Raw genomic sequence first — 70,237 nt, forward strand, 5'->3', positions numbered from 1 at the left:
ACACCAACACTGACTGCTCTGTAGCTCTAGCTGGCCGGCAGGGAGATGTGTTAGTAGCTAATTTGCTACATTCAAAAACACTCTCTTAGTTTTTTCAGTCACAAATGTATCTCAGTCCAAAAAGGGCTACTCGGCATGACAACTGGGTTAGCTTGGCACGCGCGCTGTGTGCTTTGTGCTAATGTTAGCTGCTGTAGTGGCTCTTATATTTGGCTGGTTTGCAGCTGATGAACAGTCTGTCACTGCTGCTGCCATTCTCTTGTTCTTTAGGTTAGGGACTGTGTGCTTAAAGTGCTACTGCAGCTGTCGAACAACAGGTTCATGGCTGTGGGCTGTGAGTTCTGCACATCTTTGTAATCCCTAATGGGACAGTGCCTTGCCTTTAAAGGGGGCACCATGTAGATGTTTACCATTTACAACAATAATGAGGTAATAATACAAAGTTAGGAATATTTATTCTGTTCAGTAAGTGAATAAAAAAGCTGTTTAAAAGCTGTTAAATCAGTCACATAAAATCATATACTTTGTTGGAGAATGTTTCTGCAAGCCACAGATATGTTGCAGCTTCACATTCCTTTACATTTTATGTTAAAATCGATATTGTGAAAACCCTTCGCTTATGGTCATCTTAGGTTGAGGCACATATAACAATTTGTAAGGGTTAGGATTGTTGGGTTTAACTGGTTCTGTCGCCACGAACACAACTGTGAAATGTCTTGTTGAAAATATCCAGTGCTTTCAAGCAAAAAACACTGAAACGCTGCCTTGAACAGTCTTGACAGCTGTCAGGACTCCACACTCATTGCAGAAATGTCAAATTGGTATAGTAACATTGCTTTACATATCCATGGTTTGCAGAAACATACAGTCAACATGTTGCTCTGGCGGCTGGGCAGGAAGTTGCAGTAACAACATAAATGTCATTAAGCATCAACATGGACTGATGGAACAACCCTGTCTCTGAGAAAATGATGTTTATGTAGATCTAATGTGGAGCATCTTTCTTGCTTCTGTGGCCACATTTGAAATAAGCATTGAAATATACAATGCTATATTAATAGAGACTTCTTTAGACTGCTGAAGTCAAATTTCTAGTACTGAACTGCCACAGAGAAGCTGAAGTGGAACAAGATGTGACGATGACATCTTGATACTGCGCTGTCTAGCTGAATATAAAGAAAGGAACAACACAGAATCACTCACTTCTCAGCAGTCCTTGGTTAGAAAAACGATGAATGAAAAATAGGCACATTGCACATCAAGTAACTCAGTATGAAGTTTTTAAACTGCAGGCTGGAGCTGAGGACATGCGTCAGAGAAATCATTACAATTGCTTTCGTTGAACTGAAAGGCGGAAAAGAAGGGACCATTGGGGCAATTTCACAAATTTTGGGCTTTAATTTAAGGCACTTAACTGTGGTCCATGAAAGACTCTCATAATGCAGCAAATATTAACTCGCAGCAGACTCGGTTGGCTCCATTGAGGCACAAATGCTCAGTGCAAAGAAAAATCACTGACTCCTGAGTAAAGGCAGTTTTTGTGCCGCAGCTTTTCTGCAGTTGAAGAAAGGGTCGTACTTATTTCAGCTTTTATCACCAATTTATCACCATCTATAAGAGGCATCAAAATGTACTTGTTTGATCCAAAATGTTCAAAATCATCTTGAAAACTGACCTGAAGACTTCTCTAGGAACAGCCACAATGAGAATGCATGAGAGTCTGCTCTTCTAACTCCAAACAGCAACCAATGAAAAACAGGAATATCCTTCATGAAAGGGAAAAGAGGATAATACCTTCTCCAAATGTCAATTTTTCCAAAACTTGAGTGGTTCCATCAGGCAGGGTTATAATTCAGCCCGTGCTATGTGAAAATGAATAATTTGGGTTGATATTAAAACACTTGAAACACTCAATCAGGATTCTCTGAGAGAAAAAAATCTCACTTTAAACACCATCAAGATTTTTAATCAGTCCATCTGTAGAACTTTTGTATTTTCTCTGCATTTTTCTCTTCACTCTCTATTATGTGAGCTTGTGTAAAGCTTCAGTCCTCAAATGGAAACACACAATCTGGTTGAAAAAAAAGGAGAAGATTTAAACTGAACCACTCTGTTCATTAAATCTGCTTTTTGGATGTTTTTCTTTGCCATGCAGCTAAGTGATGTGGTCGATGTCATTCAAAGCATAACTGACCTTTAGAATCGATTCATTCACAGACATGACTACATATTGATGACATGAACCTTTCCATGTCTCTTCTTTAACACTCATTATATTTATCAGAGATGCAACACTTTGAAGTCAGTCGTTGGGCAGAGATTCATGAATAAGATGCATTTCTGATAAACATAATGTTGACAGCATGTGGAAAATGTCTGCTAACTGCACATCAGACAACACCAAGCAGAGGCTGTTCAATTCATACTTTCCAATCGATAATTTCAGATGTATTGCTAGTGTAACATAGAGTCTTAGTCAGTGTAAAGCAAGTCTTTAAGGGATGAAAGTAACAAAGAAAATAATGATAAAATTAAAGAGATGAAAAAGCATCTAAGATTAAAAATGGAGTGATAAATTATGATTAAGATTAAAACACTCATAATATAGAAAACAGAGTCATGTTTAAGCATCCTCCCCATCATTCATCATTCCCAACACAAAAATTGTCATTCACCAATGACACACAATTCAGCAAACGGAGAATAACGTTTTCACCATAAATAAGTACCATCAAAGAAGTTTTAGGAAAATGTCTGACCTCTAAAAGAAAGCATTGCAGATTTCTCCTCCACATCAAGGACAGAAGATGATGAGGGAAAAACAACATTCTTACCCCCAAAAAAACTTCACGGACATACAATCAGCCCTACTGACTTTCTCCTGATCACAACCTTTCCATTCGACCTCATTTGGCCAGCATCATCTCTACTTTCACATCTCGCCTCCAGATGTTGTCTCTCTGCACCATGTGTCTCAAGGAGCCGTCAGAAGATGTGACCCCAATACCTTCGGCCCAGTCCCCAGCGATCCCAGCCCGCCGCTGTGATGCCTCTGCAGCCATTATTTCCCATTAGTGCCTGACAGCGGGGCTGTTTGTAGCAGTGAGACCCTGTGGAGAATCGGGTCATCACAGTGCCCCCGTCCCTTTGTTAGCACACATTCTGGTCGACCTCACCTGAACCGTTCCCGGGCGCTAGTTTTTCTCCAAGGTCGTCTGAAAAAAAGGACACGTAAACCTACATTTGCTGTAAATAGGTTGTTATGACGAAATGCAAATGCTACAGAGTGCAGCTGAAACTATGCCAATGCAAAACCAAATAACAAATAAGTATCTGGCATGTTTATAAACTACATTCCATGTTTTTCCATGAGAGGGAAAGTAGAGGAAAAACATGGGCATAGCCGTGCTTTGAGCTAAATGCTAATGCCAGTTTTCTAACATTCTCTCCATGACAATGCTATCATGTTGGTTTGCTGTCTTTATTTAGCATGTTAGCAATGCCAGTTCTCACCAAGTACAGCTGAGGCTGATCAGGGTGACATTGTTTTGCAGGTATATTTAATCATTATTGAGTTTCACCTGATGATGATGATGATGATGTCACAAGATGAAAGTTATTCATCATCTGGGTACCACAAACTGTTTTTCACTAAATATATATTCACTGGATAACTTGTGACAAGCTGCTGGTGGTAGGTAAAACAAATTACAGAATCACCAAGATCATGAAGTTTAGTCTGTTCTGAACCTCAAATGTATCCAGCCAAATGGATGCTAAGATATTTTTGTGGATCAAAGTGTTCAGTTGTTCTATTCTGTACAGTGACTTTTACCTTGTGAGCATTTTCTGGGACAAAGAAAATGCTTCAAAGCTTGTTCAAAAGTTTTCACCAACTATTTAAAAGAAGTTGATCAAACATTCACATTTAGGTAATATTTCACCAGGGTGGGTAAAAAATGAGGTTAGAAATTCTGATATTTTGGCTCTAAATCAGTCTTGTTGGTGGCTCTCAGCATATATAATCCCATATTAATGACATTTTATGACATGTCAGACATGCTGAAACATTTTTCTGACCAGTGCAAAATGACTTCAGAGAAAAACCTCCACAATAATCAGTAGTTTCTCTGTCAAACTACACCTGAATAAATGATTAAAATGAGTACACAGATTTGTGTTGGGTGAAATCCCACTGGATGCTTACTCAACATTTCCCCATATGTGGGATGATGGGGTTGAAAATCGTACCAGCTCCACCCACCACAGAGTACAAGATACATGGCTAACAACATGTGGACGCTCCTGTCGAAACAGTTTTGTGTACTTTTGGTCCGAGGCTGTGTTTCATAGTTTGGCCTTTATTTTCAGCAAAGCCAAAATCTTAATGCTGTGGAGTACAGTGATGTTAGGTGTTCTTCCAACTTTGTGTCAACAGTTTGTGTTAATGTCCCGATGCTCGTAGACCCGCCCTCGACCCCATTCAAACAACTTTTGTGATGAACTTGAACACCGACCGCCTGCCAGGAAAAATCTCCTCTAACCAGCTGTAAAGAAGTAAAGCAATTACAGTTGTCTTTGCAGAGAGAGAAAACAGTTTGGAGTGTCCTTCAGTGTACAGTTCATCTCAAAGCTAAGAGAACAACATCATGCCAGCGGATCACCAAAATACAACACACACACATACAGTCGGAGCAGCAGAGCTAATCACGGCTGCAGCATCTGCACCGCGTCCTCTCAGCTAACGAACAGATATGACGAGCACTTCACTCGTCTTATCATCTGATTCATCGTCTGCTGTCCTTGGATGTTTTTTTTGTTTTTTTTGTCTTCCCGGTCTTGTTCCTTCAGGCTGATTGGGAATAAAAATGCAATTAGAGACACTTTTCTACTGACCCGATTTTATGAGCGATTTAAATTCAAGAGGCCCAAATTTACTGCACATGGCGGCTTCATTCATTTATGCAACTGTGCATAATCAGGCGGTCTGTGGAATGCCCTGTCTTGCACACACACACACACACACACACACACACACACAAGAGAGAAGTTGGAATAAATTTGTCCTTTAAGCTAATCAATCTCTCATATACTGTATTTCTTTCCCTCACACACACACACACACACACACACACACACACACACACACACACACACACACACACAGAGCTTCTGTCCTTTTTAACCGGATCAATGTGTTTAGTTTACCTCGACACCCAGGGCCTGCTGAAAATATCCTATCTTTAAAATCTTCCTTCCCTCTCTCCTTAAACGTCTGCTTTGGCGCGGCATGATGAATGATCGCTCCAACCAATCAATTCTATTTAGATAAGCTCGCCTCCAGAGAGGACAGGAGAGGGAAGAGGGATGGATTTTTTGAGTTATTCAACTCAGAGGCCCAAGGTTATTGTTATTTGGGCTGCTCTCCAACCTGCTTCTTTCACAGGTAAGGCCCGGCTGGTAGCTGTATTCCAGGAGATTAACCTTTGGGAGAGTACTGTGAGTACAAAGCAGCAGTGTGCAGGATGAGCCTAATGAAGCCTGAGTGCATCATTTGCTCACAGAGGTGGAAAATGTGAGTATGTGTTGGTTGTGTGTTACTGCAGATAAATTGCAGCCAAAGCTTGAAAGTGTTCACTCTCCACCGTAGAGGAGAGTTTAAACTTCATAGTCCAGAGGGGAAATCTGTCTTGAACACAGAACTGCATTCTTTTGTTTCACATGAAAAAATAAACATCAGGAAACATTTGAAGCATTCGACAGGACGCCAGGCAGCCGCCTCGCAGGAGAACATCTTAAACATGACAGAGACATTTGACAATTAGGTGGGGTTGAAAAAACACTACAAATTAAAGTGAAAAATGTGCTGAACAACTGATGTATTGTAAATTGCTCTATTGCACAAATGCAAGTTTTACCATCAGAGGTGGAGGCTGGAACAAACAGCAGCTCTGAGCAGGTTGATTTTCAACTTTGGCGCTTGGAGTCTTCTTGCTGATGCCAGATGTTTGTATTTCAGAGGAGAGGGGCTGTTGAGAAACAGGTGCTGACTAGAAAGTTATTGGTTTTAATGTTTTGGGGTTTTTCCTCTTTTTTTCATGTCGTTTTAATTATCAGCCTTGTCTCTAAGTGTGTACATGCATCTACAGACATCATCCTCTCGACAGATACCTTCTCATATCTGCAAAATATGTGTAATGATTTATTGTGCCTCAGGTCTTCAACTCTGCTTAGTTTCCACACAGAGCCCCCAAATACGTTAAATATATTAACCTGACCCACAATACCAGATATCAGTATTGGAACAAGTAGAGGGTTAATGGAAAGTTCAATTTTCTTTTCTTTAAACATGTACTGTAATTTCATTTTTTTTTTTCAGTCAGGCTGGCCAGTTTGGTTACAGCTGGCACCCTCGTTACCCTTCACTCTGTCCCTCATGTGTATGTAAAGACTACCACGGTGCCCACATGTTGTGAAATTCAACTAAAGTTACTGACAAGTGACACACAGAAGTACAACTTGCAGGTTTTAAAACTGTATTCACTACTTCAACTGTGACAGACAGAAATCTGGGACTTCAAGCAGCACTTCCCCCCTGAGAGGTGCTCATTCATCTCCCTCCATGTTCCTCTAACAATGATATCAAGTGTTCATCGATGGCCGTTACTGTGCAAAATGACCCTTCACCAGTGTTGTATCTGACGCACAGAAGTGATGTTTAACCCAAGAGCTCCACTCAGTGGCTCAACAGCAGTGTTACCCGAGGGAGCAGAAATCACCACCAGACAAACATGCGCAATGTTTTGGTTGTGTTTATTGTCAGTTACAGAAAAATAAAAAGATTTGCCTTCAGTCCCTGAGAACTGTCTCTTTAGGATCACCTGTGCATATTTTAAAGCAAAACCATTTCACGTGGCAACAGCAGTTGTACAACAGAAAGATTCAAGAGCATAATTGCATTACAATTTCTCCCAAAAATCCTTTTTGCTCACCTATAGTTCACAGTTTATACACCTTATATGATACAAATGTCTGTCATAACCCTCTGAGACAAGTGAAGAGGTGGTTTGACAGGGTCTCTCAATATGTTTTGTTTTTTAGGTCATAAGAATTCCTCATAACCGCATGTGGTTTCAACTACTTCAAGAGCTTGACACAAACTTTTCATACTTTATTTTTATTGGAAACAACAAACAAGTCTCTATCTTTAAGGCCTGTTGAGAAACTATTCAACTTCATTTCCAAAATATACAAAGTAGCATCTTTACATTAACACGTACGAAAATCCTCGACACAAAACAGGCAAACTTGCTCCAAACGAGTCAATGTTTATCTTTCACACTTCTTCGATCTAATTATTCATTGTGTCGTTAAGTATAACTCACAAATAAATACAGAGGCAAATGCTGCATCACTTTATAGAATAAAAAAAAAAAACGACAGTCACACTCCACAATGTGATAGATGATATCTGAATATTTATGAGCACAATTTTTACGAGACGTTTTCCTTCCCGGCAGAAATATTTTGGAGGTCTAATACTAAAATAATCACATCCATATTTCAGTTCCTTTGCTGCCGGTAAAAATAGCTGGAAGCTTCGTGTTGACTGTTACGAGAAAATACATGTAATCAACTGTGGTCCTGTCTAACAAACAGATAAAGAGACATGGAGATGGCAATCAAGTCTGTGAAGAGGCTTTTTCAGGTGTCATTTCAGGAGTCTTAGTTGACAGGAAGCAGTGACATGAGAACAATCTACATGAGGCAATAACGATATTTCACTGCAACGTTTTTTGCTCTATAGAAGCTGAAAAAACGAGAAAACGAGCTCTTACACCTGCTGCTGCACCAAACTGTGTGCAGACAAACCCCAAAGAATGAAAACTGAAGGTAAACCACCACACAAACATGAAAAACACCAACAAAACTTAAAATAGTGAAGACAAGATGAAATACAACTCTGAGTTCAGTTGATGCAGTTCGGCTCTGGTCTAACTTACTAGCACCATTAGTTGATCATCATTCGATTGAGTGATTGATCGCAGATAAACGATTGATAAATAAATCAGTAATGTGGTGTCACATCATATACATGTGACCACAGATTAAAATTCAGTTTTGATGAGTCTTCCTCCGTTTGTCCTCCATTACCAGTAGAGCTGCTGTAGAGATTGGCTGTTGAGAATCCAGTTTGATTTAATGCTAGTTTTATAATATCAGTGAGACTTTTGTAACTTTGACAAAAGGCCAGTGTGGATATATTTCTGTGCAGGAAGGAGTAACAACATGACTCAGAACGAAAGCAGTATTTTGATGGCCAAGAATCTAACTCGTTCATGGAAAGACAGAATAACTATAATGTTCTTTGTTTTACCTTTTTAATCAAAAAGAATGACATAGTACTCTGGAAGTTAGGACTCTTTATCACCTGACAATAAAGTTGTTTCATGGTTTCAACGTGTTGACCATGGGTTTGTTTTCCATCTCCAAAATCCAAGATTTGGAGCCAAGATCAATGAACTGATCCAGAATTACCAACATCTAAATGATAATTAACCCACCATTTATTAAAGATTTTTGATCTCTTCCAGTCGTGTGCATCTAGACTCCTCACACTTCAGAAACTGTGTTTCTTCTGATGGGATTCAGACTGAGACAGGTTATATGCTGCTCTCATAGGACACACTTGTTCTTGTGCCTGGTGCCTGATCCTCGAGGGTGACCTTCTCATTAACTGTGTGGACTGAAGCCTTTGTGTTGATGCCACTTCCTTTGTTCCCGTGTCTTTCACTTGACAGCAGTGCCTGACACACCTCTTCCTCCTCCTCCTCTCCATTTCTGTCAGGTGAGGATGGGCCTATAGCTTGTCTGGTACCAGGCAGCAATGTCCTGACGTGCTCCCCCGTTTCCGTCGCCTCCTCTTCGAATGTGCGGCAGTTCAGGATGAGTGGCGGCAGAGGAACGCTCCGTGCCAGATCCTCCATATGACGAGCGAACTCCATCGTCTTGTACTGCGTGACCTTGGCCAACTCCAGCGTCTTGGCAGATGTGATGATGGGAATCTGCTTGGCGACCTCAAACGCCTTCTGCAGTTTCTCTGCACCCTCGGTGCGAAAGAACTCGTTGATGGCTCTCTCTGTCTTCTTGAGGTGGCTGCTGACCATGCACAGCCGCGCCACGTTTAGGATCATGGTGATGGTGAAGGCCACCAGGCAGACAATGACAAAGTACAGGCCGAGGCCGCTGTTGTTGTGGGCTACACGCACGGTGATGGTGTAGTTCTTGCTCCCACCGACAGCACTGGAGGCGACACAGGTGTAGCGTCCACGGTCCTCAAAGGAGACAACAGTGATGTTAAGGACCCCGTTCTCCTCAATCCGCCACTTCCCGCCTAGTGTCAAGAAACACGATGCAACAAGACAAAGACAGGTTTCATTTTAGGAATGTGAGTTGAGAATTTGGAACACTTATCAGCTCCTTCATCAAGCAGTTTGGAATGCAGCATGAAAAAAACACTTACACCAGCCAAAAAACAGACAACATTTAGCTCTCATTTCACTTCAGTTTCACTTGAAGGTGCAACATGTAGAATAACCACTAACTGCTGCCTACTGAAGCTACCTTTAGCTAGTTAGCTCGGTTAGCAGTGCAGCTAGAAGTACAGGCTGAGAGCTTGGAGTGTCGAGGGAGTGTCAGTGTTACTATGGTGGCATATGGCTTGAACAGGAACTTTCAGACCGAGACGGGCCAGGGCTAGCTGGTTAGCATTCTAATCTTAAATAAACATCATTACGTAAAAAGTATTGTTAAAGTATACTTCTAGGTATTTTTTAATGGTTTCAACTAAAATTCTTACATATTGCACCTTTAATGTCACACAAAACAGTACCTGGCGAGATGAAAGCAGCATTATGACTGAGATTTGATTCAATAAACAGTATTGTAATGAGTTTCCGTGTTGACGCTGCGTCGCCGTGTGTCAAGAGTTTACTGAAAGACACAACTTAGACTGACACAGCATTCAACTGATGAAGGTACATGGCGACGCAACAGCAGGTGGAATGAAAGCATGATATTATAAAGAAGTAGAATTATTTGTGCCATACCAGCATTTTTATTACCTTAAAAACTGGGCTGAATGTGAACATTTGCTTACATTTGCCTACCTGCCTACCTCATTTTCATGTCAGAGCGTGAGGGTTAGGGTTATTATTCATGTTACCATCATTTTACTTTTGTTTCTCTGGATGGCAACGTATACACATTTTTGGTCAGAAGAACATCTTGTCATCTGTCCAAAATGTTCTGTTATTTTGTTGTATTGTTTGGCACCATATGATTGTTTATTTTATTGTGAAATTATTTAGTTTTTCACAAGTTAGTTTTAGGCTATTTTTTATTGTAAAATCAGCCAGTATGCACAGTTTCCAGGCTACATTAGTTTATTTGACATAATGAGAAAGGTTCTGATAAATTATACACATCTACAAAAGTCTTACTGCCATTGTGGATCCAAAGTTAATAAAGCTGTCGGACAGAATGAGTATCAAATGTATTATTCATCTAGATTAATACTGTGTTTAATTATATGTAACCTTTCGTTGACTGCCGTGGTGCCATGTGTTTGTTCTGCTCCTCTCTCCTGTGTGTCTCTCACCAGGTGACGTCCTCACCCAGGTGCCTGGAAGATGAAGCCATGGGGAGCTGCAGCCGAGGCATCAGGCACATTTGGGAGCTTGTGTGCTGGATGTGTGTTTCTGTGTGCTGAAGGAGGTGTGTTTTTTCATCACCTAGGTGGACAGTACCTATGAGTGAGTATAAAAGGGGGGCTGTTCACCTCTCATCCAAGAGGCTTGTTCAGTTCTAACTAACTGGAGGGGAGTTCCAGGCTTTTAAACTCTGTGTGGGAGTGTCTTTACAGGGTTGTTATGGCCACTTGTGTGTTGCTGAGGCTTGGTGAGCCCAGGTGTGAATGGCTGTTAAGCTGCCTGGGGAGGGAACTCAGTACTGCACTGTAGGTGGGTCGTGGGCCACCTCCTCTATTCAAAGACGGTTGTTCCGCTCAGTGCCATAGCTTGATTATTATTTTGCTCAAGTTGAAACCACACATTGTTGTCAAAATATTTAACCTTGCTTTAAATGTGGTAATATATTCTTAATTTAAGATCATACCACAGTTTCCTTGCTTTCTTTTCCCCTAATCCCCTCAAACTCATGATGATCTCCACATTTACAGCATTTGTTTTAATCTGGATTTTTAGACTACATTTTACTGGGTGTTTAGTGAGGTGTGGAAGAACAGTTTTTTTTCCATTCAAAAAGATTACATAGTGCTAAAAGAAGTCAAGTTGCTCTGAGCACTGCGTGTTCTCCTCACCGAGCAGAGGCCCTTTCGAGTTGTACCACTTGATGTCATTGTGGCCTCCGGTCACGTTACACTCGATCAGAGCACTGGATCCCTCCTTGACCACAATGTGCCTCCTGGAGGAGACGTTGAAGGACGCCGCCTCCACCTCTGATCTGTTCTGAGCTCCGTCTGCCGTCCAACTACCAACCAGAAGGACAGTGAGAAGCAGGTGTGACAGGTGGTGTCTCTGAGCTGAAGACATTGCGAAAAGGAGTTCCAGCACCAGCTCACGTTCAGACGAGACAAACCTGCAGAACAGGAACAGTCAACGGTTATGGCTCCCACAGCAGCACAGGACTGTTAAAACCTCACCTCATTTAATGGTCCTGCCTATATATGATAAATTACAACAGTCTTCAGTATTTTGACATACACACACAAATCCTCAGGACCTACCACTCACATCAATTACTTTTTACAGTAATTAAATGTAGAAATGAGTTGTAGCTGTGAAATTTAACCACATTTTCTTCACACTTTTTCGTTTTTCTTTTCATGCATCACATTTTGAATTACAATAATATATATCTTATTTGTTACATGGACTTCTCTTAAATTGTTTTTTATGTGAAATAGTCACTTTGACTCTTTTGGACTTGTCAGCATTTCATAAAAACAGAGGTCAGTGCCTTAGAGCATTAAAATAAACAGTGAAGTAATGAAGGGAATTGTTAATGAGTTATGACGCAATATCCAAAGAGCACAGTTGGAGAGGAAGCCGGCAGACACATTTAAAAAACTCTAATTCCAGTGCACTAAATCTGTAGAAGAATAAAGTAAAATTATGTGTTCCTTACATTTATTCACAGACTGTAAATCTCTGGCAATATAAGGCTGCTATAGGAGAGAAAATACCTTATAAGTAAGGAAAACATGGAAGACAGTCTTGTAGGATAGTATTTCTTTTTATCTATGGCAAGCAACTTATTATCTTGTATCAGTGAACTTTGCCTCACCTCTGCCCCGTTTTAAGTCTTATCTTTAGTGTGCATCAAATATTTATAATTACTTTTAAATATCAGTCAGTATTATTACCTGTAATTTATGTTCACACTAATGTGCCTGTGATGCTCCTATTGGAAAATCTGCTATAAAAATCACCTTATTCAAATATTATTACTACAACCATCCCATAATATATGACTATGAATTAATTATTTGGATATTAGATTATAGGCGGATTGTAGCCGGCCACCAGAGGAGGAAAGGAGCACACTCATGAAACTCCTGGGCCAAAACCTCAAACAAACTGTGAGTCACATGAGATGAGAGCTTCTCACCTGCTGCTCTGACAGCGACCAGAACATCAGATCCACGACCGGCATAAGCGTCGGTTAAGTTCAGTAACTTGCTGTATGTTAAATATATATTCCTTTTACCTATTTTAGTCTGCTGCTCAGCTTTAATCCTCAAGCGTTAAGCGAAGCACACACGATCCGTCCAGTCCGGTCACTTCCTGCTTCAGGTAGGTGAGTGGGCGTGGCTTGTTTTCAACTCTGTCATCCAGGTAGGTAGGTGCCTTCTGAGCATGGCCTGAAGGGAAACAAATAACGGTGAGTTTTAACAAAACTTCTGTTTTTACTTAATTACGTTGATAACAATCATCAATCGTTCAGCATCTTCATTTCTTAATCTGAAGCCAGTTAAACATGTTGGGGATGTTACATATTCCAACAGATTTTCTGACTATTTGTTTCTTTCATTTCATTGCTTTTGCACAAAACATTTTGGATTGATTAAGGCAGAAGAAACACTATAAACCACAAGATAGAGTATCGTTATTTTACAAACTGTGCGATCAAAATGTAATTTTGGCTGTGCAAATAGCTATTTTTTTTCTACAATGTTGACTTTAATTGTGTTTATTCGTTGATAATTGTAAGTGTCCTGTTTTTTAACAAATACATGAAAAAAACATGACTTTTTTTTTTTAGCTGACATGGAAGACAAATTACAAATTCATTTCCGTATTTCAAACAGTTTTATTCTTGGCAATCACAGTTATTAACAGGTGTTTTTGTTGTTGCCGGAAGTCCAAAATATTTTATTTTGACGGTTTCGGAAGTCATGCTTTTATTTTATCAGCGTACTTTGACACGTTTAAGATTTACGTCAAGCTGCCAAACGAGCGATAAGAAAAGACCGGTAATATGAAAGAAATCACTTCAAAGTAAAATCAAACATCGTCACATAAGGGAGAAAACAATATATATATATCGTATAATACATCGACAAATCTGTTTTGGAAGTGTCTGTTTGAAAACAAATCTAAGTAAGAGCTCTAATATTTGGGGCAATATAGATTCCCACTTCGACACATCCTTTAATTTCACAGTTAAAACGCCAACGTTCTTGGCATACTTTTATTTTGAAGGTTCCAAGCGGAACTTAAATTCCTCTGTGTTGTTAACTATTGGAGCAGCTCAGTGAAAACAAACTGTGACGTGGCTAATCCATGGTGGACAAAAAGAGCGAGAAAACCTCTGTCAATAAACTGTCTAGTGGAAAACTGGGAGGTGTTTAACGTGTAAAAATACGAGTGCAAACCGAAATAAAGAAGATAAAGTTTCCTGCTGTCGATTTTGTGAAAGGAAACCGGTGGAGTCTCTGGTTACGTTGACTGCTAGTTAGCATCCAGACTTTGACAGGAGAGAAGGTAAGTTTGTAGCTCCATGATTACAGTGTGTCTTGTTTATTTACGTCAATTAATGTATCGACAATCATTAAAACAGATAACATTCATAACAGAAGCAATGAATAGAAAGCTAACGTTCCTCCTAGCTATAATGTCAGCTATGTGAACGAGTCATTAGCTTAGCAAAAGTACTAACGTTAGCATAAGTAAAGCATGAATACCAATGCTAGTTATGCTTTTACTAAGTTACAGTAACACAAATTGCTAATGATTTATATGATTTACAGCTCTGAAGATAAGGTTTATGTATATTTATGTTTACGTTATATATTTATGTGATACATTTTATAAATACATATTCTTGATGTGTAGTTAGGTGTTTGCTTTAAGGAAAGTGTACGTTACTTAAATGTTCAGAGATTTAGTCTGTGGATACTGTTGACAATGTACAATGCAGTGCACAATATACTCTGTTGTTTGAGTAAATTGGAGCCCTTTCCTTGAAGTTCGGGTTTCAGACTACTAAGGCTGGACTTTAAACTACGATTATCTCCAGCTGTTCAGAAAACCAGCAGCTTAATAGTTGACTGCTGTTCCCTGGGTGTTGGTAAAATGCATTCTGGGTAAGGTGGTTGGATACAGCTGGCTGAAGGAAGACTGGTCTCACTGAAACAATGTGTTACAGGATTTTGTTAAAAGGCCACGTCTGTAATGAATGCATCACATATTATAATAACATGTGATTCTAACAGTGGAAAGTTGGTTCGATTTTCTCATAAACATCCCAACTGGACACTTTAACATTGTCTCCGTGTTCACTCAAAGTCTTCAGTCCTGTCAGTTTGACTGAATACTTGTTTGTCTGATAGTTATATCCTGTGTTGTATTTTCACTTTGAAGGTATGTGCTAAGACATTAAGATGTCAGACAGTGAAGCTACAGCAGCGGAGGCTCCAGAGGTGTCAACACCAGAGAGTCAGGATGCCTCTCCTGCCGGAACACCCGACAGCTCCTCGCAGATCACGCCTGACACCTCGACGGACGTGGCTCCGACGAGGAAAGCCCGGAGGAGACCAGAACCCAAACCTGCAGCCGAAGTCGAGGAGAAGCCGAAAGTAGAGGAGCAGCCAACCAAGGCACTGATGAGATAATTATCTTCATGCTGAATAAACGTATAAATATCGATAAAAAGAGAACTTGACTTGTGGGAATGCCTTGCCAATTATATGACTACATGAACTCACTAAACGATAGCTGACAAATGTTAATTTCACACAAGCTGCAGTAGTTTTTTGTAAGTTTTTTAACACTGGTGAAAAGGCTCGTCTTGGATCAAATGCATTCTCCCAGTCTCACACCAAAGGTCACTTCTTTTTATTTACATGAGTTATTTATCTTGGCTTCATCATTCACAACCTCTGTTCCTTGCACTCTTTTCTTTTCTTTCCCTCACGTCCTCTCTCTTAGACACCCAGTGAGTCCACTGTGTCACAGGGTGGTTGGGGATACTGGGGCAGCTGGGGAAAATCCATCTTATCTACAGCAACAGCTACTGTGGCCACTGTGGGTGAGTATTGAGGGAGCTGAAACTAAAAATAATTTTCTTTTTATTAAAAAAAAAAATTGTGAGAAATGCTCTTCATAATTTCCTTGAGCCCAAACTGACTTCTTTATTTGCTTCTTTTGTCCAGAACTCAAAGACTTTTTATTTGCTGCTGTAAATGAAAAATAAAAGCAGCAAATCCTCACATTTAAGAGGCTGGACCCAGAATATGTTTGACATTTTGTTCAAAAATTGCTAAAACAAGTAACAAATTATTAAACTAGATGACAATTCATTTTCTTTAAGTCACCACCTAATCATTCTGTATTATACTTAGTATTTATGGTGGTTAGCTTTTTAAACAGTTGTCATCTTAACACTGCTTGTCTTTCCTGTCCACCCAGGCCAGGGTCTCACAAATGTGATAGAGAAGGCAGAGACGACACTGGGAATCCCCAGTCCCACTGAACTCTCTGCACAAGTTGAGGAAGAGGAGAAAGAGCTGGGTAAGGTGTTACTGTATGTTGTGTGTTGAATAATTAAAGTACCACACTGAGTTAACTTGGACAAATATGAAAATGAGTCTGTTCATCACACAGGACTTATTTTTTTCATATGGTATCAACCATGTATTATAATATTCATTGTCTGTGTTTCTCCTGCAGGTGAAGGCAACAGTGAGGCAGACAAAGTGGCAGCAGACGGGTCGGCAGCAGTGGGCAGTGCAATGGGAATGCTGACGTCGCTCACCAACGTTGTACAGAGTACTGTAAGCAGATATATTCTCTATTTTTATTGGAGGAGAGAGAAGTTCACGTTTTAAAATTTCAGTTTATCTTAAACAGTTTGTCATGATTGAGTAGAAGACATTCTTTTGAGGAGCACTGATATTGAAAACATGCAGCTCTTGAGTAATGTTAACATTGCGATATTGTTGTTTTTTTTTCATTTACGCTCTACTATTTTTCATTATGTCAATCCAATTTATCTGGATTCAACTTGTTCCAAAATGTTCCAAGAACACAAATATGACTCCTGTAAGTTCAGAGCTTTTTTCTTTCCTGTTCAGTCTGTAAAACACTTTCCAAACCTTTGTAATGCCAATAATGTTGTTGACATTTCAGTGACAAAGTAAGTCCTGATTTGAGGTTGTTTTAAAACATGTCTTTATTTCATCAGGTGCAGCCAATTTGTATCACCCAGGTTCCACTTCTACCTCACCAGAGAACAACAGTTTTTTCAGTCCTTTAAATATATTATAACACAAGGTCTTAAGCTCCTTAATAACTCATTAATTCACTCAGGTATTGTCTATTTCTGGTAGGCCATTTGCTAAGAGCCGGTGTTGTTAATGTGGATATTACACCGACAATAAGCTCTTCATATTTTCTCCTCCTCACAGGGGAAAACAGTGATAACAGGCGGACTGGACGCTCTGGAGTTCATCGGGAAGAAGACAATGGATGTGATAGCAGAGGGCGATCCCGGCTTTAAGAAGACCAAAGGACTGATGATCAGGAACGCCACTCTGTCTCAGGTAGTTCAACCAGGGTCAGATATGTAAGCGAGGAGCTCAAAGAAAAGATGAAAGCATGTCAGATGAGACTACAGGCTGTTCTGCTGATAATACTGCTGATATACTGTACATTTTTGCTACAATCTCTATTCCCTGATGTCACCTGTATATATTTTAAAATCTTTATTTTATTTATTTTTCATTTTTACTTCTACTTTTTTTTCTTTTTTTACACTCATTGTATGGATAGAGAGAAACAGAATTTCAATTCTCTGTATGTCTTGCACATACGGCAGCATTGACAATAAAGCCAACTTTGAACTTTGAACTTTGAACTTAATAAGATATCCAAATATTTAACTTGCCAGAACAAGTTTGATTGAAACTGATCTAAATTTGGTCAGAAAAACTTGGGAGGGAGTTCCTGCTTTATTTCCATCTCATGTGTTGAATCATTATGCAAATAGCATTTTCATCAGCAAAACCAAGACAAAACAAGACATAACAGGATGAAAATAGAGTGTTGTCTTCAGTGACTCCTTATCAGTGTACAAGTACACCAAACAGAAACAAGCTTCAGCTGACCTGAACCATTTTTATTCTTTATTTTCTGACAGGTGACTGATGTTTTTGCCCTCCCTTCCTTTTTTAACTTTTCACCTCTCTCCGTCCCTCAGGTGTTGAGGGAGGCGAAGGAGCGCGAGGAGCTGCAGACAGCAGAGACAGCAGAGTCTGATTCAGAGAAGAAGGTGGTCGCTCACTATGGGATGCTGTTTGATGAGTTTCAGGGTCTCTCGCACCTCGAGGCGCTGGAGATTCTTTCCCGAGACAGCGAGTCGAAGGTGCGATCGGAGTTTCATTCCAAAACATGACAGCTGCTGTGGATATATAGATGTACTGGCACATTTTTTTTTTACGTATCATGATTCAGTGGAATCTGGTGAAATCTATTTTTTGCTGCAGGTGAAGTCAGTGCTGACCACTCTATCAGGAGAGGAGCTGGTTCAGCTCAGAGAAGAGCTGGAACTCATCAAGGACGCTTTCTCCCTGGTGGAGTTTGATGATGAGGAGGTCGACGAGAACAAAGGTATCTGCACTGCACTGAAAGAGGAATACAGCACAAACTGACGTAACACCTGAAAATGATTGATTAGAAGTTTGTAATTCCAGATGAAGACGGCTCGGAGTTTGAGAGAGAGTTAACAGAGGCCCTGGAGGGTCTGAGTGTCACTGCTACAGCTGAAAAACTCAGCAAGGTATTAACTCCACATTTCTGTCTTTTGGATTCCTGTTCTGTTTCAGTCGACAAAGTTATGTTTGAGATTGCAGTTTTCACGTATCAACCTCAAAATTTACTGCAGAGTTGACTGGAAACCTGTCTGACAGTGTAAGCATCAAAGAGGTGGTATTTATTGCATGGCTGTGGCTTTGGATTCTGTTAGATTGTGACAGTGGTTTACAAATCTCACTAATGTAACAGCATGTTTTCTGACCCCCAACAGGCCTGTAAGAGCACCTGCAGCCAGATCACTGATATAACCAAGCCAGAGGAGGAAGGTGGTGAGGAGGATGCAAAGAAAACACTCTCTGTAGAGGTACGCTCATATTAACAATGATCTATGATGTATATTACAAAGGAGGGATCATTTGAGGCTGCATCAAATGTACTTGCTTACTTAAAAACAGGTTAGACTCGTAGCATCATTACGAGGCTTGGGTGTGTTTTAATGCAGTGTGGAAGAATGGCAGCTCAGGGTATCGAGGTATAAAGTTTTTAGATTAGCTTTAATTTACTGAGAGATCAAGCTCAAATTTACTGATTATTCTGTATATCAGTTAATTGTTTAACTTGTTTTACTGTGCGTGTGTGTGTTGAATTTTGTAGGAGGTTCATGCTGCAGCCATCAGGAGTCTGGCAGAGCTGACAGCTCGATCCATCGAGCTTTTCCACAAGCTGGCTGAGATGATCCTCTTCTCCAACGGCAGCACAGAGGCCAGCGTTCTGTCACAGTAAGACTCCATCTGTTCCCTGTTTGAATGTGTGTGGAGGCGCTGCAGCAGCTGTTTTATCTGTCGTTTAACTTATCTTCTGTATTTTCCCCAGGTTAACTGTTGTCCTGTGTAAAGAAATCTCACTGCTATCCAAGAAGTTCACATCCTGTTTAACAACAGCAGGGGTAAGTGCTCTGTGTTTATTCACAGATGTGAATATGGGAAATACGTTCATCATTACAGACAGATGCTCACCAAATAACTGAATGTGTTTAGAGATCATGACGAGACCAGAGTTTTCATCACCATTCAAGTGTTTTTTTAATGGCTCCAGCTGCATATGAGAAGTGTAGATATTGTTTTTAGAGCTTATCCCACCCGAGGGACAAACAGTGACTACATCTGCAACTTTTTCAATTATCTGTGATCATCCTCTAAGGACACACACCTGAAGTCACAACATTTTTGTGTCACTAAATGGCTTTTTCCTGTTAATCAGTTTTTCCATTTGCTTTGCTGAACATTCTTGTTTGTACCTAAACAGATGGCGGTGTCTTTCATATCAGTGGCAGCTCTTCTGTTTATGTTGATCTAAATGTTCTTCTTTACAGTCAAACGAGAAGGGAGACGTCCTCAACCCACTGATAACAGGGGTCTTTTTAGAGGTTTGTATCATGCTACTACAGCACTCATCATATACACACTTAAACAGTGTAATTAGACACTATTGCAGTTTCATCTTTATCCATTTTATTGCTTGTATAATGGTCAGTTTCTCCTTAAAGTGTGTTAAGATGTCTCAAAAATGACCTCTGATGTGACTTTCCGTTGCAAATGTACACCATCATTTTACAATTAAATATTTTTATGTGCAGATAATTCTCAGCGCTATTTCATTGTCGTCATCTGCTGATTGCATAAGATGGAGGGTCCCAGAACCTCCTGTAGCTGAACAGTAAACAGTAAACTTGTAGCCTGGAGTGCAGCAGTTCAGAGGAGGCAAACCTGAGCATTTTGGAATCCAAGTCATTTCAATCACTTCATGCTGAATCTAATTCTTACTATACATGATCAGTGTCAACAAAGGAGTGCTTCAGCATTTTCGCAATATTTTTAAAAATGTGGTGCTTGTGTGTGCACATGGTGTGACTTCAGAGGCATAAATACGGTCATTTCAGAGATTAAAATATTGCGTGCCTCAAGCTGACATGTGGTAAATCCTCCTTCCTCACAGGCATCCAACAGTGCATCTTACATCCAGGATGCTTTCCAGCTGCTGATGCCCATCCTGGAGATCTCCCACATCCAGAGGAGATCTGAGTCCACAGCGCAGTAAACCAGCTGATGTCACCTCCGCCCTCCATCGCTGCCATGACGCTGGGACGCTGTCACCGTGGAGAACTGACACATCTTTGAAACTTTTTTTTTTTTTTTAAATGGGTTGCGTCAGCTCTTCTGTCTGGTTTTCGGCTCAGGAGTAAATCAATTTCACACCTGGGAGAAGTGTGTTTTTTTGTCAAACAGTGTTAACTTTTTCAGGATATGCTAGTTTGATTGTGAAGCCCAGTAGATGGACTCATCGAAGTACAGTGTTAAGAGGGTTTGGATCAACCAGGTGTGAGGGGAACAAATGCATCTCTGTAAAACATGGAGCGACTTGTTCTTCTTCCTTTTATTCCATCACATACTTGTTTTCTGACAGCAGCACTTGTGCTTTTAACCCAAAAATTCTCAATTCTGCCTCGAAGAACACTGACAGAAAACACATATAAGATGGTACACCGGTGGTAATTTGTTATAAATAAAAATGTGTATCTCTTGATAAATATCACAATGTATTGATAATATATTTTTTCTCTTTCTCTGCAATTACAGAGAATATTTGGGAATGAGTTTTCTATGCACATCTCTCTAAAACACTGCCGTGCAACATGTTGCAGGAGCAGTTAGAGGCTCAGTGTCTTTGCTCAAGGGCAACGTGTCGCCAGGCCAGCAACTTTTTGTCTGACAAACAGGGTCAAGCCTTGAATCACATTTTCAAATCTCTAAACGCACAGATGTTCTTTCAGTTTTTGCCAACCATGGTATCATCCTCAAATCATGTGCAGACTGGCTGTAATTAGTCTACATGATTGTAGATCTAATGACAGCTGTTTGTAGACGGAAAGAGTTAATTACCATACATGCAGTTCAACTTAGGTGCTTTCTTGCTTTTAGCTCTCTGCATTGAGAGGCTCAGCTCAGCTTTTTCAGAAAAACACTATTACAGCTATGAATGTTACCTGAATGCTCAGACATTTTCCTTTTGGAGTCTTGAAAGACTTAGAACACACACACACACAGTTTGTTCTTGAAGACTTGCAACTGCACTTCACCTCTTGAGACAACATTGTTCATAATTTGGATTACCTCCAAAAAAAAAAAAACAGCTCTTGTGTTCTGTTAAAGACAGACCAACCCAAACAGATCTGTACTCAGACATCTTTAACTTTCAGATGAGTGAAGTAATCGTCAAAGTACTTTTTTGTAAAAGCTCTTAACACCACATTCTTAGTCTGGAAACTTACTCTTCCATTTCTCGCTGCTCCTTCATTGACCTCTATCCTGAAAAGTGTTGGTCCCTCAAGAGAAATCTTCTGTTTCATCCTCAGCTCTCTTTTGCCTTCATTCCCCTCTCTTGTAAATTCTGTTTGGAGAAACATGTCATAAATTGTACATTTTTTTGTCATTTTGTCCTTGTTGCCCTCTCAATTCATTATTCGTAAAACTTCAGTATAACTTCAGGTGTTTATTATCTGCCATGGAGATTGTGATGGTCTTCTTTATGATATTGAACTGCTAACAGCTGTGTGTTGTGGGCATGTGAAGTGATATCCTTTCGAGCAATATACTGTACTGTATATCAGGTATTTGAGATGGGTTTTCAAATAAATGTGATTTCAAATAAGGCCCAATCTGTGGTTTGTGTGTTTAAGAGGAAATGACAGATTTAATTGACTATTTTTTTATTACCCTGACACATAAACAGCAGTTGCTGTTCCAGCTGCAGACTGCTGCCAGATGTTTTGGAATGAAACATTCAACAATCACAAATGGATGTTGTGATTATGTGTCCACATACTGTTGGTGTATGTTACTACTATTTATGAAGTTACTCCCTGAACAAAATTACATTTATATATTCATGTTTTGTTTTTTTTGTTTTTTTCTTGTCTCTCAGTCCACAGGCTCGATTGTGGACAGTTTGCATCTTGACTCTTTATCTTGTAGAGAGAAGTTTATCAGATCATTGAAGTAAAACTTGTGTTACAACAATGTACACATACTCATTACAGTTCAAAAACACTACATTCAAACCTTTACCAAAGTAAAGGTATGTAAGTTATCAACACATTGTACATAAAATATTACAAGTCAATGTTTTTATTGTGGAGGAAATGATACATGAGACCATTATGCTGTTGTATGACTGTATTATTATAAGTAACTATAGTTTTTCCAAATAAGTGTAATAGAATACAAAGCACAGTATTTGCCTCTAAAATGCAGTGAAGTAAATGTAAGTATGTAGTGTACCTCAATTTCCGTAGTCTTATACTTCCACCACTGAATATTTCCAATACATATTTAGTGTGTAATGTTAATTTAGAATTTGTGTGAAGAAGTAATGTTTATTTCATGTGTTGAGCAGTTAAAATGACTTTGTTTCACTTCAGTTGGTAGCGTAATTATTATGTTGAAATGTAGAAACGTAAAATGAAATTATGAAAGGTGAAAAAAATCAGAAGAAAAGGAAAAGAAAGCAAGGCAAATGATTTGTAATGATCATTTCACGCTGTTACATTCTCAAAGCAGTGGGTGGCGTTGTGCGCATTTACCGTCGACTCGCTAATATACGCGAAGAAGAAGAATTAGCAGCAGGAGAAAACGAAGAAGAAGAAGACAAGAGGCGCTAACAACTAGCTTGGCAGGGTACGTCGAGGAAATTCTGAGGTAAACCTAGTTTTTCATTCTTTTATACCTTCCACAGTTACATGCTGCCATGTCTGTATCGTGTGAAGCCGCTGTGACATCATGAGAAGTGCAAAATGAGTGTCGTTTCATTTAATCTTTCTCCGGTAATGTTAGCTTTCTCGGTAACGCGAGGATTAGCTTGCAAACGTTAGCCGTTCGCGCTGAACACCCAGCTAGTGCGTCGGTCCCTCGCCACAACGTACAACGTTAGTTAGCTTAGTTTTGAATAGTATTTTAAACTTTGCAGCTGCTTGAACGTCCAACGACTTTTAAAACGATTAATTATTTCCAACGACTTTCAATTAAACGGAATTATTTGCCATTTGTGGAGCTTTACTTTTAGTTTTCAGTTGGGTTTGTTAGCCTGATACCATAAACAACCAACAGCTAGCTTGATGTCATGGTAACACAGGCACTGCATTTAAAAGGAAATCACCTTTCATACCTACTTTCCAAGACTTTTATGAAAAACTCAGTGTCCGTGATGCCATTGATGGAGCAAAATTCTACTAGCTTCAGTAAAACATCTCTGATTATAACTTGAAACATATCTATGAAAATACAAACTAGTAAAACCTCCAAACTTACTGTAATTTAGAATTGAATCAACAGTTTGTAAAGCAGTTTGGGAAAAATGGATTTATCACCGCAGTGATGTTAGTGCTTCACAGCGGAGAAAATGTGTCAATATGATTAACGTGGCCTGGTGGTATTGACAAAGCTTCATCTTTGCTGCTTTGCAGAAAATGTTGTCTCTCACTTGAAAGAACATGAACATATTTCATGTGCACTTAGAAGGCTGTAGGCTGTGAGGAGTCGCCTTTTCCGCAAATTTACAAACAAAAAAGGACAACTTGGATGACACTCGTAATTTTTTACTCTAGATTGGTGAGAAATCAATCAACATATGTGTCGAATGTGTTTCTCAGTTCTCATAACTTGCGTAATATATATGTGTATGAGCTTTGCATTCATCATTTTCGTGTGTTACTGTGTGATGTATGCATTAATGTATAAGTGTAATCATCAGTAATCATCGTCAGTGGTTTCAGCATTAGTGCTATTAATATTGACTGTCACCCTTCCTTTTTTATGCCCTCACAGAATTGTCTTTCTTCACCACACGGCCTCCCCTTCGCCCCCTTGACGAGCGCTGCAGGATTGTTGGGGTTTTAGCTCTCACCCTGACCTGCCAACATGCCAGCCGCACTTACAGATTCCAGTCAGATAATCTGTGAAGTCTGGGCGAGCAATGTGGAGGATGAAATGAGGAAAATCCGGCAGATTATTCAAAGCTATAATTACATTGCTATGGTAAGTTACAATTCATTCTGAGAGGAGTTGGACTCTGACGCTGTAATACATTACTTTGCCTAATTTGAGTAATGTGTTTCTAATGTGCTGTATTGTAGAAGTTGTTTTCTAAAACCTTTTGTAACAGATTGTTAGTGCAGTTGAGTGACTGTCATCACATGCTACTGAGAACTCACTGTGCAGGAATGTTGAAGGGTAGAGTTTTGACTTATTGTTTTTTTTTTTTTAACCAGGACACAGAATTCCCTGGAGTCGTGGTCCGGCCAATCGGTGAGTTTCGCAGCACAGTGGATTATCAGTACCAGCTGCTGAGGTGTAACGTAGACCTCCTGAAGATCATCCAGCTCGGCCTCACGTTCATGAACGAGGATGGAGACTATCCTCCGGGCACGACGACGTGGCAGTTCAACTTCAAGTTTAACCTCACGTAGGCAGACTGTTTTCAACCAACTTTTTTCTTTTGATATTGATGATTGTTGATAACACTACCTGAGTATCTGTGCTGTTGCTCCTCACAGAGAAGACATGTACTCACAGGACTCCATAGACCTGCTACAGAACTCCGGCCTCCAGTTCAAAAAACACGAAGAAGAAGGAATCGACACGCTCTACTTCGCTGAGCTCCTCATGACATCGGGCCTGGTGCTGTGTGAAAACGTCAAGTGGCTCTCCTTCCACAGGTTTGTTCTGACTCAACTTTTACATTGTTAATCCAGTTCAGAAGACCGTTAACTCCAGTTTCTTAAATTATAGAGAGAAAGAATCCAAATTTAAAGGCTAGGCTGTAGAAAACACAAATGGAGTGGCTGTGGGATTTTTCACTGATTTCCGACAAGACTGTAGAAGCATTAGCATTTACAGTAGCTTCAATTTTGAGCCATGGTGACTGCCTTTAAGTTAAACCCAGCAACATGAGTGTAATCCCAACCATCTTGACTTTAATCTTTCTTCCTGTTCTGCATCTCTCAGCGGCTATGACTTCGGCTATCTGGTGAAGCTCCTGACAGACGCACGGCTCCCTGAGGAGGAACACGATTTCTTCCAGATCCTCAACCTGTTCTTCCCCGCCATCTACGATGTCAAGTACTTAATGAAAAGCTGCAAGAACCTGAAGGTAGTGTAGACACACACACAGGGGTGGGCAGGGTGTTACTGTATGTATCAGACATGTTGATTATTTACTATGGAGACATCATATGTCACAACAAGTCTTGAGTTGTCTGATGTTGGTGTGTTTGTGTGCAGGGAGGGCTACAGGAAGTCGCAGACCAACTGGAGCTGAAGAGGATCGGGCGGCAGCATCAGGCTGGATCAGACTCGCTGCTCACCGGCATGGCTTTCTTCAGGATGAAAGAGGTACGGTCACACAGATTGTTTTTGTGCTTGGAGCTCATTTTGAATCAGGTAACCTCTAAACGGTACACTGAATCGTCTCTGAAAACACATTAGGAGAGAAAAAGGCATCCATTGTGGGTCATATTTGATCAGTACTGCTGGGTTCTGTAGTTTGGTCAGTTTTTTTCAGCCTCTGTCATCACTGTACAGAAACTATATGGCTGCCACTTCTGCATTGCAAAAATATATTTGGGGAAACCTGACATGTTTTTGGACAGTTGTGCTTTCAGAAGAGTGGTAGGCAAAATTGGGAGCCGTTTACCATTGTGATTACAAAGCTGGTTCGGCTTAAATGTCCTGTTTTTTGTTTTTTTTTTTTTAAAGAGAAAAAACATCACATTGATTTTGTGGGAATTAAATATGTAAGAATAGCAGGTGTGCACTGCTTATCTAACTGAAATCTTATTTTTCTCGTCAGCTTTTCTTTGAAGACAACATTGATGACGCAAAGTATTGTGGGAGATTGTACGGCCTGGGCTCAGGCTCCACCCAACCCCAGAATGGCATTTCCAGCTCGGGCCAGGAGGAGACGAACAACAAGCACTGACTGAGCGCTCAGATCTTCAAGTGGAATACGCACTTGTTTTAAAACCCAACCAGCAGATTCCCTCTGATCTCCCTCAACGAGACAAAACGACAACCTTTCTTTCCATTTTCCTCCTGAGTGACTGTAAATGGACTCACAGCGGATCCTTCACTGGCTCACTCGTTTCTTTTTAGTCACTTTTACTGAGTACATGGCCATATATTCAGAACGCTCTTTTAATCTGTCGGATTTTTTTGCTCCAGCATTATAGTGACACCCTTCTTTAAAAGCATGGGACCAGCTCCTGTATCATACTGTGATTTCTGACCAAACCTTGACAAAAAAAAAAACAAAACAGTCCGATACTTCAGTTCAGGCTTTCTTTCATCAGCGGGACATGTCTCTTGTTGCAGGGATTTCATTTTTTAAGTTAATGTTGGAAGGGCCTGTAAATTAAAATGTATAATTTTGATGAAAATAAAAATGTTTTAGCTCTTTTCCACTTTCAGAAACTTTTAACAGTGTATAACTGTGCTTGGTTATGCATGTTTCAATGGGCAAACTACTGTCATTCTGTACATTCACCCACCAAACCAAACTGTCCACCGTCAGGTTTACAGATGTTGTGGTTACTCTTGTTTTTACATTTGACATTGTTTTAACAGTTGTATATTAAATTGTTTTGTATTTTCAATGTAAACGTTAAGGATTTGATCTTTTTTACGAGCCGTACACGACACACAGCTTGTTCAATATCTACACTGAAGAATACATTTCAGGTCCTTTGGAAACTCTAATCCATGAGACTTAAAAGTAAAGCTTTGCTGAAAAAACTGAAGAGTAACTGACAGAAAATAAACCAACTATTTTGGAACATAATGATTTTTTTTTTTTTAAATCAAGAAAACTGCCTGTTTTAAGCTTCCCACCCTTTTTTTGTAATGTGCTTTTATGGTGGCTGTGGCTGATATTTATTATCAAGGAGCTCTTAAACAGGAATCCTTTACTAGCAACAAAAGGCACTTCACTCAAATGTGACCTGAATTTCCCCTAAAGAAAAATCTCAATCCTGCTCCAGGTTCTGCATCTCAACAGAAATCAGTCTGAGCCTCCCTCAGGCTCTTTTGGATGTGGACTCAAACAGACGCAGGATGTTTGTTCCTTATTTCATAACCAATGTTTTTTTTTTAATTCAACAAAAAGCTGTACAGTCTAAGTGCTTTCAGTTCATACTATTAACGAAAGATTCAGGTGAGGAACTGTTTGGAGGCTTTGTGGACGGTGGGGCCAGTTGCATATTTGCGGAGGAGATCTTTGGCCTGTTGTTGGAGGGACTCGGAGACGGAGGGTGAAGCCTTGCTGACGTGCAGGAGGACCAGGCAGCATTCAACAACGTCTGGGTGAGGATACATCTGAGGGGAAACAGACCAAAATGTGATTGTTCTGTAGAACTGATGATGAGGTGAAATCTAGTGTCAGCAGCATGAGGTTGGCTCTTAAAAGCACTTCCAACTGCCAGAAACTCAAACCTTTCAGGAGTCTGCTGCAAGTACGACAAAAATCTTTTCTGTAAATGTCACTCTTGAATCTTTTAAAACTAATACTGGCTGATTGGATACAAGAATCATTCAACTCTTCATATTTTAAAATAATCAATGGTGTTATTTTTATTTCTGTCTTGGGTTACCTGTCCAAATGAGCCTCACGAAGCAAACGTGAGGTGGTAGTTTCTAAATCACGCTAGGGTAATACTGCTCCCTTGTGAACAGTCTTCATAAGTTGAATACAGAAGCTGCTCTGCTTGCCTTCTCTATGTGTCGTGTAGGGAGTTGTACCTTGACTGTGTCAGGCAGTTCGACCAGCTGTTTCTGGTGTTCTGACATCTTGGAAGACAAAGTGAGCAGAGTGTCCTGATCCTCGGGCCTGAGGCAGAGAAAACAGTTCAGGATGAAACGGGAAGAGCGGGTGGTCCTCTCAAAGACTGGTATCAGTAGCTTCAAACTCAAACATCACAAACTAGAAAAGAACAGATCAATAAAGCTCACCGTCGCCCAGCATCAGCGGACGCCTGGCTGCCAGGTGACTCTGTGGTCGTGGAGATCTGCGTGGGACCGTCTGTCTCTTTCTCCGCAGAGTCGGGCTTCCCTTCCTGGGCTCTGCTGTGCTGCACCACCATGGCTGCCAGCCGCTCCTGGACCTCCCTCACCGACCTCTGGACGGCCTGACAGGCTGCGTGACGCTCAGACAGAAGCAGAGATGCATCAAAGTCCAGTTTATCACACCACCTAGTCACCGGGCAGACACTCTCTTCTGACTCCGATATTTCTCCGTTCATCACTTTATCCTTCAGCTCGTCTGCAGGTCTGGAGTCAGCTGCTGATCCGTTCGTGATCCGGGTGGAGCTCCTCCACCAGTGCTCATACAGGTGCTGGTAGTTGATAAAAGCCTGCAGACTGGTGGCAGCAGCTTTGGCTTCTTCTTCTGTGTGATCAAGTATTTTGGGATGTTTCCTTGAAAAAACACTCACATCGGCTGAAGAAACACAGAAAGAGAAAAACTTCAGAACAGCCGAGTGACATCTGTCGCTACAGCTCAGAATCTGAAGGTGATATCTCACAGCTGCAGCTAATGTCTGTTTCCATTATATATTAAATGAACAATATGTAATTTATGCTGCTTAAGGGTCTCAAGCAATGAAAACAAAAGGCTTAGTTAGAAGATGTTGTAAAGCAGAGTGGGATCATGGGAATTGTTGTCTTCTTTGATAAACAATCACCATACAGATGAAAATCTGACGTGAAGTTACAGCAAAACTCACAGTTGCCTTGAGTAAAATTACAGTTTGAGAATTGTTAGAAACTTCTGGGGTAATACTGATGAAGCTTTTCTGTCATCCAGCTTGTGGTGAATGTAAGTGTTGTATGGTAGACAACTTGGACCTGTTTTTTGTTTCAGTTTGTTTAAGTTGTTTTACATTTTTTTTTTATGTGTGAAACTGGGTGGAAAAAAACAGGCAACAAAACAAATGTTTTCATGTGCAAAACAGTATTTGCAAAATTTCCAGAATTTCTTTTTCATTTGTGAGAAAAAGAAATATTTCCACAATAACTTTTTTCCCCAAAATAAAAAAAAAAAAGAACTGGGGATACATTTTTCTCCGTGTGAGAAACCATCTGACCCTCTCCCACTAAAACTTGGAAAAAGAGTTCCAATTATTTTGTAGTAAAAAAAGGTTGCAGAAAATCCTAATTTTAATAAAGTCTATTACCATTACACAATTTCTTAAGATCTGATAAAAATCAAGATCGAATATTTTAAAACACATAAATATTAAAGCTTTGGTGAAAGGGTTCATCAGCTGTGTGTGGTTACAAATTAATTCTGGGATCTAAAGCGTTGTATCACCGGCCACCACAGGGTGTCGCCAAATCAACGAAAACACATTTTCAGGCTGCTGACGCTTGAAGACTCAATTTTACCTTAAATGACACACTGACACCTTGAGCCAATAACCGTCTCTGAGTAATGCCAGAAAAGTAAATCTACTACTCCCTGCCATGGTGATGGAAAGTCAGGTGGAGTTCTGTAGTGGACTATAACTTCTGCCACTCCTTCAAGAATTAAAAAATGAAAACGTTGTGTTGCACCTCTTCAGGAGTGACTGACATACAGACGTACCGTCAGGAAACAGCAGCCTGCAGAGCTCCGCAGAGACACTGAGGTGTCCGGCATCTCTGAACCAGGCCACTGCCTTCCACAGCTCCTTGATCAGCTGCCCCTCATCGTCCAACAACCAGCTCAACACAGCACGCGTCAGGTGAAGGGATGAATACAGCTGGACCTGAAGACCAGCGTTAGATAAAGAAAATGTTAGTAATCCTGAGTGGAGTTCACTTCTCTCGGCCCTTTCAAACCAACAACAGAGCAGTTTGAGGACTCACCTGTCTCAGAGGAACATTGGGGGTGGGTGTTGGACTCTCTGCAGACTTCAGCTCCTGCAGAAGAGCTCCGACGCCGCGGCGTCCTTCTGACTTCTGTGAAACCCCAAACTGCTGCTCCCACACGTCTCTCACTCGGTCCTGGAGGCAGACGTGCCGCTCACCCAGAGACACCCACGGGTGACTGGAGACGCAGGACTGAGATTCAACCTGGGGGTCCGCCAGCATCGCAGCCAGCAGCTCGGCGACGCAGAGGTGCAGCCTGTGGACCTGAAGAGGGTGGAAACGAGTCTTTAGCAGATGATTTCAGACGTTAGACTGGTCCCACACAGTACATTGTGCAATAATTCCCAACAGGTTGCAATGTCACTGACCAACAGACTCTCCTGTGAGCTCAGGACCTCCTGGGCTCCGACCCAGTCCAGAGCAGCAGCCAGGTCTTTAGCACACCTCAGCGCCAGCGACTGAGCCAGAGCGACCTCTCCCGAGATTCTCGCTAGGCTGGCCGCCGTCCTCAGCGAGGACACGTCACTCTTCCTGGCGATGACTTTAGCAGCGTCAAAACTGGCACCAGCAGCCAGGTGACTGAAGAGGAGGGTAAAAGAAACAGGAAAGGGTGAGTTTAAATGACTCGTTTTGTAAAAATGATTGAACAGTCTCATTAATCCTTCCAGCTCTCACCATTTAGCAGCTGCGGAGAAATGTCCGTCCTTCTCCAGCACGGCGGCCCAGCAGGTGTACAGCTCCTTCAGGACGGGATCTTCTGCTGGCAGTCTGGCTTTGACCAGAGCGATGGCCTCCCTGAACACACACACACACACACACACACACACACACACACACACACACACACACACACACACACACACACACACACACACACACACACACACACACACCATGGATTCTGTTAACGTATAATGAAACAGTGAAAACAAAAGCCATGTCGCGATCATGACATTTAAAAATAGATTGTATTTAGTTTACAATCCTTTTTGCAGCATAACAAGCATGCAAGCTTTGTAAAACACAGTGTGGGGATGTGAACAAGAGGAAATGAACAAATGAAGCAGACGATGATTAAAAAGTGAACCTGTAGAGTTTGTGCGAGCGCAGCAGGTCGACGGCCTCGTACAGCTTGTTGACTGACAGCAGGTGGGATGCTGCCTTCAGGTACTGCTCCTGCAGGCACAGCTGCTTGACGAAGGCCTCCACTGTCCGGCTCCACACCTCGAACCCGGCTGGAGGAGGAAACACACAGTATTATTATGATGTAGAAAATAAAACCCTGTGTTGGCATAATGACAAATAACTGAAACTCACAGTGCCACTTTATCTTCACATCCACAACCACTGATCCAATGATTTATTTCTTGGTTTTATCTTGTACATCAACATTATGAACGTACCCATAGGAGCGACTGAGAGCAGGTGGTCGTTCAGCTCTCCTCTCTCTGTGGCGAGCTGCAGCGCCCCCTCCAGGTCTCCGCTCCACAGCCGCAGGTACACGACACAGTCGAAGTGAGCCGCCTCCACGTGAGCCTCCTCTGAAGAATGAGACACAGCAGAAACACTGACCGGACTGATGTGAAGCGTTTCAATCTGGCAATAACTGTGCATCATGTTCAGCGTTTCACATGTGTCAGGTGTAATTATGTGCTCAGTTTAATTTAACTTGAGTAACTTTACTTTGTTAATCTGCCCAGTTAACAACAGGAAATGATCCCTGACAGACGTTAATACATTTCATGAACTCTTCTGTGTTAATCAGAGTGAACATGCAACAAACAGGAAGCCATAATTCCAACAAACCTTCTGCCTCAAACATGCGATACAGAGCCTGTCTGTCAGAGAACAGGCCCAGATGGATGTGCTCTCCCTGTCCTGGGACACAGCCTGCAGGGGGCGCTGCAAAAGAGAAAGAAAATTGTGTGAAACCAAGTGGAAAGACACCAAAGGCATTTTTTTTTGGCAAGAAAAAATTAAATGCTTTGCAATACTGATTCTGACTACAAGAGTCTGAAGCACACCAAACCTATTCTCTAAATAAAGACTAAAAGCATTCAAGTTTGAGTTTTAGCTTCCATCTGCAAAAAAAATTATCCGGCAAGAAATATTTTTTTCGCCCCCATGAAATGTTTTTGTCTTCCATGACAATTTTTTTTCTTTTTCATGTGGGAGAGAAAAAGTTTTGGCAGGAGAATTTTGTATTTTGTATTTTTCCCCCATCAGTTTCACTGATATGGAGCTCAGGAGTGACATAGCATATGTTTTTCTTTGGTGAAACTAAGATTAATTTTCACTCAACTTCCTACAAAAATTCTGTTCACAGCTGGACTGGCAAAACTTTTTTTTTTTTCCCCACCAGTTCTTAAGTGATGAACACACAAGAGAAAACAGATCAGACTTACAAAATGGATCACTGAAAACAAACTTCTCTACAGCAGTTTAACTTCTCTCTCACCCTTGCTGTGTTTGACTGAGGCCAGATTGATGCAGTCTTGCAGCAGATCTTCTTTGGGCCGATGGTCCATGGAGGTGCTGATGGGCAGCATGGAGCGCGGCTTCTTCTTCTTCAGCAGGTCTGGAGACACAAACAGACAAAATCATTCAGTTACATACAATAAAATGCATTCACACAATTTAAAAAAATGCATTAAATTGAAGTTGTTCTATAAAACTGAAGGCTGTACCTGTTTTGTCTTTGCTCTTTATGGCAGCAGAGGATTTCCATTGTGACTCTGAAGAGACTTAAACAAAATGTAAGAATAAGGTTGGCTCCAAAACTCCCAACAATCTGACCACTTTATAAATCTGTAACAGCTTTTGTTTTGTGCTCGGTTACCTGTTGGTACAGAACTGTTGGTTGAGCTGACTTCATCTTCCTCATCCTCAGACGGCTCCTGTTCTTTCGTTGCTTTTGGTCCTGTGACTGGTCCTCCGTTCATCTCTAGTGGTACAGCTCCTCCGGCACCTGGTGGCTTTTTGTTCTTCTTCTTCTGCTTAGGGTTGGTCTTCGTCTTCTCCTTTAGCTCCAGCATCTTTTTCCCTGAGGAGAGAAGCATGTGAGCGTCACTGCTGGACGCTGTGGTTCTGGGTGTCTTAACAGTGCTGCAAAGACAGGTGCTTACCTTTAGGCGGCTTTGTAAACTCTTGTTTGGAGACTCTCCACTCCTGCAAGGTGAAGTCCTTCCCTCCGGTCCAGATCACGTCTGGGTCGACGGGCGACCAGTCCACGCACAGCAGATAACCGATGTGACCCCGGTAGTTAGAGAGAGCCTCCTCCTGCAGCACGTCCCACACCTGAACCCAACAAAGACATGCAGGAACATCAGTTCAAATTACATCTGATTTAGATCGAGTCAGACAGGAAAACAAGGAATTAAAATATATATAAAGGAAGGAAAAATGATTCCACACATGAGAGGAGTTTCTGTGTTGATTCAAACTGACTGGTGGATCTGACAGGAACCTTATCCTGGTTTTATACCCATGCTGCCCCCCTGGTACTGACCTGGGCTGTGCCATCATACGAGGCGGTTACCAGCCGGGCGTCGTGGTGTGGACTCCAGGCCATATCCGTGATTTTAGCTGTATGACCGCACAGCCTGCGATGAGGCTCCGTCAACACCACGGGGCTTTCTGGAGGATTCTCTGTGCAAAGGGAAAACTCTCATATCAATAAATATCCAACATGTGATGTTCCTCTCAGAAACACTGACATGAGCCGGTCAACTCATATTCCCTTATTCTGCTTTGTACTCCTCCAGTTTATACTGTCATTTATGTAATGTACTGCAGTCAATCACTATCACAGTAATAATAAATACAGTACAACATAATACAATATGTTTGAGGTCCCCTCCCACCTATGATGGCGCGGAGGTCGTGCACATAGACGATGGCGTTGCTGGAGCCCGAGGCCAGGAGGCAGTGCAGCTCCGGTGCAGAGCTGTGGTCATGATGCCACCGCAACGTGTTGATGATCTTGTGATGCTGCTGGATGCTGCACAGCAGCTTCAGACTAGGAGCCTGATACACCTCAATACACCTGCAGCAGACAGCGTGCGGTCAGACGTATTTAAAAAGGGACCCAACGTCAGTTGGAGTGACTTCAGTGACTGGATAACGAGACGCTGTAGACAGAGCACTGACAGTGAACCACAAAGCTAATTTGCCCACTGTAAACCAAAGTGATGACCTCAGAGAAGCTTTTAGGGAGACTTCATTCTCTGTGAGTTCGTCACTACACTACAGATGGCATCATATACGTGTTGTCGAACAGAACTTAAAAATATACTAAATCACAGTCGGGTCTTTTACTGCAATTAATAGGATGGTGATGAAACTGTGTGCGACACACTCTTAAACTCAGAATGTGACCTAGTTGGCTGAGTTCAACAGTTCACACAGAATCACATCCATTATCCTGTAGCCTGAAGACTACATGCTGTCACTGGGCTCCAGAGGCTGATGGTCTACGATGAGGCGGGTCAGGCACGGCTGTTCACTCACCCATCCTCGTTGCCGATGGCAACCACTTTCCCATCTGGCTTCCAGCTGAGGTCGGTGTGTGGAGACAGCTTGTGCTGTTGGGAAGCAGAGCGCACCTTCATGACATATTCAAATCACCCACATTTACATTCAGCAGCAAACATGGAACAGACTGTCGCAGCCAGAAGCGCCGGCTGTGATATCTGCTCTGTTAAAGCAACGACACAGAGAACATCAAGTCTACACACGTGAATTTGTTGTCCAACTAGAGGCATGCGGTCAGGTTTTACTGCGACTGGCAGGTGATCCAGGTAGACAGAAAAAGTTGTTGCACGGATGTAAGATTGTTTCACTGTCCTCGTTCTCTCAGCAGTAATAGTATTTGAGTACTAGTGACTTGTTACTTGAAAGCAGTTGTGGGCATCTAATTCAGCCTGAAGACTTGATGAAAATGTAACATTGTGTTTTATGTTTTATGACATAAAGATTTCCAGAAATTAAAAGAACCATATGCACCCATTTGAGAGTAGATCACAGCGGGTCCCTTGTGTGCACATTTCATCCAGTTTTCAAAATCTCAATTTAACCTGCTGAAGAGTGGCATGTACTTAAAACTCAACTACTTGACACAGTTTGCAGATTATTTAAGAGAATTGAATCATCATCATCATCACATCATCCCGCCCACCTTGATGCTGTTGGTGTCTCTGATCAGCTTGTCGATGTCGGAAGCTTCACCGCTCAGCCTGGACGGATCGTGCTGAAGGATGGTGCCCTCGCCGGCGCAACTGTACAGGCTGATGGACGACTTTCCTCCCGCTGCACCTGAACGTTACACGCAAAAGAACGAGAGTTCCAAATTTATTACCAACAACGTCCTAATATTTCCCCAACAAAGGCGTGTTCATCAACCCTTGCATTGATATTGTAGTATGAGACTTAACTACAAATGTTGGCTTCTATAACTCCTGATCAACATTTTACCCATATTACATTTTTATATGAGACACCGACAGGGTTTCAAGACTTGCTTGCCAAACAAAAAAGCTGTCTACCTCTAGCGGGTGTTAATTTCAGACCCTGTCAGGCATATATTAGAAGATCAATATCAGATCATCAGATCTAATTTGTTGAATCAGAAAATCTACCTTTTTTTAATCCCCGGCCTGACATTTAAATGTAAAGAAGCCAAAGGAGGGTGACAGTTTACAGTCTTGAGGTATCCAGAGACGGAGCCAGCAGCTGCTCTTGATTTCCTCCGCTCACCTCCTGTAGATCATTCTGATCATCTGAACCAATCAGATCACAGAAACCCTCTCATGGCTCCTTCTGTTCGTTTAGGAGGCATCACCAGATTGTTAGCATGGAAACAATTATGTTTACCGCTCCGAAACCAAGTGACTGATCCGATAATCAAATGTCATCTGCCGACAGCTGGTAAATAGAACTTCTTACATCTTGATTTCCCCATGAGCGGCTGCAGCGGGTGGAGGTGAGCACTAAGTGTTTTCTCAGCTCATTCAATTACAGAGTCCATTACAAACGGGCTTTTCAGCTGACTTGTTTGTTTTGGGCACCCCACCGCCGGCGTTTTTGCTGGGTCAGAGCATTCGGAGCAAACCGCAGCGGTTGCTAAGAGTTCATTAGGAACTTACCAAATGACATCGGGGGGACTGGGGGTCCCCAGGCCAACGTGTACACCGTTTTTCGGTGATAGGAGCTCGATATCTGAGGAGGCCTGGGAGGAGATGAAGCAGAACAAATGCCCAGTCAGGAAGAGCTGACGTACACAGCTGCAGGAAAATGGGACTCAAGGGCTTTGACTATGAGAAGAGTCCACAGGGCAGCCAGCAAAAAAAACAAGTAATGATTTAACTTCATGACTTTCAGAAAAGTCTGCAAACTCGATGTCTGATGAAATCACAGCAGTCATCCCTTTTTAAAGTTCCCTGTGGGGTTTGATTGTTAATTCAACTGAGATTCATATTCAGTGTTTTCTAACCACCTGCATTTTGTCATCGGTGTCGAGGTAACAGGGGTGTTTTATTTCCCAAAAATAGTTTGTTTTCTTGTATTCTAATGTCACGAATCCGTTCTAAACTTTTTCGCCGTTGTTAGATCAGTTTCATGCCCTGTTTTCATATTCTTTAAAAAGACAGGACAACAGCAACATCTTTACTTTTGCAGGTTAGAGTTAGGCAAGTTCATATAATATTCACCAAATATTAAACAAAAAAAATCACATCCTCTACTGATTCAACAGTAATCAACAAAAGGTCGAAATTCAGTTTGTTACAAAGCTCTGTTTCTCAAATCTCTCTTCCTGAACAACTCAATAAAAGATCACTGACAAAGAAAACATCTCAAACTCTGTTGGGAGTTTTCCCTTGTCAGCTGAATGTCTTTGTGCTCTCTGCAAGTGCAGCCGAAAAGTTTTTTGTCATTTCAGCACAACTACTGGCCAGCTACCTCACAAGGTATCTTTAAATCTGTTAGCATGAAAGCCATTAGAAGACATTAGATATGAAGCTAACGTCTAGCTAACATCTCAGCCAACGATTAGCTCATGTGGTCTCAAGTCTCTGGTCAGCCTGTTAGTGTCACTGTCAGCCAATAATGCAGTTTAAAATGAAATGATTTGAGTGGCTATTTGCATAATTCCTGTTACAGAGGTTTAACGCCGCAGAAACAAAAAAGAAACATTGATTTCAGTTGGACATAAAGGAACCGTCATGGGTTAAAAACAGGAGTCTTACTTGTTTGAGAAGACATCGTAGATACCGACTTTACCATCATCTGTTCCAAAAGACAAGGATCCTTCTTTTCTCGGGTGCCACGCCAGCTGCAGAGGATGAAAAAGACTCTTAATGTATTTAATCACATCTAAAGTGCTGCTCTTGTGACACGTAACACTTCCTGAAATGAGCAAGGCCGTTGATAAAATGGAGGATGCTTCAAAATAATGATGATCCTCTGCACAATATAGGGCAGCAAGCTTCATTAGATGCTTGATATCACTCAGTTGTTGTCACCAGCATCAGCAGTGATGAAAGTTTGAAGATTTCAGTGAAAAATTAAAGGATATTCTCAACTGATAAATCACAGCTGAATCATATTAAGTTTACAAATGTTGCTCTTGAATTGGGCAGCTATGACTGGCTGATAGAAGTGTGTGTGTGTGTGTGTGTGTGTGTGTGTGTGTGGCGTTATCAGCAGCTCAGTGGAGGGTTTTATTAAAGACGCAGACATTCAGACAGCAGAGAAATTGTCTTCTTTGTTTCTTTGTCTCACTGTCCTGATATCTCCTCGTACATTTCAGAAAAATTCCATACCGACTATATGAAACAACTATTCTTTAAATTCTGCACGTAATATTGGTCCTACACCATAGATCACTGGGAATTATTGTTCCCACAACAGAAGCTCTGTTGCATCCTGTAACTCTGTTGAGAAAGTTCAGATTTCACACTGACAAACTCCGTCAACTTACCGCTGTGACCTTGGACTTGATGCCCTGCCAGAAGGACCTGGTGTCATACTGGTTCTGGGTGGTCAGTGTGTTCCACACCCGGATCATGTTGTCGCCCACGCCCAGCGCCAGACACCCTGTGCCCACCGGAGAGAAGGTCAGGGCATAGACGAAACCACCCAGCGTGGGCAGGGTCCAGCAGCAGTCCAGAGAGGCCAGATCCCAGCATTTAATCTGGAGGACAAAAAGTCAACACAGGGTTATTTTTAATTACACCATTCCTCCAATGAGTCTGCCTGCTGAAAACAATCCTTGCTAAAAATGTTAAACAATATAACAAAGCACCAAAAACAACAGAATAATAGTTTTTATCTAACGTATTTTATTCTTTAATGACAGTTACCATTTCTGTCTTCAGAAATACATCCCGTTTCACACAGGTGTTAACAGCAGAACAAGCAAGGTTGAAACTGCTGGGAATGTCAAGTCCAGCCTGACCCAAGTCCCAAAAACCAGGCAGGTGAAAAGTTCACAGAACTAAAGCTAAACGCCGACCAGACCCAGCTGACCCACCTCTCTGTCCATGGAGGTGCTGATGAGCAGCTCTCTGTTGTCCTGCACGAGGACTGAACTCATGTTGAATACGATCCTGTTGTGGTTCTGACCCTCTGAAGACGTCCCGAACAGAGTCCACCTCTGCTTCCCAGTCCTGGTCAAGTCCCACATCACCAACTCACCACTGGACACACATACGCAGAAGTATATATTCAAATAAACCACGTATACTTGATCTGAGATGAGAGGATAACATATTGTTGTTTTTTGTCTCTGGTATGATCCTGAATGTGATTTTCATTCTGTACAGAAACCAACTAAACTCTGTGTGAACCTGAAGCAGCTGGACACGAGTTGTGTCGGTTGTCCCCTGGGCCAGTGGACATGGAGCCAGAGTCTCTCTTTGACCCCGGGGTCGACTGCAGAGCCTCTTTTCTTCACATACGGCAGCTTCAGAGTCATCACACCTGCAGAGGGCAGGAGACAAGAGGAGACACGGAGGATTACACAAGGTGTCATCAGGTTCCATCAGTAGTGGTGTGATGCTCTGTGGGTCAGAGCTGCCATTTCACTGTTTTTATCTTGACCAAGAAAACACTTACTTTTCCCCTTCGCTGAGCTCCAGATCCTCACCGTCTGGTCTTTGCTCCCAGATGCAAGATAGCAGCCCGTCCCATCTCCAGCAGGAGCTCCACTGTTGGCTACTGGATGAAAACATCCACATATCATATAGATGGTTCATCTCTACATCAGCTTCAGCAGCATTTTTTCTAACTAAATGCATTTTTTAGAACACTACTGCACCTAGAAATATCAATTAAGTGCAGGACTGCTGTTTTTATAAAGTGAGTGCATACAGGTACCTTCACTGTCCTCAGGTCTGTTGTACAGAGCATCCTCACCAACCAGCGACGACCACGCCAGAGAGTGAATCTCATCATCGTGTCCCCGGAGGCGGTGAATCACCTCGCCTTTCTTACTCAAATCGATCAGTACGATCATCCCATCTTTGTACCTGAGATGGAATTATAACAGCACTGTCACAATCTGATATTTACATTCTATGTAGTTATTGCTAATGAAAGCTGAATTTGGCAAAACTTCATGCTGTCCAACTCTAATCCCTCGTATTCATAAAACTGAACATGTAAGATTTTCAGAGAGTAGAAGATGATTACAGTCTGAAACCAGTGTTCCAGACCTTCCCTTTCTGCACTTTGTTGAAAGAAAACCATGTTTAGAGTTGTGATCCAGCATCGTGAACTGGACTCTGTGTGATCTTCTCACCCCACGGCCACAGTGCTCCAGGTGTGAGGCGAGCAGGTGAGGCAGAAGATGGTCCTGGGCTCGGGAAAGAAGCTGGAGGTGTCGCCTGTGTTGAACCAGTGACAGACCACGACACCCTTCTCATCTCCAGACACCACCAGGTTCTTATCCACCGGAGACCAGTGCACCGCTGCCACGGGGGTCTGCGTACATAAAAAAACAACTGTAGTGACATTTGGTTGATTCATTTTTCTCAAATGTATTTTGTGTTGGTTTCTTATGATATTCAAGTGGAAGGAAAACAGCTGTTTGCTGCAATGATTAGTCAGTCCAAATACAAATAACAACTACTTTGATGATCAATTAATTGTATCCACATATAATAAAAGAAACAAATGTGGGAAAAAACAGCAGTGTGTCACAGTACTGTGCTGCTGGTTTCAAATTATTCAGCCCTGGTTTCAGTCATGTTCCAGCAAAACTCTCCAACATTTCCAGATTCTTAAATTTGAGGACTTTGAGGAAAAAAAGTCGATAGCTGTAGCCCAAATGAATTCACGGTATATCTGATATATTCCTTTTATGTTTCATTCACAACTCATTTACGCGGTTGTGCTTATTTATGGAAAGATATTCAGACGTATTCGAGGCCTGAATCTGTTCTCAGAGATGAAAGCGTAAACATTCTCTGAGTCTGTGGCTTTTATTTTTCAGATCAAACCACAGAAAAATTATACCCCGGAGGCATCATTTGAAGCAAATAATGGAAAGTAAATAAGCAAAGCCCTCCCTGACCTTGACAACTGTTTCGAAAATGCCCTCGAGGGAGTCCCTGAATTGCTGTAGAGGAGTGGCTTCCAGTTTGAAGCCGGCTGCACGAATCTGTATTGTTTGTGTGTCGAGCTGCATGGTTCCCTCTCTCTCTAATAAGTGTGTGTGACAGTGAAGGCAACATATATCTGCAGCATCTCTAAGAATCTGACGAGAACAGAAAGACTGCTTCATCTTCAAAAATAAGAAAACTGCCTCCTGCTCATCCTCTGCTGCTGGTGCAGAACTGACTGCAGCCTGCAGGAGGCGCCAACATGTTGTAAGAAAACACTATTTCTGTTGCAATGACGCAAGGAAACAAGACAGTCGACACTCACCTGATGAGCTGCATGTTCCTTTATGAGAACCTTGTTGTCTGAATCCCAGAAGCGAATGCAGCCGTCGTTGGAGGAGCTGACGCAGAGGTGACTCTGCCCTGCATGCTGACAGAAAGAGAAACCTGACACCAGGTCTCGATGGCCGGCGAGCTCACCTGCAACACACGGAGAGAGTTGGATTTCCTCATGAAAGAAAAAAGGTAGAAAAAGGCCATGAAATGACAACAGTGAGGAAAAAGCCACTGATGTCTCTGCTGGAAAGAATCTCAACAGCTTTGGGAGGATGATGTGAGATCTGAATCATCACGCTGCCAAATTTCTGCAACAATTTTCCTACCGGATTCATTATTTCTGTCTCCTGATCAAACAATAAGCCAACAGAATTGACACTTTTCATATGATAGGTGGCTGATTATGTTCAGGTCTGGATTGTTGGTCGAATGATAACACAACAAGCGATTTGAATACATAAACTTGTGCTGTAGGAAATATAAGTGGCACTTCTCGTTGTCTTCTGATATTTTACAGGCCAAATTATTCATCAAAATAATAAGAAGCGGAACAGGCTGTGTCAAGTCAGACAAATTAATCAACTCGGTCACATTTTAGATGTGTGTGTGTGTATGTGTGTGTGTGTGTGTTTTGATTGCAGCACTAGATAAACATTAACCATGTCTTCACTCAGTAGTCTTTCTGTCACTCAGTGGTTGTAACTATGGTGATTTCCACCAGATGTGAAATCCCACACTGAACCTCTATTGAGCGATTAACGTAATCCAATGGAAAAATCCTGCATTTTTCATATTACAGAAATATCTTTACGCTTTATAATATCTTGCAGCCCTTTTGTAATGTCATCATCGTTAGGATGGTCAATTCATCACCGAATGCCTGTGATGCAACCTTGGTGTGGGGAGCTGGATGGGACGCGATTAGACTTTGGGACTTTGGGGTGGGAGAAATAATCGATTCTTAGATGCACCGCGATGCAGATGTGGACGATTCTGAGTCAGTTCACAAATGTCAAAAATCCATTTTCTAAATGTCAACTGATAACGTAATGTTGACGGAACACAATAGGCAGAACTTGTTAGTGTGGAAGTGCAGCACCCGGACAGGCGATGGTGTGCACAGAACAAAATACAAGAGATGGCTGAGCGCAACATTCAACCGGCACCCTCTGCTTTAAAAGCAAGCGTGTGGAAGCATTTTGACATCGATGAAGTTGAAGGGAAAAAGGACCTGGACAAGAGCCACATCATGTGCATGTTGAGTCAAATTAAACTATTACTATCAAATTAAACTTTTCAGTCGGTATTCAGTTGTCGAGAACCACAGCTTACGTGCCATGTTGCTTACTCTGGAGCTGAGATACGTCTCATTTCGAAGATAATTTTTTTTTTGCTCTTGAAGTTCCCCAGATTTTATGAAAGTGCAATAATAAATAACTGGAACAGCCCTTTAATTGTCTGGAACCCCCTCTTTCACAATAAAATCCTTTCAGAATGTTTTTTTCTTTTTTTTTTACCTTGATATTCATCCGATTATGATGATATAGTCCTGATATAAAAATGAAAATAGCAGTCTTTCAATTAAGTATCTGGGACGACTGAATGATTTTTTGTTGATAAATGACTTATGCAATAAATAAAATAAATAATCAGTGCCTGTTGTAGCACTTCGCTCTCATGTATTATTCAGTTTAAGTGTTGAAACTGTGGTGGAAATTTCTGTCAAAGAGTAAAGTCAGATCTGTCTTTTCGGTAAGTTTAATCCAACCATCTGCAGATGGACTCACCACACAGTCAAATTCATGAGCTGAGTGAATGAGCCCCGAGTAAAGGAGTGTTCACAATTTTATACACAGATATCAACAAGGTCAGGGGAAGAGACAAGCACTCTCGGTGCCAGCAGTGATTAAGCTACACTTGAACTTGAGCAGATCTTTATGCTAAGATTAATCTATTGCTTCGCTGTTTATCATCTAATCATTTAAGCACTAGACTTTCCATCCAGCCGAACAGACGATCATACATCATGCTTTTCTTTTATTAGACGAGTCCAGGAGGTGTAATCACCACACCTGAGCTGATCTGACCACCGTGATTTAGACAAACACAGGACTTGCAACATCATTTTAAACCTTACAGATGCTGAAGTATGAGCCCCACACTGTACCCTGTGTGTGGATAATGCACAGCACGGCCAGCAGACTCACCTACGACCCTGCAGGAGGACGCAGACACGTCAATCAAGAAGATGATGTTTTTGGCTCCGACGCCCAGTAAACCGCTCCTGCTGACGTCACTGCAGCGGGAGCAGTACCAGTTGGGAGAGGCGGGAAGGGACCTTTCGTGCATGGCGCCTCTGGCAGTGTAAAGTTTATTAAATCTCTAAAGTTAAGTCTCATTAAGCAAACCAAACTTCTCACATGTTACCTTTACTGTCGTAGCGACTACACTACCGGCCGTACGACCAGCGTGCTGTCGTAAATCCTGCCGGACCGGTGCCGACTACGGAATCCCAGTTTGGTCAAACCGTGTTTAGTTCGCTTTATGAGAACACATTATTTTAACTTTATCTACATTCAGCTGTCAACATAATCTAAAAAATAAAGTGATATGGCGAAATTAAGACGTTAAATAGGTTAAACAAGAGACAACAAACAACTAAACAAGATTCCATACGACCGCTGTAAACATTACTAACGTAAACCGAGCGCAGTTGTGTCGTAAAGATGCAACATGGCGGCTGCAATGACAGGACGTGGTAAGATAAATGCAGCCTAAATAACCACAAAATTACCTTTTAATGATATGAATTCTGTCATCTGACGATGTTTAAACGGTTCACTATGTGTTTTCAGGTGCCGCCTTCATTAGGAATATATCTGGGGGTTTACTTTCGAAGTAAGTACATCGATATAACGCTAACATTTCCTCCCCAGAAGGACAAATAGATGTGGACTGATCTAACGTTAGCTAACGGTAATCAATCTGAATCAGTTTGCTAACGTCAAGTAGTCTGAGTCAATCTAATCTCCGTGCAAACAATTTAACTGAAGAAATGTTTTAAAATACATAACTTAAGTGTTACTTTGCTGCAAATGTTGTCGGTGTCTGTGACCTACCAATGTTATGCTAATGTGTTTCAGTCAAAAGGCTAAACATGTATTTATCAGTCATTTGCACACATTTCCAGAGGAGTCCACATCAACAAGACTTTAGATTTAGACTCACAATTTAATTTACTTTCTGTAATTTAGGTGCTAATCTAAGAACAGACAGTGAGATGAGTCACACATGATGCAAATGTAATGAAATATCTTTCCTCATCTTTCCTAATCGTCTGTCCAGGCTACAGGTTGTGGGCGGTGGTCCTCAGCAGCTGTCATGTCTCCACACCAGCGCCTCCCTGGAGTCAAAGAACTGGGAGAGGAGGAACAAACAGGTGTATCCACCTCAGCTCACAGACGAGCCCCCCAGACCAGCAGTGAGTCTTCCTGTTTGCTTTATTATGGGTTGCAGAGTGACAGGACGTGCTGGTCGCCTGCAGAAAACTGAGTTGATGAACTTGATAAAAGGCCTTTTTCAGGGAGTTTAGAGTTTGTGCCTTTTTGCAAGGCACAAAGTTTGTAAAGTTACATATGTAGTATATGTTTGAGGAAAATGATTGTTCATTTCCATATCCCTTCAACAACCTCTTCACAATTCATTGTTTCTTTTCTTCAGGAGGTCCATCACTGCAGGAGGCAGATTAAGTACAGCAAAGACAAGATGTGGTACCTGGCCAAAATGGTGAGACCTTTCTCTTCAGTGTCAGTGAACCTTATCTTTCCCATTAAGTGAGTTTTTTCTCTGTCGAACGCTTGAGGCTGTGGCTCGTTTCCAACTGGCATTCACAGAGAGATCTGTGATTCATCTGTGCTTTTCCTTTTTCTTTGTTCTGCTTTTCTACTCAGTTCTTGACTACACTTGCATTCATGTGGTGCAATTATGTGAGGCAGAATGCATCTCTGTCAGTTTTAATGTGCCACCTTGATGATGGATCATATGTGAGCACTTTAATCATTTAAATATGATCCCTCATATTTGAACAATTGTTAGACATGGAAAAAAGTCAAGTGTGCAGCGCTGTATTCGTTTTCTTCAATTTATTTTTTTATTACACTTGAGCTGAAGAGAGGGTGTTTTATGTCCTGTTGGTTTGTCATGCTTATTTGTTGTCTGTCACTTAGCAAGATATTTTTAAAGGTTCAAGAATTTGGTTAATGGACAGTCGGTCTCTTGGCCAAGGAACAAGTGATTAGTGTGTCGAGGAGTATTTTGAAATGATTTCTTAACATTGTGAGAGGAGGCACATTTTTGTCAGGATCTACTGCATTTAAGTGATGAAATCATGCAAGGAGAAACATTAACCTTGTTTGCTCTCCTGCACAGATCCGAGGGATGAGCATCGATGAGGCTATTGCACAGCTGGAGTTCAATGACAAGAAAGGGGCGAAGATCATGAAAGAGGTTCGAAACTGCACGTTCACCACAGTCACAAATAAATGTGTAATTCCTGTATAATTATAATGTTCCTATTTTCGCTGCTCGTGGTTTATTCACTGAGTTGTTTTGTGTTTGTCTGCTTGTTCAGGTTCTTCTGGAAGCCCAGGAGATGGCGGTCAAAAATCACAATGTAGAGTATAAATCCAACTTATATGTAGGTAAGTGTCTACAGCACTGGGGGGGTTCACTGTAAATGATTATAATAATTATAAGTATTAGGAGTTGGTTGTGTTTTTGTTGCCGCAATACATGTCAGCATAAAGGAGTGTTTTTATTGACTGGTCTTTGTGAAATCCAGCTAACTAACAAAAAAATCACAGAAAGAAAAGATGAGACTGTTGCTGGAGGTGATAAAAGTTTGTGTGTTTGAAATCAAAGATATATTATTGAAGGATGCATTATTTATTTGAATATGTAGACTAGAATGTTTCTCAGACAAACTTCAGCTTTCAAAACTACTAAAATCTCACATTAGTCATTGTATGCTGTCAGTCGTTGTGCCAAAAGCTGGAGAATAAATTTCAGAGTGGGGAACATGACCTTCAGTGGGAGGGGAAGTAGGTGATGATTTTTTTTTTTTCAAAGCAATAGATTTCTTTTGAGTCCAGACGCCGTGCAGAGTGAGTAATTTATGTGGCGTTTCAGGCGTTATTACAGATAAGCCTAAATTCTGCACATTCTTTGTTTTTTAGTGCAGTTTTTATTCAAAGGCACCTTTTTACAAATTAAATCAGTGTCACTATGTACTTTATCACTCTCTCTCTCTTTTTAACTCATCCCCTCTTTAATCACACACTGTCCCCCCCGTCTCTCTCCCTTCAGCTGAGTCCTTCTCCAGCAAAGGGCAGTACCTGAAGCGGATCCGCTACCACGGCCGCGGGATGTTGGGCATCATGGATAAGGTTTACTGTCACTACTTTGTCAAGCTGGTGGAGGGCTCGCCGCCCAAAACGGTGGAGAAGACGAGCTTTGACCAGGCCAAAGAGTACGTCCAGAGTCTCAAGAACAGAACCATCATCCACAGCCTGTAAACTGTCTGATAGGATCATATTTCACATGTACGTTTTATGGTGTCTGTGTGTCTCATTTGACATTTGTAAATAAAAACAATGAGTCTGTTGGAACAAAGAACTTAAGACGTTTCTTATTTTTGGTCTTATTTGGAAATAATTTTGACCTGAGCAATGATGCAGTTTTTAAAATAGTTATGCCTACTTCAGACACAGATCATGTTTAAGAAGTTAGGAAGGTCTGCTGCTGGTAGAGGAGGTGCAGACAATCAATACCAGCGTAATTCTTTTTGTTCGCACCACCGTCAATGTGCATTTGGAGATAACGGTTTACAAGAAAGAACTTGCAAATGGTACCCCTAAAACTACCCAATTCTGGAAAATATAGGCTGTTTCACAAAATATATTGTTTATCAAGGTAATTTATTTGTCATTGTATAAAAGAGGGTTGCACAATGAAATGACAGTTTGTAAATTCCTTCATGCTACACAAACAGAACTTGTGTAACGGTGTATTTTTCTGAATTTGCGTTGAGGTTTATGTAAACAGAAGTAACAAGATGGTGATAATATGGTCGGCATCTTCACAGTAAAAAATTGACATCTGGTAAACACTGTCTACCTCCCCACATCCTGCTAAAGTCCTGCACCCTGTCAGCTTGGAACAAGGTGCGCCCGTCGAGTCCAACGGCTTGATCCTGGACGTGGTGGTGGAGACTGGTCTCTGTAAAGATGTGTGCACAACACACTCTGATCTTGCATTGTGTAGCCGGTCTGAGTCCTGTTTCATTTAATCCAAAACCTGGTTTCTTCTCAAATGCTGTCCCCAGTTATACTTATTTCAGCAATAAAGCTGAAAACAAGTCAAATAAACAAAAATGGAGCAATATTTAAAGGAGCTGCCTGTTGCTACATTGTGAGCGTCAGAGACATATCTAAATATGTCTATACATAACATGTTCTCAGTTCTGCCTCTATATTGCAGCATATTTTGCACATGATTCAATAATTCCACAATGCCACTGTTAGAAGTTTTATGGATGGTGGCTTGTGCAAACCTCTTTCAAACCTGACATCAGAATCATAGTTTGCCAGCAACATGTACAACAAAGGTTCCCTTCCAGTGACAGAAATGCAAAGCAGTATGTACAGGCTGCCATACATCAGTTGGCCTTGTATTACAGGAGTGTAGTAGTTATATCTTATCTTATATGTTATATCTATAAGTTAGTTGCATTCTTAAACACATTAACCTGGTTTTGAACTATTTCACTGTAAACATTTTATGACTTCCTGCCTGCTGGTGCCCCTGCATGTGGTGGGGTCGGTGCCCCTTTTTATTTTCTCCTCAGACGGCCTGAGTCTGCCACTGCGCCTCCACACCGCCGTCCCTCCTGCAGCACACAGGAAGTCACCAAAGGAAATAATATCCCAGAACACCTTGGGGAAAAAATATCAGTGTTGTTGTGCTGCACGGCCACATGAAAATAGAGCCTTAAGTATGAGTCTGTCATACTGTGGCGGCTTCACTGTGATGGGTCTGCTCATCATGTTAGTGCGACAGCAGTCACCACAACTCCTCCCCTGAGTACAAACCTGTCAGCTTCACTGTTCTTCATCCTTTCACTTGGACCACCGCTCTATGAGAAACTGGCCCCGCAGACATCCTCAAAGCTGCCTCAGTGCCTTTATGAAACACAGGAAAGATAAGCTGGAAGTTATTGGCTTCACCAGGAGGTTTCAGTCCGTCAGAAGGACCAAGAACTTTATGTTTTTCAAATGAGTTTTCACAGGAACCTCTTTTGAAAACTGTTTTGTGGATTTAAAATAAGAATTAACAGTCATTTCCTTGATGTTCAACTACACATCACATTATCTTTTGAATATGTGTCTATATGTTTGAGGACAGACATGTAAGTTGCTTATTCATTTACTTCTGTAACTCACTAGTGCTTTTTGTTGTCCTTGTTTTCTTATCTAAAACTCCTGCAGGATGTAATTATGTTCACTGAACACGGTGTCTTTCATGTCCTCATCTATTTATCATTTGCATTCTCTTTTGAATTTCTCAGCATCCCAGTGATTATTATTATCTGTAATTCTGCTAATAAATTGAATTTAGGGGGAAGGGAAACATCCTCCGAGGAAGAGACATGAAAACATGTCCTCTTTGGAAATTTGTATTTTCTAAAGGTCACAGTGTCTCAGTGTTGTCGGGGCCCAGAGCTCCGCTCTCTGCAGTTCCTAATTGGCCTTTAGTTTCCTGTTCCTGATGTGAGTGATCCAGCTCGTGTATCTGTCTGTCACCATCTCCCCCCAAAGCCCTTGTCAGCTCTGAGCAGCTTTGAGAGTATTTTCAAATAAAATGCCATCTGCTGGCCCCAATTTCAGCAGACAAGTGCCCTCAATCTCAGGTTGGAGGCCGGCTCGGTCCCACTGCACAAAGCAGCATCGACTTCTGAAAAGAGCAAAAGGCTTCATCTTTTTTCATTCTTCCTCGCTTTCCCCCGAACGTTCCCTGCCTAACTGTACTCATAGAGGTGGGGGAAGATATACAGATACACACTAACATTATCGATCGTTGATACTGGCCGTGCTGACATCATCAGGTGGGCTCTACCCAGCACCACCACTGAGACGTACATTCCCAGTAGCAGCACCTCTGGGTGTCTGTTCCAACAAACATCGTGGCCATTTGACAGCAGGGAGCCAGTGAGAAATCATGTCATTGTTCAGCTGTCTGCAGAGGGCTGGGTTGAACCTGCTCCTGCACTGGGACTGAAATATGACAAAACAATTACAAACTAACAAACAAAGGGACAAGCTTGCAGAGTTAAAGTGCCTCATTGAAGATGAACAAATGACCTTGAAGTGATGGTGAAGTTCCCTTTTTTCTGGTTTGTTAACAATGCATATTACAATAATAGAAACTACAGTCATGGAGTGTCTCAGCAGTCCTGTGGATGAAAATCCACAGGATGCTTATTTTGTGTTTCTTTAAAACCACTGAGACTAATTGGATGAGCGAATGGATCCATGAAGTCAGTAAACTGAGCAGTGATGCATTCAAGGGCATGAAGAAAAGTGTTCCTGCCACAGAAAACAACAAAATCCTGTGTTGACTTTTGTTTTTCCACAAATCACCTTCCTTCTCCCCAACTGTAATCATGCAAAGATAGGCTACACGCACACAAACACACACGCACACACACAGATGCCGCTTGTGTAATGTCTTCACTAATTAGTTGGCGTAGCTCGGATGACTACCTCTGCCCGGCGGCTATGATCACATAGCTACACACTGAGACTGAAGGGAAGAGTGATTGGCAAAGCTTCAGCCAATAAACCTGAGAGGCTCGAGGTCCATCTGGGCTTTCTGTCGGATAAGAGTTCCTGGGAGTCGTGCTGGTGAAGCTGCAATACTGCTGATTAATGGAAGTGTGAATATTGTGCCATTGTGTGTGTGTGTGTGTGAGTGTGTGTGTGTGTGTGTGTGTGTGTGTGTGTGTGTGTGTGTGTGTGTGTGTGTGTGTGTGTGTGTGGTGAATAACCCCTGCAGAGATCCTGTAGTTTATCATCAAGGTTTTTTTTTTCCTTATCTGTAATTGACAACTTTTCAGGAAACTACAGTAGACTTGCTACTTTATATGTTACAACGTTGTGATGTCACAAGAATGGTGCTCAGTAGAGTGCATACCTCCGCCAAGGCTCAACAGTCCTATTTAATTCGATTAGGCCTAAACAACAGGGCACTAGATTTCTCCCATATCTGTTTCTGGTCATTTTGCAAGAAACAAAAATAGAATAGAAAAGCTTATTTTAAGGTCTTTTACTATAATATTACTTCAAATGTGTTCTTTTAGTTTTTTAAACTTGCATCCTTCAGCAACATCTACCTATCAAAGAGGGCGCTTCTATATACAAACAGTAACACACACAGACACAGACACACATCCACGCATGTACGGTCTCGTGCTAACACTCACTGTTGTGGTGAAACATTTATTTTCCCCCTATTGTGGTTTTCACAAGAAGTCACATAAATAAATGATCAAAAATAAGAAACTGAGCTGCTATCTGACTCTGTTACCCCCCACCACCATCCCTTCACACGGACACCATGAAGGAGTACGTTGCTTACATGAAGTGAATTATGTATCGTTTCATTTCGAGCATGAGTTCATCAGGCGGCAAGACAAGCAAGCTTGCTACCAGCGCTGGGAATTAACTGGAGGAGAGACTCAAATAGTCTCCACTTTATTATTCATGATGGGTGAAATTGTGCATTGAAAATATTCTGTACACAAGTGTATGCGGGCACACACACACACACACACACACACACACACACACACACCTGGATGAAGGAATGGGATGTCAGGTTGCTTCCTTTCATTTGTTTTTAATGTCGGTTGTCGGTCAACGTGCCGGGGCGACCCAGTGGAGGCTCAGATTGAGAAACAAATAGAAATCAGAAGCCAGTTGTGTGTGGAGTGCCTCAGGGTGTTATTCATTTCCTTTTAACTTTCCCATTTTTCCCCCCATCTCTATTTCTCTCTCGCCCTGTCTCTTTGTGGCAGCAGTGTGCAGAGAGAGCGACAGGCGCAAAATGGTGTTAGCTCCCAAATGAAATCTTCGGCACAAACACCACAGAGCAGGCTGCCCGCTGGCCGGCGCTGGATGCTTTGCCCTTGAGAAACAAATCCAGACACGAAACACTTTGTTAGCTCTCTGGACAGCCTCCAATAAAGCTACGTTCACTGCTTTTTTCCCCCCGAAAAAAAAAGCTCACAGTGTTTATCTGTCTGACAGGGACGGTTCTGTTCCTTAAAAGAAAAGAAAGGTACAAAACAACAAAAGTACTCATCTGTTCTTGTTGTAGCTCAATATTTTTGTTCCGGGAAAAGACGCTACCTCACCTAAACTTTTTGACCTTTCAGATCTTTTGAGTTTCATACTTAAAAGTGGCTGTAAAAGATGTGCAGCTTCCCTCTGGATAATGACAGTCTCTCCTTGGGGGCCTTCATTATGTACACATGATAAAGGGGAGTCTGAGAAAGACTTTCACGTCCCAGAGCTGCATTTAGCATTTTCTGTTTTCTTACAGCCATCTCTGATTCTGCTGCTGCTGTTGAGAAATGGTGCTTCAGATGCTGTTAGATGATGCAAAAGAAACCCTCTGTTTCACAGCTTTAAGCAAAGCATTTTTCTCCCCAGCCACAACCTCCAGCCTCTCCTCATGGGAATATGTCATCCGGGCTTTCTGTCAGATAAGAGACAGAAATGGCTGCAGGGACACAGACACACTTATACAACCTCTCCAGCGGGTTTGAGGTTCTTCCCCGGGCTCGCTCCTCTCAGTTAGATTTGTCCAGAGCATCTCCTCAGGGGTCGCACAATGATTCTACTCTGACCGTCTCCTGTTGTCCAGGCTCCTCACGGTTTCCCCAGCAATGAGCTCAGACATCAGAAACGTTATTCAGCTGCATTCTCATACTTTCAGTAAACTTACGAACAAGTGGCCAAGATCTGAACTCGTCCCCATCCCACAAATATGGTGACTGTTCACGCTCCATTTCCAGACTCAACTCTGGAAACATGATTAGCTACTAAAGGAAGACAAGCTAGTAACCACACTAAACGTTGGCTATGTATGTTTCTGCAAACCACAGATATGTTGAAACCTAGTGTTAGACAAATATTAGGTTTTGGCTCACTGTACCAGTTCTGTCACCCCATACATGGCTGGAGATGCAGAGGGCTCCTTAAAAACATCCAGTGGTTTCACACTTGAACTGTCACTGGCTTGGCAGCCTCCTCACTAGTAACTCCACCACCATCACCTCCACCTCATGATATGAAAGTCGTGTCATGAACATGTAATGTGAACTTGATATAAATTAGCATATGTCATGTACAAATGTGAACATATCTGTGGTTTGCAGAGACGTTTACTGCCGACGCTTCATCCTGGAAACTGGTCCGACAGGAGAGACCTCGCAGGTTTAGACCAGGATAGACCAGCAGGACAGCAGAACTGGGTTTAAAACATCAATCCTACCTGCTCTGCTTTGTGTTAATGCTTTGTTTAAGAACACAAAGCGTGGGTGCTATTCTGCAGCTGCCGTAGGTGCTGAGCAGCTCTGAGCGGCTTCTCCGCAGAGAGGAAGCAAAGAGAAACGTGTGCCATTACCATCAGGTGCACAAACTCGAATGAAGCTCAGAGAGAAGAGACTACAGAGAACAGGTACATGAGACTTCAGATGACGAGGCTTTATTGATCCCTGTTGGGAAATGTTTGTGATCCAGCAGCTGAGGAAACAGGATTTAGGCACTGAAGCCGATGGCTTTCTGTTAGAAAATGTTTATCATGAGGATATTTTTGCAGATTTATGGCATTCTGCTTCCACGCTCTCAGGATTCACATATTAATGGTGCATGATACTCAAATCAAAACATTTATATTGATGCTGAAAGATCATTTTCACGTTATCTGTGATTCCTATCAATTTTTGCATGATCCCACCACAGAGTAAATGCACAGTGGTACGAGCTGCCCTGTGGTTCAGCTGCACTGGGTGTCACTGTTGCATCATCTCTGAATCCTCCTGCTCCACACAGTGTTTCACAGGCTTCAGCAGCAGCAGCAGCAGCAGCAGCTCGTAGCGTGAGCGTCACGATTCACAGGACACAGAGGACTGCTTCCCCTTTACATGTCTGCAGAAACGGATCACATCCCATTTGAAAGCAGAGACCCAGAGACACAGAAAGCAATCTGACACAGTCCTGCTGGGTATGTGTGCTGCATGTCTTTCAATTCATCAAGATGAATTTCAATATTTCAATTTGTCACGCATGCTGCAGCCGTCAGCGTCGAGGCGTACGGCGCAGGGACGATGTGCAGCAGGCTGAGGGACAGACTTCTATTAAAGACTGTTACAGTAAAATTGACTTTCTGTAGTTCTGGTAGTGTGTGTGTGCATTTCAATATTTCATTACAGTTGTACAAAAGTTAATCAAATGTCCAGGCACACGGCACTGAATGACAAGCACCACTGCATTTGCACTGATGCCAAAACCCCACAGTGACTCCCTGCCCACACAAATCCATCTAAAGCTCAAACAAAGTAAAGTTCTTTTTTGTAAAGTTACAAAGCCTGAAATGCTAAAATTTAATTCAAATTAACAAGTTTGAAGCAGTCGTCTCCGCTCCACCAGCACTCCTTCCCACTGCTGAGCTTTCTGGGTGATGTGACATGCTTTGTCCAATTGTTCTTCTTCGCTCTTTGGTGCCACCTAGTTGGGGCAAACTAAAACTTGTAAAAAAGTAAAAATGGAGAGTGGCCTGCTCGAAGGGCGCGTTTTTAGTTTCACTTACATAAGAAACGTTAGTGTTCCTAAAGAAGGATGACTGCAATCTTACAACATACACATAAAAAAAGAAAAAAATATTCAATTTGATTCTATCTTCCTCCCACAAGCTTAACAAAACTTTTTCAGCAAAGTGACGCAGGCACTTCCTCCGATCCTTCAGAAGACACTTGTTGTCATCCAGCTCTTGTATGAACTGTTTTATTCATAACATCATTGCTGCTCCTCCTACTGCTTGCTCTTTTTATGTTTGGAACTAAGATAATATATTTGTTATGCTGCCCAATATGTTTTCTGGGACTCTCTATCAATGACTGTGTCCGTTTGTACCCAAACTTTAATGCATCCCTCTGAAATCTTCCTTTGATCAGCTTGGAAAAGGCTTTGAAAACACAATCAGGGGACCGTGAAGTAGAATTTTTAGCATCAACAAACATGCTTTGGGATAAAATGTCATTCATTCCTTAGCAACAGTAAGTTGAAAGACAGGCTGGATGATTTTCTGAAGAGGACTACGCAGTGTGACGGATGGCAAATTGCTCTCACACTACTTATCTTTACTGTTGATTGACCTTGTTCTTGTGTCTGTGCATGCATGATGGTTTGTGACCATCAGTTGGACTTTACATTACATTCAGGGATCATTCAATTCAACAGATATTGTGTACTGAGCATTAAGACGGCACTACAGAATAACAAATCAACTCTATAGTGGAATCAGTAGAGTGATGAATAGTAAATTACTTCAGGCAATCATTGATCATACATTGATCCTCGGCCTCTGGCAAGGCTGGAGTCATCTCCTATGAATGAGCATCAAATTAAACAGAAAGCTAAAGTCTATATTTACATCCGACCAGTTGTGCTGTTCCTGGGTAGACATTCACACCTCGACAGCATGATCCACAGTCACCAGCAGGAGGCCAGTTGAGACTGCACATCCAACTTGGTATTTAATTTCAGGAAATTTTCTAATTTTTGACTCCAATTTAATTGATTCTCGGAAGTAGATGTTGAAATCTAAGTGCTGTATCGCAGGCAACTGGATTTGTTTCAGTTTCTTGAAGATGTTCCATCTCTCATCCAAGAGGCTTGTTCAGTTCTAACTAACTGGAGGGGAGTTGCAGGCTTTTAAACTCTGTGTGGGAGTGTCCTTACAGAGATGTTAAGAACGTGTGAGCGCTGAGTTTAAGAGTCATTAGGGCCACTTGTGGCTCATTGGTCCAACCGGCCTCCTCTCCAAGAAACTGAAACAAATCCAGTTGCCGCCGATACAGCACTTAAACTCAGAAGTAGAGAGAGGAGGACATGAAACCGAGCAATCAAACCAGGGATCTTGTGATTCCATGATATGTGTTTTGGATGAGACCATCATTTATGGAAGGGTCATCAGAGTTGACATTCTGCATGATAATCTAGATATCTAAAAAATGAAAACAACTCATTCTCACTCCCAACCCATCTGGTTAGACTTTCGCTGACAAACAGTGCAATGATCGCTATTAACGTTGTGAAGTTGTCATGGTTTGTGAGGTTAAGTTACTTACTATGTCATTTGCATCTGTAACTTACTCACATAACACTTCAAAACCAGTCAACCTTGAATCTTGGTCAGTGGCGAATTATATGACTCACCCCACGTCCCCGACCACCCTCTGACTTGGATTTCCACTCACTCTTTATATTACAGAGTGGTGCTTCAAGACTTGACGCTAAAGCATTAAAGTACAGCATCAAACTGAATATGTCCACTGACCGGTCTGCTGTATTAGACAAGCTGTTCTATGAAGACAGCAAGAGCAAGTGTCTGGTGAGTGCTGCTTCACAAATGCGGAAATCAAAGAAAGAGTCACTCTTTGGATCCGAGGACACATCTAAGCTAAAAAAAGGGAGAGGTCATATTTGTACTTTGCCTTGTGATCACTGAGTCATCACCAAACAATACACACTGCCTTGCAAAAATTAAAAAGTAAAGTTAATAAATGGGCACAGTGCCTACGTGTTTCAAGTCAATTGTCAAGCGAAGCAGCAGCTCACAGAAACATCAAGGATGGTGTCAGCTGCCAGGCAATCAGGGCAGAACTAATTATCACAAGTGCAGTCAAAAAAAAAAAATGGGTGTGTGATAGATTAGGCAAATTTTGACAAGGCATCGTTTAGAATGAGCAAATTCATCACAGATAACCAAAAAGCATCAAACAACTCTTTCTTTGGGTTCGTTTTGAACGCATCAGCGGGACGTCTGCCAGCCATCTTTGAATCAACACAGCTGGGAATTCAATCCAAACCATGATCTTCTCCCATCTGTAAAATAAAAGTGTTTGCGTCACAAAATAAAATTGAAATTGAGTGGAAATGGAGGTTTCAATTATGTTAATAAAATAGCTGAATGATATAAAATGCAGAACCAAACAATCAAAACTGGGTTGAACTCCTGCAACACTTGTCAGTAGACGTGATGAGTGTGAAGGGACAGATAAAACATTAACACACATTCTAAATAACTCTAATAACATGATAACAGCAGGTATTTAATCTTAAATCAGCTGGAACAGAAGCCCCTGTGCTTTGAATATAACATTTAAATGCTGCTGCAGCCGATACAGCCTGTGGTTATGTTAAAATGATGCACATATTTCAGCCAATCAGAACTGAATATTCTAAGTGGTCATAAATCATCTGACTCCAACTGAATTCAGAGGGGCTCTTTTAAATGTGATCTATAAGGTCTAACCTTCGCTCTGAATTTCACTCTGTATTTACAGCGCTGTTAGCGTGACGGGCTGCACCTTCTCTGCCACTTGAATTAGGGCCAAAGTCAGAGCAGCTCGCGTTTTTGTTTCTCTCTGTTGCCGCGGGGAAAGTCACCTGATGCCCGGGCGACGCTGGAGATCCAGTCAGAGGCTCCCCGGTCATAAAATGGCCCATAAACACAGAAACAATCAAGGGAGGACCAGGCGGGAAAGAGTGGACTGAATGTGTGTGTGTGTGTGTGTGTGTGTGTGTGTGTGTGTGTGTGTGTGTGTGTGTGTGTGTATGTGCGTGTGTGTTTGTGCGTGTGTGAAGGCCAGGTGGAACATAATTGCCCACCTCCCTGCCTGAAATTCACTAAAGCTAAACGTTAACTCTGCGCCGAGCCAAACCTTCTTTATTAACGAGGAACATTGCACCTCTATCCAGTTAATGAAATATTGATTTGGAAATTGTATTGTAAGACGACGGAAGGCTTTTAAAGTGCTTAGTGCCTTTGCTTAGAGCCAACTTCATCAATTATTATTTTTTAATGGTATTCTTTGAAATCGCTCCTAAAGCAGAGAGCAGTTTTCCCCCGGCTTGGCGTGCGCTGTGTCCGTGATTAGCGTCATATTTCCGTACCGAGGGAACTCGGGGCCCCCAAATGGCTGCATGTTTTTTTAATGAAAGATGTTGGCATCAAACTGAGTTTCATAATGACGACGACAGCGGAACATTGCTGATTTAATGATGTGTTTGTTCCTATTCCAGTTGAGCTGCTAAAAGAGAAATACAAAAAAAAAAAAGAAAGGGCGAAAGAGTTATTCACATTTCCAAATGTAGTTCACAATCAGCGGCTCAGTATGAAGGGATTGTGTGTCTCTCGTGCCACAGCCAGGCCAATTTTTGAAAAACCTCATGAATCAAAAATGACAAAAAAAAAAAAAAAAAAAAAAAAGAGTGTGTCTGCACTGTAGTATCCATCTGTACAGTACAGATAAGGAACTAATCCAAACCAAATGGAAACCACTTGGTGCCTGAATTTGGTTATTTTGGTATCAGTGTTGAACAGCAGCAGACTTTGGTGAACATCACAACTCAAACAGAGAGATAAAACTGCACGGAATAAAAAAAAAAAAAAATCTGAAATCAAAAAACAAACATTCTGTGTCAGTGCTGCAGTAAAACCTCCTTTCTGTTCACCTGCATGAGACAGACGGAAATCTCACAGCCTCATCACATACAAACCATCAACTAAGGGTACTCATTTTATAATTTGGATGAGCTGACTTTTTAAATTGAACTAAATGCTCCTTCACTTCCTCTAAAATTACAGACAATATTTCAATCAACGAGAAAACCTGCAACCTGCAATTGATGATGTTTTGCAAACAGTCCAACACACACCTTGATGATCACCTGCAAGCACGGATTAAGTGTTTGTCTTAATCCGACAAGATATTTGGTGATGTTGTTTCTGGGCTGTCTTCATCAAAGGTGTAGGTGTTTGAAGATGAAAGTATTCTGTGGAGGCAAGTCTGGGTGGAATGATCTTTAAATCTTTATTGAAATAGATCTCAAGCCTGCATCCAAACCAGTGTGGCCAAACTCTGGTATTCACAAATCTATGGCAAAGTTCTGCCCAATGCTTTGCCCTCTGCTCTATCAGAAATCCTATCAAGCCTTCGATCGTAGGAAATCTACCAATTACCACCTTCTCTGCCTGTGCAGGCCTTTTTAAAGTCCATTTGCCCGCACCTATCTACTTCTTCTAATTGGTCACTTTGGTGGATTGAGGGTCCATCTGTCCAATGGGAGAAAGAGGACTTGATCTGCCTCACAGCCCTATGGAATAACTCATCTGCTGTACATTATCTAACTCTGGTGATGTCACTTCTTAGAGCTTACAGCCTAAAGTGGACCAGATGGTCTCACTTATATAGAAATGTATACATTAAGTCAGCTCTGAAGATAGAGCTGACCTCAGTTCAGACCTCTGGATGAGCCTCTTCCTTTAGCTAACCTCTGATGCACCCACAGAGCTGATTAATGGCTCCTGGACATCTTCACATTCCCACACTTGCCTAAAGGGAAGCATCCCGTCCTGTCACAGCTGAATCATAGCTCAGGATATGTAAGCAACACACAGACACTACAGTGGATTAAAACAGCCTCGAGGCCCCTGTTGATCAGAAGTCTGAGGATGAACCCTCTCTTTTACCTGTTTATATATGATGATGTGATGATATCTGCTTCTTGCAGCCGCTATGAATGAAACAAACTTTGTGCAGAGTGTTTACTAAATATTTCAAACTGTCTACGTGTAACCAGATAAAACAGCAGAAAATTGTCTTTGACTTGACCCAGCTTTCTGTCAATTTATGACATCATGAAGACACGAAAGTAACTGTTCTGTGACAGCTACAGACAACAATCTAGAAAAGTAGTGATTCTATCAAATGCTTCAAAGGCTTATATTCTTATAATGCTCTGTCACAATTGTCTTGGGTGGTGCATAGCCGAGGATGCAGGTACAAGCTGTGAGCTTGTTTCAGTCCTTACTGTTACCAACCGGGTTAGAGTATCTTGCCGTATTCAGTGAGTTGGTTGCCGGCTCAGAGGTTGCTGATGTTGCTGATTCAAGAAGAAAATGGGATTTTCAAAACAGGAACATGCAGATAGCGGAAGGGAGGAGAATGCCTACTCGAATAAACGGCCAATGTGGGGCACTTTTCAGTGGTCTACATCTGGTTTGTCGGACTGTTTCTGGCTATCCTAGAAATGTAGGTCCACTATTTTTAAACCACTCCCGAGGAAAATATCAATTAATTTAGCACCAGATGTTCACCAGATAATTGCTAACATTGTATTTCTGCTATTTGTTGCTTTAAAGTGGGTTTATCAGCGCTTTCCCACTGCTAACAGCTGCCTGCTGTGGGTAAAAGCCAGGTTTATTGGGAGAGACAACAGACACAAGAATGTTAAACCATAACAAAATACATGAAAATCTAATTGAATTTGAATGTCCTGTCAGTGATGTTACATGTCAGTAATGGCCGATCTGACATGTGCAGGGGTATATTGTTCCTGTGTCCCTATGTGTGATTATTTTGCATGGATTCGGTGTCAGATCAGTGAATCTCATACAGCTCGGCAGCATCACTCATCACTTGTCCACCAGTTTGTCCTCTGTCCATTGGCCTGTAGTGAAGACTTGAGGCACATTTGTGAAGCAGTTTTCTCTCAAAAACAAGATTTTGGTATCGATGTTGTAAAAGACACTCAAAGCAATCCACGCAATGACAAATTAGTAATGTAGAAACAGGCACAATCTCACAAAGTAGTGAATTAGCTTTTTCACTCCGCACGTGAGGCACAGATGGTCTAATGACGCCTCTCTCAGTCGTTGATTTTTGCACTTTACATGACCAGAGCAGGTAGAGAGTGGCGACTGGGCACTGTTCCATTCATTGGCTGTGCTTTGGTAACTTGGGGCTGCAGTGTGTGGATTAGCAGGAGGTCATCATGGTTTATTACACACAGTCCATCAGAGCCTTTTCCATTCGGCCAACCTGTAACGCATGTCTAGACTAATCAGCTCCACAGACAGCACCTCTCACACCTCGCTCAGCTCGACCGCCAGTACATGCGATTGAAATTCACGGCGCCATTCACACTTCAGTACACTCAGCACGGCCTTTGTTTTCACCCCCAGTGCAAGAGCGGCCATCCAGCATTTATTTACCATTGCAATACAAGCTGTAATCAAGTTTAGTACATACAGAGCACGTCAGTTTTTTTTTGCAGTGACACATCACGCAGTATAGAAAGGATCAAAACAGAACCCAGCGACACAATTTGGAATTGGACGGTGTTGTCTGTGACAGTCTGCATCGGTTCTGGAAACCTTTTTAAAAACAGCATCAAAAGAAATCACGACATGCTCTATGGTCATTGACTGAATCTTAATTTTGTCCTTTAAGACTAATATGGATTTTACGGACCCTCCAACATCTTTAAAAAGGAAAAAACCTTTGTAATCCAAGAACTGACCAAATTCACAACACAACTGTTTGCTTCCTGTTTGTTAGCTGCTGAACACAGTCATTTCAAGCAGCCGCCTCTTTCTAAAATCCAGCAGGCGAAGTGAAGAATTTGGGTACTTTTTCCACTTCTGCTGCCATGGTGGGAGGTGAGGGAATTAGTGAAACAGCTGCAAATTTTCCCCCAAACGCTCTGACACCAACAATTTTCCCAGCAGGCTGTGCCAGCTCACCTACAGGACCACCAACGATCCGCTGGATGTACGTGAGGGCCCGATGCAGGACCAGATGTTGTTGTTGTGTTGCTGCTGCAGTCACTCACTTTTTCATTAATCATTATCCCAACACCGCTCCTCCTCTCCTCTTAAACAATCGAGCATATGGGCTGCCTTGTCTGCCACTGCGCCCACTACAAATGCGACGCCCGGCCTGCGGTTCATCAAGGTCCCACATGATGAAACAGCCTGAGCAGCTGATCTCCCTCTAATTTAATGATAACTATCACCTGTTCTCCGAGCGCGGCGCCACACTCTAGATGGTTTGTGAGTAATTGGCCTGTGCCTTTTGCTTGATTAATTTGATTGCTACATTTTTCACTGTCCCCTCTCTGGTGATTGCTCCGGCACTACAGGTGCTGGGTTTCATTAATTACGTCCTTAATTGGTTTGGAAATGTTGCACGCAAGTTTGTTTTGGGGGAAGGTTGTGGTTTGTTGCGAGCGGCAAAACATCTCAGCGTGTTTCTCCCACTTAAAAAGATAAATGAACCTCATCTTTTTTAGCAGACTGTGGCGAAGATGCAGGAGGCGTCGAGACTCAAGGACACCAAGCTGCTGGAACTGCTGGATGGAAGATGGAGAAGTCTGGAGACTAGCTGATGTTCCTGCTGCCATGATGTGCTTGATGTTTCATCTTAAGATCTATGAATCCAAAATGACAGGAGGTTGCGGTGTAAAGACCACAAGAGTTGACCTGCTGACTGAAGATGAATTTGACTGTGATTGACAATTATTATATATATATATATATATATATTTTTTATCTCTGATTAATCTGTAATTGCTGTTTTGTGAATTATTGTACAATATTAATTGTTTACGTACCATATGAAAACTCTTCACTACAGTCTCCACTTGAGGACAATGAAGAATGACATGGACAATGTAATACCACCTTAATATTTCATGCACATTGCAGATTTTAAAGCCTCATTTGGATTAATTTCTCTTTCTGTCCTTTCTCAGCTTTCACAGGGACAATTTATACCAAATGTCTGCCAAAATTAGTCCCAATGAAGGTGCTGACAGTGAGGTCTGGTGATTGTCCAAGGTAACAGGAACACTGTTTCTGTTGCTTGTGATTGTCTGAAGTCATTTTTCACAGCTGTTAACACCCAAAACATAAGTCCATTAAGCTGCAGTGTATTTGAGTAGAGGCGGTGCTCTAAAAAGCCTTAAATAAATAATATGCAGCAATTCTGCATTTAAATGTCTAAGATTTGTGTCTGAGTCATACAGACTGGTGGGTTAATGGTGTATACATCAATAGTGAAGCCAGTTTCAGGGCAGGAACATTTGTATTTATTTGCATTACTCATGCAATGCCCCAAACAGCTTATCTTATTGTTCACAGGCCATAAGCTAATGTTAGTGAGCAACACTACACACTGAAGGTGTGTGTATGTGGTTGAATCCAGGAGAACTCTGAGAAATCAGTACTCGCAGGAGACTCTGGTACCCTCTCGTCTTCCCCCCTCTCCTCTCGGTAACGTTACATTCGTAAAGTAAAGTACTTTTCCCCTCCGGCTCCAGTCATTAATCAACATTACTGAACATAAACACCTGAAAACGGAGGTCAGCTCAGCAGATCATTAGTGTAGTCAGACTGAAAAACAGGAGTAAAGAAAAAGCCGGTCTCTGAGCTCTCCTCCCGTCAGTAAACGGTTTCGGATCAGAGCAGAATCTGAGGTGACTTCAGGTGATTATTCTCCAGGGACTCTGGCTCTAATCCAGAATCTCTAGCTGGCTCTAAGAATCTGAGCAGCAACTCTTGCACTCTGCACCGCCCGGCCCTTCACACTTCACTCATCAGGGAAATATTTCTGCAACAACAGCGGTCATGTGACCCCTATGATCTGACATAACAGCATTTGTCACATCATCTCCTCCTGTTGGCCTAATGAAGCAGAAATCATCAGATGATGGTCACTCAGCCATTTTGTGTTGTACGCTAGAGTTAAACCCAGTGATAGACATGATCCATGTTGTAGGCTCTTCTAGCTGATGATAAAATGGACCAGTGAGTGTGAGGTGGGATGACTTCAGGAAGCTCAGATTGAGATTGATTTTTCTGACACACTGATGGTGATCAACATGTGCGATATACGGCACGAACAGGGTCATAAACTCAGAGCTTTGGTTATCTTGGTTATATGGGGGCCTGTTTCCTCAGGAGGTGTTTTTTTTATGTCAAAGCCTGAGAGTGATAAAGGTTTATATGAAGTGTGATTGCCAAGGAGGAGATATGTGGAGCATCTCAACAAGGAAGTTTAGCTCACCCAAATCTCTTTACAGGTATCTGCTTCTCCTTCACCGCCTCGGTCTGTCCTTGTGATTGTCTCCACTTTCTGAAGTTTTCCCTTAATCTCTTCCTCTCAGTCGGATCAGTCGGATGTGACCAAAACAGGTATTTTTTTGTTATCCTAACCCTAACCAAGTGATTCGTGTGCCTAAACCTAACCACATAAATGGAAAGTTGCAACATAAACAAACGGACAGCTTGAACAGGAATAACTCAGAATAACTCTACTGATGTCATTTCTTAAAGCTTACAACCTAAAGTGGGCTGGATTGTCTCTCTGTATGGGCCTCTTCTCCTAGCTAACTTTTAACACACCCACAGAGCTGATTAATGGCTCTGGGGGCTCCTGGACATGTACACCCAAATACAGTTTGTCAGTTAAATCATAGCTCAGGATTTGAAGCTGAACAAACACCTCAATAGGTAACACAAAAAAAACAAAAAACAAAAAACATTTCACTGACATTGATTGAAATAGACACTACCATGGCAGCCAGGATCTCAGTTCTGGATACCTCAGAGCTGTATCAAATGAGACCAAAACTCTCTGCACAGCTTGATATCATAAGATTTCTATCACTGCACTCTACCAGCTGCACATGGGACCAGACGCTGCACTACTGCCAATGTAGTCACTGTACAGGTCTGGTTAGCTAGTGTGTGTGTGAGAGTCTGAGCTCTGATCTGAAAACTTACCAGAGACTCAAACTTCTGTCATTTCCCCTCATGTTTCTCTCCCCTTCCCTCTTGTCACTGAACATTCAGTCACACATCTGTGAGTAAAGTGTGAGCTTTTCACTGAACTTGACGGATTTTCAACACGCACAGATGTATGCCCGCATCACTCTGTGCCAACTAGAGCAAATGTGTCTGTTTGTGTCCACTTGTGTCTTTCCACTGATTTAGTACATCACTCAACCTCTAAAATTCCCTTCACGGTTAGTCTGAACACACACACATACGGACACACACACACACACACACAGGATCAGATGCTGCTCAGTTACATTCCTCCATGGAGAGAGAAATGTTTCAGAGATTAACCTGACATGACTTCTCGCTCATCAGGTGGTAAAAACGAAGAATCTGAAAGATTTCAACTGAGTTACAAGATGTAAAATCTGCCGCTGGGGCTGTTTGAGTGCAGGGAGAGGTTTTCTTTCTTTTTTTTTTTTTTCTTTTTGGAAACCTATCACCATGTGTGGAAAACCCCAAGCCTGGATCGATGCACCCTTTCCCCACAGTCTAAATTGGATGGCCATGGATTGATTCATCTGAAAGCTCAACCAGAGCTCTGTGCCGCTGAAGAAACCTGAACTCTGCACACACACACACACACACACGCAGGTATGCGCATACACATTCCACCTGCGCAGCATCTTAACTCCTCTTAATCATGTAATGCGCTCTGTGTCTAGACACCTGGATCCTCCACAGGCTGATCTCGATAATGGATCTGTGGTTCTCCAACACTTGACCCTGAGTGTAAGTGTGTGTGTATGTGCAGAATGGTCATTTGTCTGGCCTGGCCTGCTCTGTCACCTCGCCCGTTCTCTGGAGCGGCAAGCGCAAGCAATTTGCTCTCTCTCACACTGTCACCACACAGACGCAGTCATCGTTAAAGTCCCACATTTAACTGATTTAAGTGCGCCGCTGCTGGAACTTTGTTTCCCGTTTCAGCCACTGGAGGGAATGTACGCTGGTAGTTTAGCTAACTGCGCATTTTCTTGTTCCTGCTCTCTGCGCCTGTGCAGGATGATAAAGTCAAAATGTGTTCTGGTTACACTTCACCCTTCCTTCTCGCCTGTGACTCCAACCCGATTGGTCCTTCCAGTCCAGAGTGAGAACATGTTTGTATGGAAGCGTCATCGAAATGAGATGTTCTAAAGATGAGTTCCCTTATTCCCGAATCAAACCAAAAGATAAAAGGCTCTTGAACTTGGACTTAGAAAGAAATGCTCTTTTAGCTGAGTCGCTGCCAATCAATTTGACATTACTCTCAAGATAGTTCCATCTAGTCATTTACTGGCTAAAGGCTCTAAAAGCCTGTTCAGGAGGAGACAATATTCAGGTTAGGTCATAAACATCTTGTGTAAGATGTATGTAATTATGGTATGACATACGTAATATTTCCATAACTTCTGTCAAAGTGTTTCGTGCAGAAGTTTTTCCAAGATATGAAAAAGCCACACTTTAACAGTGATGCCTCTATATAACCTACTGAAGCAAACAAGGTAATCAGTGAGAAGATTAGTCTACTTTCACGTTCACCATCATCATTTGACAGTTTGTATCCTTACATAGCCACAATTATACATTACATTGTAGCTTTGCATCCTGTAAATAGCTGTTTTACATAAACACCATCATTTATTCTAGTGTTTGTGTTGTAATGTAGTACATTAAGTGTAATTCAGAAGTGTTGTAAGTATCAAGCTGTTCTACTGTATTGGAATGGCATGAAATCAAAACAACAACATTAAACAGGACCGGGGCTTCAACAAATGAATCCAGCCATGCTCATACTGTACATGCAATAAAAAATTCAGTTTCATAAATGGGCAATTTGGGCAATTACATGTGTGCCGATTCATGCAAAAAAATTCTGCTGTATTCAACATATGTTTGTATAAATTAGTGCTACAATCAGCCGTAGTCCCAGTGGTCCAAAGGAAAGTGTGACGATGCAAACAGACCAGGCTCAGCCGGTGTTGCTGCAGTACAAAGTATTCTGCTTGCTTCTGATGTAGCTGTAAAAACTTCAGATTCTGCAACGTTTCTTTTGAAAACCAACATCAGCAATTAGTGTCCTTGGTGCTAAAAGAACAGAAATCAATGTCAGAGAGTAAAGGCCACGTAATCTCCTGTTGTAAATAGTTCTGAATCGTGTTTTTCTCCCTGATTCTGTGAACATATCTGGTATTTTCTCCTGTGGATAACTTTATCTGCCATTACCTGGTTTCAGCTTTGAGGGACTTTGTGTTTTCCTGAAAGTCATTACGCGTCCTCCTCAATCTGTGTTTACTGTTGCATGTAGCTGTTAAGGCAGCTGTTTTTGTCTCTGCCATTCAAAAAAAACACAGATAGTCCTCTCAGGTTTGAAAAGGACGTTCTAGGGAGCTGTTTTGTTCTCTCCCTTTTTCAAATCCAACAGTTAACAACAATCAGATCAGCTGTCAGACTGCAACTAACCAGCACAACAACAGCAGCCAAGCAGAACTGCGATGCTGATGCTGCTGCTGAGCATCCATTGATTTCTGTGGGTTTTGTCTGTCGTCCTGTAACGCTGCTGCAATCACACACAGTCTAAGCAGCGATGGCACCTCAAGTCTCCGCCTCGCTGCAGCAGGAGCCTCCGTGGAGCCTGCTGGACTCTGGCCTGTCACAAGCTGTTTAGGAGGCGGCGGACGGCGCCAGGCTTTAATCAGCTTCAGGGTCTCAATCGCGCGGCTCTCGCCCACCGACATGCTGATACAGACAATCCAATCACCCACGATGCCCATCAAAAGAAAAGATCTGGTGCCGCTGCTGACTTTCCCGGTTGTTCTCTCTCTCAGAGGCTCTGGGGAATAAAGACGTGGCTTCATTTACAGAGTCAGTGGAAATTAAAAGTAAAGGAATCTGATTGCTTTTTACAGGGGTGCATCTATCTACCTGTCCGATTATATATCTATCTGTCTCGTATCTAAAAACATTTTTCCAGTCTAATCAATGTTCTTTGTTTAGCAGAATAAGTCAGCTCAAATCGTATCAGCACTTTATGTTATTTATTCAGATGTCTTACTTTCTTAAAAACACCACAAGTCTTTTATTTCATTCAGCCACATCTGAAGTTAAGTTTAACTTTACAATGCTAAAGGAAATTACTAAATAATTCACCAACATGCAGTGTGAACAGCTCAACCCCAACACCTCGAAGCAGCCTGGTCAGTGGCTATATGTGCTATAAGTTTGATGCTGTGGTTACCTCTTTAAGTGCCCATTTGGGTCATTTACTGGACTCTGTCTTGCGACTGTACTACGCATCTCATGTGTGCCTAACTGCCATCAGTTTTATTACATGAGTGATGTACCTATGTCACTTGACAGTGTTAACAACAGTCCAAAAGTTGTAATATGTCATAACTGTGAACTGTAAGAGCAAGTCTTTTTTTTTAAAACTTACTGGACATTGCATATAATATATGAGTAACAGCAGACCTTTATTTGCAAAACTGAAACTTCAGGGTCAGGTAGAGCGCAATAATTTGAGGCTTAAGGCTATTTGATGAGTCCAGAGTGAGAACGTGTTGGTCTTAATGCAGACGTTCTAAAGATTCCCAAATTCCCAAATCAAACCAAAAGATAAGAGGCTCTTCAACAGTGACTTACAAAGAAATATGTCCAACACCAAACAGTTTTTTGCTGTAGTATCTGGCTGGACGGTGCACAGTCGATGCAGAATGATATCTCTGAAGTCTCAGTGCTGATAGATATTTAAAAGGTTAACACTCTTTTTAGCTGAATAGCTGCCAATAAATTTGACATTACTCTCAAGCTACTTATATGTACACCATCCATCTATTCATTTACTGGCTATGGATCTAAAGGCCTGTTTGAAAGAGGCACCAGAAACTGGATTAACAGTCTAGGAACATGAACTAAGATCAGTTTTTTAATGTTATTTTTCCCTTATGAATATACACACAGAGTAAAGTGATGACTGATTTACCAGAGAACTTGGAGACAAAAAGACAAAACCCCACTCAATAAAACAACAGCTGTAAATACAACATGGTCAAAACCAAGTAGACCATTCGCAGAGGTAAGAACAGTGTAACAGTTAAAGTTCTCAAGTAATTAAGATACATGAAGGTCCAAAAATCGGCTTTAACTATACAACATCGCAGTTACTCCAACTAGGGCAGGAAGGGAAAAGAAAACACAAAGTACAGAAAGACGTGCCCGTTTCCGTCTTCTGTCTTCAAATCCCACTTGGTATAGTCCAGATTGTGAACACCTGGTAGAGCCAAGAAGCCATGAAGCGTTCATGAGCTCCGACTGTGAAGTGGACCTCACTGCTCACTATTATTAGAAATCAAAGACAGGTGCTGTCATCTGCTGCTGTTTAATGTCGAACAACTCATGTTCAAAGTTCTGATTAGGCTTCTTTTTGTCAAGGAGGAACTGACCTCATTTTAAAGTTGCGTCACTACAAAATGTAGTCGACTTTGGTCCACATTGGGAAATGCTGCTGTACTCTGGAATAACAATACAGCCAGTCCGTTTGTGCAATTACCCAATCTTTGTTTGAAATAACTTTGGAGGAGAAAAATCAGAAAAACATTAATCCGTGCGTCAGAGAGTTTTAATTAAGAGAGATACAAACCAGATTCTTGTCTCTCAGGAACATGAGGCACATACAGATGTAGCAGATGTGATTCTCTTCTCTGCAAAGTTATAAACACAGCTTCCCTCTCTGGACTGAAGTGAACTTGTGGCAGAGCTCTGGCTCAGATTCCTGATGAGTCTACTAACGCAGATATTTTACTCAAACCAGACTTCCTGCAAGAGGTTACTGTCTCACCAGAACCTGAGACAACTCCAGCCTCATGCACTCTTTCACACCAGTCAGTTGTTGGCCTGAATGATAATCATCTGGTAATACAGGTAACTGACTCACCAATAAAATCATGTCCTAATGGTCGTAGCAGGGAACCTTTGTTGCCTCTCACCTGCTCTGTCGTCTTGTTTCCATCTTTCTTCTTTCAGGTATTGAATGGGCAAAAATTTCATGAAAATAATCATGAAGAAATGGGTAACTTTATTGTTTTAGTGAAGTAGTTGCCATATTAAAGGTACGCTACAGTATATTCTGATCAATTTCACCAAACGTAATTGAAATGTTAAAATAGCTCCACAACCGAGCAAGATACAGTCAAAGCTTCGCAGGTGGATAGTTGAGATCAAAATGAAGGTGGTGTTTGAAAATGGGTGTCACACGAGAAAGGGCGTCGGAGGTGGGAAGTAGGAAAGGGGTCATTAGCACAAAGGTGATGACCACAGATTTTGCGTTAATGAGCTGGAGAAAGTCGTCAGCACTTAATGTCAGTGATGCAATTGTGGAGGCGCTGAAGGAAGGTTTTATTTAATTAGGTTTGATAGACAGAGTTGTGTGTCATCAGCAAAGCAATTAAACTGAATTGTGTTTCTGCTGGCTATAACCAACGTGGCTTTTGTATAGGTTGCTCACTCTCAGGAGGGCAGTATTTCTCTGCTGTAAAGCCAGATTAGAATTTTTCCAGATAAAGTGTTTCCACTGAGTAATGGGTCGGGAATAGAGTTTTATGTTCTAATGTTGTTTTTATATGTTATGTATATATATTTTTTTTATGAGTGAATAAAACCAAAACATGTCTTAAAATCTGAAAAATGATATCCAAAGGTTAAATCATTAATCATTAATACAACTACGACCAATCATTTATTTCAATATTTTTTTTAATTTTTATTTTTTTTCCCTTTTCACACAGACATCCAGTTTTAGTCCGCACCTCTTGGTCTCAAGGTTATGGTGGTATTCTGGCCTGGTCTTTCATAAATCAGGAGATAATGTGATTGGCTGAGATCTAGTCAGGGAGGCGATTAATTCTCTCAACTCCTCCAGCAGCACTTAAGGTGGCATTACAAACACTCCAAATGTATTATTTTAATCAGAGAACACTCTCCAAGCCGCATGAAATAATGAAAGGTT

General features: G+C 41.7%; 5 protein-coding genes across 8 annotated transcripts; 3 read left to right on the forward strand and 2 right to left on the reverse strand.

Moving 5' to 3' along the window:
* Window positions 1-6,796: 6,796 nt before the first annotated feature.
* LOC119031881 (microfibrillar-associated protein 3-like) lies at window positions 6,797-12,935 on the reverse strand. Of its 2 annotated transcripts, none has more exons than XM_037120659.1 (3): window positions 12,790-12,935; window positions 11,381-11,658; window positions 6,797-9,394 (listed from the first exon to the last, which is right to left on the reverse strand). In XM_037120659.1, exons 2-3 carry the CDS (start codon window positions 11,610-11,612, stop codon window positions 8,664-8,666), a joined length of 963 nt encoding a protein of 320 aa, XP_036976554.1. In that variant the 5' UTR covers window positions 11,613-11,658; window positions 12,790-12,935; the 3' UTR covers window positions 6,797-8,663. The 2 variants fall into 2 exon arrangements, with proteins under 2 accessions (XP_036976554.1, XP_036976553.1); XM_037120658.1 differs by having other exon boundaries at window positions 12,691-12,899.
* An 876-nt stretch (window positions 12,936-13,811) lies between these two features.
* fam114a2 (family with sequence similarity 114 member A2) lies at window positions 13,812-22,044 on the forward strand. Its single transcript, XM_037120450.1, has 14 exons — window positions 13,812-14,066; window positions 14,946-15,181; window positions 15,513-15,612; window positions 15,993-16,094; window positions 16,254-16,357; window positions 16,991-17,125; window positions 17,782-17,946; window positions 18,068-18,191; window positions 18,275-18,360; window positions 18,607-18,699; window positions 18,990-19,114; window positions 19,209-19,281; window positions 19,708-19,761; window positions 20,331-22,044. The coding sequence occupies exons 2-14, from the start codon at window positions 14,966-14,968 to the stop codon at window positions 20,430-20,432; spliced, it is 1,479 nt and encodes a 492-aa protein (XP_036976345.1). The 5' UTR covers window positions 13,812-14,066; window positions 14,946-14,965; the 3' UTR covers window positions 20,433-22,044.
* An 888-nt stretch (window positions 22,045-22,932) lies between these two features.
* Window positions 22,933-27,051, forward strand: cnot8 (CCR4-NOT transcription complex, subunit 8). The gene is made up of 7 exons (XM_037119322.1): window positions 22,933-23,089; window positions 24,215-24,424; window positions 24,658-24,851; window positions 24,943-25,104; window positions 25,394-25,538; window positions 25,670-25,780; window positions 26,238-27,051. The coding sequence occupies exons 2-7, from the start codon at window positions 24,308-24,310 to the stop codon at window positions 26,364-26,366; spliced, it is 858 nt and encodes a 285-aa protein (XP_036975217.1). The 5' UTR covers window positions 22,933-23,089; window positions 24,215-24,307; the 3' UTR covers window positions 26,367-27,051.
* Window positions 27,052-27,510: 459 nt separating this feature from the next.
* On the reverse strand, window positions 27,511-43,721 carry gemin5 (gem (nuclear organelle) associated protein 5). 3 transcript variants are annotated; one of them, XM_037119320.1, is made up of 28 exons: window positions 43,434-43,721; window positions 41,216-41,370; window positions 40,089-40,270; window positions 39,665-39,816; window positions 39,404-39,502; window positions 39,136-39,268; window positions 38,820-38,985; window positions 38,268-38,480; window positions 37,534-37,619; window positions 36,433-36,515; window positions 35,466-35,602; window positions 34,799-34,872; window positions 34,153-34,334; window positions 33,798-33,937; window positions 33,415-33,586; window positions 33,129-33,332; window positions 32,977-33,033; window positions 32,748-32,867; window positions 32,096-32,191; window positions 31,693-31,830; window positions 31,377-31,524; window positions 30,965-31,084; window positions 30,658-30,868; window positions 30,287-30,553; window positions 30,024-30,186; window positions 28,391-28,877; window positions 28,181-28,268; window positions 27,511-27,757 (listed from the first exon to the last, which is right to left on the reverse strand). In XM_037119320.1, exons 1-28 carry the CDS (start codon window positions 43,573-43,575, stop codon window positions 27,593-27,595), a joined length of 4,380 nt encoding a protein of 1,459 aa, XP_036975215.1. In that variant the 5' UTR covers window positions 43,576-43,721; the 3' UTR covers window positions 27,511-27,592. The 3 variants fall into 3 exon arrangements, with proteins under 3 accessions (XP_036975215.1, XP_036975216.1, XP_036975214.1); XM_037119321.1 differs by having other exon boundaries at window positions 32,977-33,024; window positions 39,404-39,505; XM_037119319.1 differs by having other exon boundaries at window positions 39,404-39,505.
* Window positions 43,722-43,806: 85 nt separating this feature from the next.
* On the forward strand, window positions 43,807-46,904 carry mrpl22 (mitochondrial ribosomal protein L22). The gene is made up of 7 exons (XM_037119324.1): window positions 43,807-43,984; window positions 44,082-44,124; window positions 44,572-44,707; window positions 44,947-45,012; window positions 45,655-45,732; window positions 45,857-45,926; window positions 46,591-46,904. Exons 1-7 carry the CDS (start codon window positions 43,960-43,962, stop codon window positions 46,797-46,799), a joined length of 627 nt encoding a protein of 208 aa, XP_036975219.1. The 5' UTR covers window positions 43,807-43,959; the 3' UTR covers window positions 46,800-46,904.
* Window positions 46,905-70,237: the final 23,333 nt, after the last annotated feature.

This window comes from Acanthopagrus latus, chromosome 13 (assembly GCF_904848185.1).
Source record: "Acanthopagrus latus isolate v.2019 chromosome 13, fAcaLat1.1, whole genome shotgun sequence".
Lineage (NCBI taxonomy): Eukaryota > Metazoa > Chordata > Actinopteri > Spariformes > Sparidae > Acanthopagrus > Acanthopagrus latus.

Bases quoted from the DNA above. Each gene is read 5' to 3' on its own strand.
- cnot8 (XM_037119322.1), top strand. From the start codon at position 24,308: ATGCCAGCCGCACTTACAGATTCCAGTCAGATAATCTGTGAAGTCTGG. The intron at 24,425-24,657 runs GTAAGTTACAAT...TTTTTTAACCAG, and splicing joins GCTATAATTACATTGCTATG to GACACAGAATTCCCTGGAGT. The intron at 25,781-26,237 runs GTACGGTCACAC...TTTTCTCGTCAG, and splicing joins CTTTCTTCAGGATGAAAGAG to CTTTTCTTTGAAGACAACAT.
- fam114a2 (XM_037120450.1), top strand. From the start codon at position 14,966: ATGTCAGACAGTGAAGCTACAGCAGCGGAGGCTCCAGAGGTGTCAACA. The intron at 18,700-18,989 runs GTACGCTCATAT...TGAATTTTGTAG, and splicing joins AGAAAACACTCTCTGTAGAG to GAGGTTCATGCTGCAGCCAT. The intron at 19,115-19,208 runs GTAAGACTCCAT...TATTTTCCCCAG, and splicing joins GAGGCCAGCGTTCTGTCACA to GTTAACTGTTGTCCTGTGTA.
- mrpl22 (XM_037119324.1), top strand. From the start codon at position 43,960: ATGGCGGCTGCAATGACAGGACGTG. The intron at 44,125-44,571 runs GTAAGTACATCG...TCGTCTGTCCAG, and splicing joins TCTGGGGGTTTACTTTCGAA to GCTACAGGTTGTGGGCGGTG. The intron at 44,708-44,946 runs GTGAGTCTTCCT...TCTTTTCTTCAG, and splicing joins ACGAGCCCCCCAGACCAGCA to GAGGTCCATCACTGCAGGAG.
- gemin5 (XM_037119319.1), bottom strand. From the start codon at position 43,575: ATGCACGAAAGGTCCCTTCCCGCCTCTCCCAACTGGTACTGCTCCCGC. The intron at 35,603-36,432 runs GTAAGTTCCTAA...TGTAACGTTCAG, and splicing joins AGTCCCCCCGATGTCATTTG to GTGCAGCGGGAGGAAAGTCG. The intron at 32,868-32,976 runs GTACAGCCTTCA...TTGTGTCTCCAG, and splicing joins AAAGAGCAAAGACAAAACAG to ACCTGCTGAAGAAGAAGAAG.
- LOC119031881 (XM_037120659.1), bottom strand. From the start codon at position 11,612: ATGTCTTCAGCTCAGAGACACCACCTGTCACACCTGCTTCTCACTGTC. The intron at 9,395-11,380 runs GTGAGGAGAACA...TCTTGACACTAG, and splicing joins CTCGAAAGGGCCTCTGCTCG to GCGGGAAGTGGCGGATTGAG.